Source organism: Centruroides vittatus, unplaced genomic scaffold (assembly GCF_030686945.1).
Source record: "Centruroides vittatus isolate TY-2023 unplaced genomic scaffold, ASM3068694v2 contig_1033, whole genome shotgun sequence".
In the NCBI taxonomy this organism is placed as follows: domain Eukaryota; kingdom Metazoa; phylum Arthropoda; class Arachnida; order Scorpiones; family Buthidae; genus Centruroides; species Centruroides vittatus.
Window position 1 is genome coordinate 295,897 of NW_027120671.1, and position 72,089 is coordinate 367,985.

The following is a 72,089-nucleotide window of genomic DNA, read 5'->3' on the forward strand; positions in this document are numbered from 1 at the left end:
TCTTGTCATCGATATCAGTTATGTTCATGACGTAAAACACATCATAATTAAAGTAATCAGACAATATTCTTCTTAAAATATCAAAGGAAATATAAGACCTGGCATGACCCATATGAGAAGCATCGTAAACAGTCGGACCACAACTGTACCATAATACTTTTTTCCCGTTTTGTGGAATAAATATCTCTTTCTGCCTAGTGAAACTATTATATAATTTTAATTTAGGTAATTCTGTACCTTGAGGAGCTAACCAGGGCGATAACGTTCTTTTAGACTTTTCAGTTTCCATCTTCTACAACCACGTTTACCGGTTGCATCAGCCAAGCCGACTGACTCTAGAAAGTAGCAAAAAAATATAGCCAAAATAACGCCGGTTATAATAATAATCTATATTTATTATTCTAAACATGAATTAATGTTTAATAAAATTTTAGACGAATTAATATAAAATTAATATTTATTTTGTAATTAAAACTTAATGTGAAAATCTTGTTAGACGGGCATAATTTCGCTATTGATCCATATTAGAACAAGCAGTATGATAAAAGGTAGAAATGATGTTTCAGCTGTATTATTCACATTAAAAATTTCCCAAATCCGACTTGGACCCGAATCTGGATCCATCAGAGCTTTGCCGCCTTGCCATTAACAGGATAGTAAATTAAATTTACTGACTCGAGATTCGCTCATTAAAAATTATAATGCCATCTCAGTTTATGTACACTACAACACAAGCTCCTTCCAGAATCGATCTCCAGCATGGATGAATAATAGAGAATAATATCTCGGCTCGTGAATATAATCAATCACTACCATTCGAATCTAACCGCTGGATGGCCATGGCGTTAAGGCCTCAACAAAACATACTGGATGACTCGGGATTTAATCCGGGCGAGCAATCCCAGAAATTTTTTATGAGTTGTCTATTCCAGATATGTCGGGTCCATTCTTCAACACCGGGCTGCACCATTGTGGGCCTGGCCGAAACCCACGGTGGGCATGCGAAAAGACCCTCTTAGTGCTCACGAGACAAAAAATACTGAACGTCCAATTTAAATACGTACATTGTATATTTAATTATAATAGAAATATAAGCATTTACATATTTCATAACTTGATCGACGTAAACTGTAGCAGAGTCAAATCTTTTTTTTCATAATCTGTAATTTCGATCATTACACCTATTTTAATAAACAGACCTGAAAAGTTAATCGTCAAGTGACAAAATGTAACAGAATATTATGTGATATGAAAAAACATATATTTCTATTATCAAACACGAGGATTCAGTACGGTCGTTAAGCTTTTTACTTTCGAGATAAGCATATCAGTTGTGTCTATTACCAATAATTGGATCAATCTGTCTCTCTAGAGAACCAGAGAGTGAATCTGAAAAGAACCCCAGGAATTTTTCATTGTCTGTCTCGGATATGCTGGGAATGGTTGGCTGCGCGGAGTTTTCAATCTTTCTTCATGTGTCTAACACGTGTTTTCCATAGAAAGTCATTCCAGGAATCACTCCTCCTTGACAGATCTCCCTTGTATCAGTTTATTCTATCAATACAATTCTATTCTAGATATAATAATAAGCCACGTACCGGTACCTCACCGACCGATCTCCCTAACTGAAGTCTGGTCAAACCCATAATGAGGACAATTTGTAAAAAACTGCTCTCTTAGAGACTACAAAGTAGAAAGCGTAAAAAATGAAAGAAAAAAGAAAAGAAGAAAAATAGAATAATCAAGTTAAAAAATGGCAATTAAGTTTTATTAATTAATCAAAAATTTATTTTTCTAATTTCAAAATAAGGGAAAATCATAAAAATTTATGGCTTTTAAACTTTAATCTATGATAATACGCTTATTGATAAAAATAAAATTGCTTTTTCCATCGAATTTTATTGCAACAGATATTAGAAATTGAGAATTTCTGCACGGAAAATCAAGATCGTTTCTATTGATCTAATATTACCTAGAATTGATAAGATTTTTTACTTAATATAAAATTTTTATGACAACAAAAATACCGTAATAATGTAATACAAGCATATTTATTTATAAAAACCTATTTTACATTTATTGATTTAACAATGTAAAATGTTATGTTTACATATTTTATTATTTAAATATATAAATGTCGTACACACACACACAAAGTTATTTGCACGTAAAGATGAGAAAAGCTAACAAGGAAATTAAATTCGAAACTTTAAAACTTTTGATGCTTCAGGATATAAATAAGAATTGGTTTTTTCATCGTGTTTTCTTCTGATGTATATTTATATCCAGGGGCTAAAAGAGGTTAGACAAGGAACGATCCAGTCACAAATGTAAAACCCCACCTTTCTTAATCATGAAAATACATAAGTAAAATTAATTAAACATATCTTTTATATTTTACCTAAAAACCATTTACGTAAAAGACTAAATTTTGGAAATTTTCATATTAGCAAAAAGCCATGTTGAGTTTCTATTTCTGGACACACTTTTATGAATTCTGTAATTAAAGTATATAAGCTTGTTTACGTCGTATATTTTCATTTTTGGTTCTTTTTTCCCGGTGGCATTAAGAAAGCCATTTGAATCTATCCATTGCTTGCGACCGGGTGGTGACGGACGGGACGGGACATAGCCATGACGGACCACCCTTCTGGGGATGCTCTTCGGGATTCGATCCCGGATCGCCATGCTCATTCGGCCGTCAACCTCATTATTTAAGAAAAAAAAATTATAAATTGGTATATTTTATATTTTTTGTTATACGTATCCATTCTATATTTGTTATAAATAGACGTTTTTAATCGGTTCCTTTTCATAATCTCAAGCGCTATCACTTTCAATGGAGTAAGATTCTATATTTTTGACGATGAACGTTCGCCGCCATCGTTTGCCGTTACTACTGGAAATTTACCAGTGGAATCAAGGCTTTAGACGATTTTTAATTTGTGTAATGAAGTTAACAATATGTGAATGATTTAATTACTTTAATAGTTACTTAAAATAAACTTAAAGATTAATTAACAAAAATATAACAAAATAGAATTTTGTTACTTCTTAATAAAACGTAACATACATACATACATATCTTTATGCTCATAATCCAAAAATGGCGAGCAGCAGGCGAAAGGAGCCTACAATCGCACAAACTATCCATTCAGTAACTTTCCCCACATCTTCCTGTCCAGACGCATCTCCTTTGCTTCAGACACACTCATGAATCTTCAAGCATTTCAAATGTAGGATGTATGCTTGTCAACGTTAGAGTTCTTGAGTTCTTGGATAGAAGAATACTTCGCAGGCTTGCTTTTGGCCCAAGGATGGTCGATCCGAAAGGAAAACTTGGAAATCCAGGAATTCGGACTTTGTTTTATATAGGGAATTTCTCTTCTGTTGAGTAGTAGCTTGGATTTTTCCACAATAGGAATTCATTAATGTTATACTATCTCCTTCTCCGAATACAATCTGTTTTAGATATCTCATATTCAAGTTCATATAAAAGATAGATCTAATGACGAGCTAAGTTTGTAGTGTGGATAGGTAATCTATACTTATAAATGGATGTGGAATAAATTATTAATATATTATGATTAAAATCAATCGCTTTTTATACCGGTAGTTTTTGTTTTATTTTATTTGTATATGGCTACGCAATACATGACGAGATGACCATCCCTGGAGGACTTTCTATGGAAAACTAGCCCCCTATTTAGGTGTTACCAGTGGTGATATTCAGCGGGTTCGCACAGGTTTGGCCGAACCCGTTGTTAAAATTTTCAGTTTTCCGAACGGGTTCGCCCGAACCCGTTGTTAAAGTTTTCCGAACGGGTTCGCCCGAACTCGTTAAAATTTTCAGTTTCCCGAACCTTGTTAAACACACGGAACATTTTTCAGTTGGTTTGTTTTTTTTAAAAAATATATTAAAATATACGTATTATACTCTGTAATACTAGTAAACTAGGGCCTTATACCCCGTATGCACCGAGTATTTCAATCTAGATTGTGAGCAAGGTCGGGGACTATGTCTTGGTGCGATCTCTCTCAACCGTTTCAATCTCGACCGAAACGAGGTTTAATCGCGATCGATTCAAGAGAGTTCTTGAAAGTAGATCCAGTCATAAGAAAGATCCCAGAATGCCACGCGCGTGAGATAATACAAGATGGCTGTGCAACACGTGTCGGGCTATGGACAGCGAAAGAAAAAGGATAATGTATCTCGAGAGATGATAACATCTGTCTATAACGAGGAGTGCCATTCCGCGGCAAAGAATGTCTCTGTCTAAAAGAAAAAAAAAAAAAAAAAAAAAAAAGGTTGACAGCATTAAAATACCATTGTCACCTGGTCTTCACCCAGGGCTCGTTACGTTCCAAATACGCCACTGATTGTTAGATATATCGCAAGAAAAGGTATTGTATTTATTTCTAGCTAAAACTTCCATTTCGTTTGTCGGTGATTGTCAGGGAAAAATTTTCTGCTAGCGAACCCCTTGTTAAATATTTCGAATATCACCACTGGGTGTTACTAACATGAAAAAAACTCCGGAAAACTCTACCCGGACAGCCCGTTGGCGAAGAGCAGATCCACGACCAGCTGGTTCAGCGGTTTTATCCACTCGGGCACTGGTGGATCCCGCTTTTTGTAGTTAAGGGATTTTATCTATTTGGTTTTGTTTTTCTAAACTCTTTCCTCTCTGTAGACATTACAGGGCCTTTTTATCAAACCCATCGTGGGTTCAGCCAGTCTATAATAGGCGGGCCACGTGGTCACGGACAGGGTCCGACATATTCGGAAAATACCATCTCCGAAAAATTTCTGAGATTTTTCGATCCGTTCGGATTCGTTTCCGTGTTTCCCGGAGCGGTAGCTGATGGCTGATACCTTCCTTAACCGTTTGGCCATCCGGTCGGCAACAATTATCTACTTGGATACTGGTGGACTTAAGGAATAGAGCTCGATTTATTCGACACGAACCATTCACAGAAAAATTCCCGAGATTCCGGCTCTACAGTCGAACTTGAATCTCTCAGAGCGATGGCTGACGCCATTACCACCTCGGCAATTTAGCCATTCGATCGGATAACTTTAAACGGCAAGATTTTTTTTGCCACTTTAAGATTCGAATTTGAATCAGAATTAGATCTTTAGATATTTTTTTATGGATTATTTATTTTTGATATGCTCCGTTCCATCTTTCATCATTCAACTAATCTCATTACAGTTTAGCCGAATCCGTGATCTGTATGATTAACACCATTTTAGTACTTGATGATTGAACTTTATTTTTCTTAAGCAATTTTATAAATTATTTCCGTCTTGTGGGCACTAAGAGGGCCTCAGTTAGCAAGCCCATTATGGGTTCGGCCAGGCCCACAATAGGGCGGCCGGGTGGTGAGGGACGGGGACCGACATCGACCCGTCCGGATCCCCAGAGAGGTAGGCTGCATAAATCTTAATCGCTCGGCCATCCGGCCATATCGCCCAAGTGTTGCGTTGCCATAATTTGCCATAACTTAAACAAACAAACAAACCCCGCGTTTCTTTATGCAGCCCTCGAGAAGCGCTTTACAACGAACACACTGAAACTGGTTTCTAATTGGCCAACACTGCTCGTGACGTCATTTCGCTACACTCGCTGCATAAAGAACGCGGGGAAACTCTCCCTCTACATATTAGCCGATCCTATCGAACGGGCAAAAATTAGAACTTATAATCATAAATAATAATTACAATGCTATAAGACAATCGACATTTTTTAATATTAAACACTACATAAAATGTATTAATAAATATTCAATACTTTAATCAATATACATTTTTAATTATAACATAAAATCACTCATTTTCAATGTGATAAACGTGGATGGCAGCATAGTATATTCAAGATGGCTGCTGAAATGTTTTTAATAAGGAATTGTTTTACTCCGTAGTATTGTTTTTTGAATAGTAACTTAAAAAACTAAGAAAATGTCAGGGGTCCAGATGTGTAAGAATATGTTTTGTCGTTGTTTTAGTGGAAGTAACGGTGTCGGTGATTATGTATCGATGAATGATCAACCATTAGTTGTATTAGATACGAGCAAGATGGGTGAGTTGAATATATTGATGATTGAATAGTTAAATAGTACATTTTCAAGTTATAATAAACTTACAAAATCTATAAATTAGATATATTAGTCAGAATATTCCTAATTTTATTTAAACGGTTTAAAATATGGTACTACGAGATGGCAATCCAAATATAGATTTGTTTATAAAACTGCGAAACAGATGTATAAACTAGCTTTAGGAGGTGTTAGCTGATCTCACGGATAATTTATTATTAAGAATAATTTTTAAATATTTCTGTTTTGAAACTGAGTAGCTACTTTGAAGAAATTGACATTGATTAGCCAAGCATTTGTCAGTTTCTTCTTAGGCGAAACTACACGTTTTTCTCAACACTACCTTAACCTGTATCTGAGATATACCGTGACCTATCAGAGTATTTTTAAAAATCTTTTAAGATTTTTTTTTCAGTTTTCTACCCGAAAATGGAAAATGTTATAAAGCGGTGGTCCTCTACTTTCATACATTCTACTTTTGTACAATTTGCTACAATACACATATCATACTTTCGATTTTTATCAATATATATAGAAAAACAGGCGTACTTTCATGTAATGATTCTCCCCTTCTTGTGAACTATTAGTCATTAGTCCCTCCCCAGTTCTCTGACATTAATCACGTCTTGAGTTAGCCTTCGTGCATCTTGACAAATTTTTGACCGTCATGGAATTATGTGATTCCAACGGAGAATGTATATCTCGTGTACGAAGGGCAATAGAAAAAGACATAGCGTGTTACAGAACTCTTTATCAAGCAAAGAAAAAGAAGAGTACAATTCAATTATCTTTTGACAAATTTATAAAGAAAACACCAGATACTGATCAATAAAAAATAAATATTTTGAAAACCCTTTTTGATGTTTTTTTACATTGTTCTACCTTTGTACATTTCAAGTTTCATACGCATTTCAGGAACCAATTAGGTATGAACGTAGAGGATCGTAATTGACGGATAGTCATGATTGATTAGCTAGTATATACTGCATTGTTAATGGTTACGTGTTTATTGTTAATGTTAGTATAGTTGAGTAACAGAGAAGGATACTGAATTATAACAGATTTTACTTGAGTTGGTAAAAAGTTGATTTATTGAATCTGAAAATGTTGACAAAAATGATAGTGAAAGAATGTGCAGAAAATTCTCATACTGAACAAGAAATTTGTGATTATGAAGTTATCATGCATTACATTGGCATTATATTGACAGTATATGCATTATTATGCTAATATAATATGTTAGTATAGTATGCATATTAATGTAATTAATATGTAATGCATATTAATACACATATTAACATATATAGTCAATATTCTCAGTTTCGTAACTAAAACATTCATAAACTGAGAATATTGACTATATTTGTAAATCAATTATTCCAGGTTTCACTTCAAACTATTATTGCATTTTTTTATTAAATTCTGTTAAGAATTCTGTAAGGAAAAACAAAAGACAAAAATGCGTGATTTTGATAGGAATTGAATTAATTGAAATAAATGAAATATATTTAATACCTGTAATTCAGGAGTTGTAGACAAATTTCCAATTTATATGCTTTCAGAAATATTTCTAAATATAATTTAATGTTTAAGTTATATTGAAAGACAAATGGCTGTTTATTAGCACAATTAAGCATTAATAAAATACTTTATCTAACTTCTCAAGATTTCAAATTACATGAATTAATTTAATTAAGCATTAAATAGTTCAGGATTATTCAATTCACTATTTGTGATTCACTACATTATTATTTACTGTTGTCATTATAAATGATGCAATATAAAATATGTAGAGTGAGTAAGTTTTATACATTCCATTTTCAGTTGTAGACAGGTGTTAAACAAATTGTGTTCTTGTTTTCACTGCATTGCAAGTAAGCTATAGGAGAAGAGTATGATGCTATAGTTTAAGCTTGTGGAATTAATTTAAAGATCTAAGATTTGAAGTTGCAAATTATCAAAAGTATTTTTATCAATAATTTAAAAAAATAAGGATTATCAATAAGTTTCTAGTTAAATTAGCTGTCTTAGGAATCACAAAAAGATCACAAAATTATAAAAACAAATTTTAATAAGATCCTTTAGCATTTTGACAGTCATACTTATTTAGTTTTATTTTATTTTATAGTTTTTTAGTTTTGAATGTTATTTTATTCTCATTTAGAAAGTAGGAAATCGTTCAGGAAACAAGGCATTAATAATGGCAGGAGAGAGATCAGATCAAATCTTTCTTATGAAAACCATTGCTGAAGAAAATTCTTACTCTGCTTTACAGCTTGTAGTCTTCATGGTCCATAATGCAGCATGCAACTGATCTAGATTTTCATTTCTGTTTTTCTGTGCTTCACATATTGCAAATTCACTTTCTTCATTGAAAACAAAGGATTTAGATAAGTAATCAAATGTTTTTGACTCCAGGTTTTTTTATCTTATGATGGAGACATTTTTTGAAATTTTCCTTTTTGTCATCATCATTATTCTCAGCTAGAGTCTTTTAGGTGCTGCTTATATTGATACGAGGTTCAAGATCCTGTTCATGAAACAACGAAAGTAGTATTTTTCTTTTACGCCACAAGAAATCATCTTGAAACTGTCAAGACACTTTCTAGCACATTTTTAGCTTCAGGATTATAGAGATGTTGCAAAAGAGCAACAGTATTTTGAACTTTTCTTGATTCATACTGTTGATGCAGTTGATGAGCTAAACCAATATGTACATTTTGGGCTTATTACCTCCTTTCAGCAGTTGGTTATATCTTGCGTATTCTTGTTTTTTCCAAATTGTGTTCTTGACATTAAATTTTAATTCACAATCATTATTTGAATACAGCAAAATGAATGCCATGTGCCAAATGCTCTTGGTGATATTTTTTGGCAAAATTTGGCCATGACAAAGGCATCATTGACTGTAAAAGCCATGAAGTGCTCATCTATATTTGAGTCCAAATTCATTTAATCTGGCATTGACCAACTCCTTAAATTTAGCACTATTTAATGATTCTCTGATAAATATTTCTAATGAGCAATGCTCATTTTCTGCATGAACATTTATATTCATAAGTCTTATTTTGAATAGATGTATTTCATTTAGAGTGAAAGAAAACTGTTGGCTATTTTTACATTTCTTACTGAATAAATCATCTAATTCCCTTTTCCTTCTCAAAAAATGAAATAACTATATTTTTGACAGTATTTGGACAAGTTGGGGAATATCATATTCATTTTTTCATTTTTTAAAAAGTCTCTTGTATAAAGTCAAAATTTGCAATCATTTAAAACTGAAATCATCAACGCTAGCCATTTTTGAGACCTCTTCTTTCATCAACAATTTATACTTAAATTAAAGAAGACAATTTTCTATCATTTTGCTGCAACTTCTGCATTTTCATCTAAACTAATATGGTAAACATTATATGAATGGCTAATCCTGTTGTACTTCCAGCACATTTTATTATATTTATTACACTTAGCTTGATCACTACTAGTTTGTAAAATGGCTCCACACATTTGACTTTCTTGGCATGATTGAGGGCTATATAAAATTTGTTTTTATAAAATAGGTTATATTATTTATATGATCACAAATTGAAATAAGTGATAAAGAAAAACCTTATCTCTCATAATGCAAGTATGCAAGGAACTATTCATCTGACAACTTTACAAATTGCAGACTGGCAACCTGTCACAGCATTGTGTCTATAATGTATGTTACATGTACTAAACATGTCAATTGAAAAGGGTCACTTAAAACGTTTTCCATTATAATAAGTTTCATTTTCAAGTACAAAAGGAAACTTGTTTAATGAGTATTGAACTTAAGAAATCAAAAGTATCATTAAAGTATTGATAAAAAGTTTTGATAATTATCTGAAAGAAGATTTATTAAAAAGAAGAAAAAATATGTGTGTCTATTAACCTGAGTTTTAGATTAATGCCAAACAATTGCCAGATTACATCAAGCTATAATAATGCTATTATTGAATAATTAAATGTCAAGTAATTTAGCCTAGATGTAGGCATTAGGCACCGTCTCTTGATAAATTTAATAACTATAATTAAATTAACATTTAATAATTAATATAAAAGGTTCTGGAAGAAAAGAATAGGTCAAACTACTTGATATTTAATTATTAAATAGCAGCATTATTAGAGACTGATGTAATTTGGCATTAAGAAGAAACAAAATTTAGAAATAGACAAAAGCAAAAAATTGATATGTGATAACTAAAACAAAAGTAAATAACATTGTAAAAAGAACATAATCCGTGAAGTTTAAAAAATAACTCAAGTAAATCTAACAAGAATAGTGGTGGGAAACACAGATATGAATGAAATTTTTGCAGTTTGTAGATGAAGAACTCCTGTGTAAAGACATAAAATATTAGATGGTCAGCCATTCAATAATAACTAACAAAAAAAATTGATGTCTTTTCTAAAGAGCGCAATAAGAATGTCATCTCAATGTGCTTTTTTTAGTGGTGTTCTGAGAACTTTGCCTACTGTAATAATGTTCCAACTTCAAATCCTGATGTTTCTGGAATTTTGTATTTTTAAACTTTTATGTGAAACAAAATTGTATAACTGTTTTGTTTAATTAGTTTAAATATTTTGTAAATATATAGTATTATAACAAAAGTTTGAAAAACAAATTTCCAGAAACATCAGATTTGAACTTGGAACAACACTGTAGTAAGTGGAGATGAACACTGTAGTGTAGAAGTCTTTGTACATCACCATGCAGCATGTTGAAATGGCCATCCTTATCTTCTTAACAGATACTAAAATCTTTTGGTTAATTATTAGTAAAAGGCTGGCTGTCTACTTTTAATATTTTGTGTGTACTCAGGAGGCACGACCTATAAACTAAGTTTCATTCAGATCTATTTCCTACATACACATTCTTTATGTAAGTTAAAAAAGAAAAGAAAAAGCCAATAAAGAAATGATAAAGATTCTTGATTGCATCCAGTTTAGATTGTGATCACTAGTATAATTACACTTAATTAAGTTTTAAACCAAATACTGGATTGTTGGACAAATTATCGGTTATGTTTAGTACTATAATTAAACTTCTACTGTAGATATAACTTTTTCCATATCTGTTAATTTGTTGTTTTGAAAACAAAGAAATACAGAATCACAAAAATAATAGATAATGATGAAATAAATTTTATTATTGTATTTCTTTTAAGATAAAAAAAATCTTAATATAGAAAGTATTCTTGTGGTAAACTTTAAGCAACAAATGATTTGTAAGTCCTTCTATTATTTCTGATATTTCATCAAATTTTAAAATATAAAATATTTAGATGAATTTAAACTAAACAAAAAAATTAATGAAAACTTGTTCTTTTACTAAAAGTTAATTGTATTATATATATAAGAACAAATTGAATGCACCTAGATATATAGTATAATTCAGCAACTGCATTTGGAAATAGAAAATTTAATTTCTAATATAATTCCACACTAATTTAGAGAAGAAAATATTGCTTTTAATGGAGTAAGTGATCACAAAAATTAAAACTTGTCAAGTACTTTTGAGCTTAATGCTCATCTTTAGGAACTTGAAGAACATGCTACCTTAGCAATAGATAAAGAAAGTTTTGGAGAATCTTATAAAAAAAATAAAAATTGATATATTTATAACAATAGATTAATTGAATGTCTGTCCTTACATGAAAGGGAAAAATTACTAGTGCTCATTATTATTTGAAAAATGTAATGAGAAGAATTACAAGATTTATATGTTTTGACAAGGTGTCAATAAAGCATTTTAATGAACAGATTGCAATACAGAATTCATTGCTGATTATATTGTAAAGCACACATCAAAACTATCAGAATTATGGTAAACTTAACTTATGTATTCCGAGACCGTGTCTTCCTTTTATTCTTTTTTATCTTCACAACTAGGTGCATTAGTAGACACAAGGCATTTTTACATCATCTTTATTCTGGATTTTCTATAGGCTGATACGTGTTTTGGGCAAAGGCCCCTCATCTGTCGGCATGACGTCACTAACACAGACGTTCCACAGATGTTCCGCTAACACAGACGTCAAGAGTATGTGCTGGTTGATGCTCGATGTTAAACCATCACGCCTTCACTTTAATAGTAATTTAAAATTGTAGATATATTTTGAACCGCAATGGTATTTTAACAATTTTACCTGTAAATACGTAATTTTAAGTGAAATGTATGTGTCAACACCACCAGAGGAAAATCCCGCAAGTCATGCCGACAGATGAGGGGCATTTGCCCGAAACGCTTATCGGCCTATAGAAAATCCAGAATAAAGATGATGTAAAAATGCCTTGTGTCTACTAATGCACCTAGTTGTGAAGATAAAATAGAGTAAATTTAACTATTAGATAAACAACTAAAAAATAGACTAAATAAAATCATGCAATCATTTTCTTAAGAACTTTTTGCTTAAGAAAATGATTGCATGATTTTATTTATTCTGTTTTTTTAGTTGTTTATCTAATAGTTAAATTTACCATAATTCTGATTGTGTGAAAAGTTCTTAAGAAAATAATAGTGTAATATTAAGAAATAAAATTATTTCTATTGAAGTTTTGTGAAGATGACTTAAAAGAATTTAAATTTCTTAGACTATTTAAATTTTCTGAATGTGATTCCTTAACAGTATTTGATAATTTAATATCATCTGTTTAAATAAATTTTCTGAAGAAATAGTGTTTTCTTTTATCCTTCTAACAGTAATATTTGCATACTTTATTTAATTACGGACATAGTTATTTATTTGCCAGTGCTTATTGAATTTTTAGTGCTGCTACAATTTAACAATTGGAGTATCATGAGGAATATTGTTTTCTTTTTAAAATGTACTTTATTGTATTTTATAATTGTTAATTAAATATGATTATATATAATTTATACATTACAATTCATTTAAAATTGGACAATCTGACTGTCTATTGGAATTCTTAGTTTTTATTAAATTAATGAAATAAAAAGTATATATTTGAAAAAAGAAAATGTGTTATTGTTCAGTAATAGAAGAACTTATGAAGTGTATTTATTGAAATGACTTTAAATGTATTATTATTAACTGTTCATATCATTATTACATTTTATTTTTGATTCTCCAATAAAAGTATAATAGATTATATGTTCAGAAATTCAAAATTTGAAACCAAAAAACACACTTTATGGTTAATTTTATTAAAGTGTTGCTCTTGTCATTAAAATTTATCTTTTAACTTAGTAATTTGTACAATTTGTGAAGTTTTCTTTTTATTTAAAACTTGAAAGTAAGATAAACAAATTTAAGTTGTATTTTATTATTAAAACCAAAGTACAGTGTAAATTAAAAAATAATTTAAATAAATTTAATTAACTGAAAACTAATTACTTTATCTAGGCACTCACTTTTTCAAGAAGTCAGAAAATAAAAGATAGGTTAACATTTTTGGAAAGTTTAGCACTTATCATCAGACTATTGTAATTTAATGAATGTTCTAATTCCAGCACTTTAAAACAATTATTTTATTTGAATGTATTATTTTTGTTCATTAAACTGTAATTAGATCTTTGGACAAAGTATAAGAACAAATACAAGGACCAAATAACAGGAATAGTAATAAAATAAAATAAATAAAAATAATCCTCTTATTATTTTTACCTTGTTTACTTTTACATTTGTTTTTTTTGTTTTATAAACAAATAAAATAAATTATTAAAAATGGAAATTAAAAATTAGGAATAAAAATAAAATCAAAACCAAAATTAAACAAACAATTATTTATTATGACATCATCACAATGCCAGGCTGCAATTTTTAGTAATATTTTTAATTTATTCAATTTAAAATATAGCTCTTCACCACAAATTAATAGTGACTTACTTTTGTACGTCACACTTTTCCTTTAACAATGGAGTCCTGCTGTCATCTAACATCTTATAGGGAAAAATTTTTGAATTGAAATAACACGTCATGTTATTTTAATTTAAAAGTAATGATTAACTATATAAAAACTTCTGGTTTGCATCAGAAGTTCGTATATAGTTAATCAGGGCCTCCTGCCCCTAAGGTTTCCATATCTGGTCTTGTCTTTCATCTATCTAACTTCATTCTTGAGATTAAGGAAAGACAGATGGACAACAGTGGGAATTTATAGGTCTACAATTTTTTCAATTGCAACCCAACAAAAATAATTGTGTAGAGTATTCTTTGTTTTGTTTCCATGCTATGCAGTTGGTTTGTACACATATTCATGATTATAAATCAATACTATCCTTTTTGGTTAACCTGCTTTTTATTTTCTGGCTTCTTGAAAAAGTGAGTGTTTGGATAAAGGGAGTAGTAGAACATATAGAGCTATTATGTTCCCAGAATCAGTAAACTAAATATCTGTGAATCAGATCATCCATTTATTATTTTAATTTATCAGTATATATATATAATTTAATGGTAAATATGTTTTATCTCTATGCTAATAATTGTTCTACACATATTATATATATATATAATATCCTTGGCAAAAAATATGGAATCAGACTAACAACATGGTTACTTTGCATATATGTTACTGGGTTCAAATGAGTAATCAAATTAACCAGAAGTTTCTACTAGTGCTCATTGCAAATGCTAATCTGGAAATAATTGTAGAATCATCTACATAATAGCAAAAAGTATAGAGTCAGGTGCACATTGTTACAGTCAGTTGTGAATAACATCTTCATTGTATGAATTATGGCTACAATGCATGCAGTCATAGACTGTATTTATAGTAGTCTACTGAAATCGATAACCAAGTTTGATAAATGGCTTCAATAACTCCTGTTTAGTTATTGGAGCATGCCTCTTCACTTGTTGCTTCAGCTTCAAGGTCTGATCAGTAAAAGGATACATTATCATCCTGAAATAGGATGATGATGTTATTCTTATTCATGTTGTTTTCAATAGATATAATGAGAGATCCATCCAGAATCTCTACAAGAATTCACATAGAATACTTGAACATGGGTGCTACACATCCCTTCTCTTATTGTTTATTTCCAAATCTCCAGCCAAACATGCCATTGTCATCACCATGTTCACTGCATATATGGTACACATTTTGTCACAGAACAACGTTTATCTACTTCTCTGTTATCAATATTCTTTAGCTACTCTAGTCACATCATTTTTTTTTGTTTTGCTATTACTACAGACTTCCTTTTTACTTTTCTATACTGATATCCTATTTTGTGATTGTGTTCCTGATAGTTCTTGTTCACACACTTGCACTGCATCACCTCACATTGATTTCATTTGTTGCAAAGCATATCTGCAGTGTGACAAATCCTTTTCAACTGTCTATCCTGACATGCAGTTGTCTTCCTTCTTTTGCCGAAATGTTTGGTTAAACCATTTCCCCCCTTTCAACTTATTTCTTCCACACTTTGGAAAAGACAAACAGCACAATATGCCGAAACTTCTCATGTTGATTTTCCATCCTTAAGTTTCACAACTTTTTTTTAACATATCAAGACAACTCCTTTGTTTGAGTAGCAGTTATCTGATATCGTGTAGATATGCTGCAACTGAGCAAAATTAACTTATTTGTGTTAACTGGATTGATAACTATAATTAAGTAAACCACTCAAAACTGTGATAATTCTATAAATAATTTAATATAAATGTTTACTTGAATTATCCAAAATGCTTATTATAAATGCTGCAACTTTATATGTTCGATACACTATCCTCCACTTATTTGCAAATGAAGATATTCTATAGTTACAGTGTATTGAACATTTCATATGGATAATTCCATGTTTTCAGTTATGAGGATGATTCCACAATTATTTCCAGATTAGTGTTTGTAATGGACACTAATTCCAGTTAATTTGGTTGTTCATTTGAACTTGGTAATATGCATGCAAAATAGCCATGACCAACTTAATTTACTTGACATCATCATCTCTTTATGTCTCTGACGATAAAATGACATGTGTATATGTTTTTCCAGTCCAGTTCCATACTTTTTGATGAGATGTATATTTAATAACTGGCAATAAGATTTTTGAATTATATACTTATTGATGATTAATGTAATTCAGATCCTATTTTCAGATTTGACTGTATATATTAATATTGATTGTTTTATTATAGGACTAGATGTAGTCATTGTGAAGAATGGTCATAGATTATGTGGAACAGGTGCTGCTTTAGCCAATGCACCAATTGTTCAAAACAAGGCATATTTTGAAACAAAATTGCAGCAATCAGGTTTGGAAGAATTGTATTTTTAATCCAACAATGGTAATTAAATAGTAGTAAATTAATTATTTTTATTAAATGAATGTAATCTTAAAATCCTTCTTAAGCTTTTAAAATTTTATCTTATAATTAATGTTTCAATTTAAACATTGGATTGTTAACTATTTGATTTGTTGTTTATCAAATTTTATTAATTAAAAAAAATTTATTATAACTAGGTTCTGGTAGAGAAACTTCACTGACTTTGGCGTTAAACTATTTCTTTTTTATTATCACAAGCACTTTCGACGAGTTTATTATCGTCGTCTTCAGGTGAAATGAATTATTTTAAAAAACGAACGTGCAGAATGTTCTAAGGAGAACAGAAATTTTTGAATTCAAAAACAGGCATCCGGTAATTCCGTTACGAACGCGCAAAAAAGATGTTGGCATGTTCGAAAATCATAAATCTACGGTGCGGGCGGCGCATGCATGGAACTGACACCGCGATGGCGATACGATGTTAGGCGCGTTTCGTTGTTTAAGCGCCGATATAATGCTACCCACACTCCGGGTAGATCTAGAGTGGGGATATTACATGCTTCCGTAGTGGCTGTGAGAAGTGCTTCCCAGATGAATACAAGCTTTCGATTGCTGCAACACTTTATTATTTCCGTTCTGGACCACAGGGGGTTGTAGCCTTGCTCGAGAACTTTTTTAGCGAGCTCTGTGGTATATTTTCCCTTTGCTACATCATCCTGATGCTCTGCTAGACGGGAAGCGAGCATTCTTGTTGTTGCTCCTATGTATCTTGTGCTAGCTCCCGTTTCCGGATTTTCTAGGTGTATTGCGTAGACTCCTGATTTTTCTAAAGTAGTTAGCTTGTCACGATCATTGCAGATGCACCTATGCAGGTTTGGTAGAGAGATTATAGGTAGATTGTAGTTGTACCGCCGAAAGATGCGACTGATGCGTATAGAGGGTGGTCCGAGATACGGCAACGGAATCTGGATCGTGGATGTTTTTTCTTTTTTGTGCAGCGTGGTACGTGGGAATAGGGACTCCTTTACCTTGCGGAGTACATGCTCGTATTTGCCACGCGTGAATCCTGCACGAGATACCGCTAGTCTGACGATGTCTAATTCACTTTTTATTGCTATCTGCGTCGACGGAAGTAATAGCGCCCTTCTAACAAGTGCAGCAATGGTGGCATTGATATATCTCGACGGTTGGAAAGCATCTGCTGGGATAATAGACGGTAACTCGTTAGATTTGTGATGAACTGCAAACTGCGGCCCCTCAACCGACTTTTTTATGCACAAATCCAAGAATGTTATTGATTCATCCTGCTCTTTCTCCCAGGTGAAACTGATCGTGGGATATATGCTTGCTAGTTGCTGCACAAATTTGAAAAATTCCTCCTCTGTATTCTCCCATATTATTAAGATATCGTCGACATAGCGCAGATACAGTGACGGATAACTGATGGCAAGAGGGACCTGAAGACGACGATAATAAACTCATCGAAAGTGCTTGTGATAATAAAAAAGAAATAGTTTAACGCCGAAGTCAGTGAAGTTTCTCTACCAGAACCCAGTTAAAACTTGGCGTGAGTTACCAAATTTATTTTACTTATTATAACTAATAGAGTTAATTTAATTATAATTGTAATTATCTACTAGCATTGAATTTTAGATGTATAAAAAGCAGAATAAGAAACTGAAGAATGTGAAAACAAGACCAAATGCTGTTCATCTAGTTTATGAACACTGAATTCTTACAGAATAATTTCAATTAATACATTTGTTTCTGATACAAATTTTAGAAAAATAATTGTTTTTTTTTTCTTTTTTAAAGGAAACTGAATGTACTGATTAATATTATTTTTAAGACATCAGTATTAAGTAATATGAATAAAATAATAGTTTTATTTTATCCTTTCCTTTTATAGCTAGTGTTTTCAGGTTTGTTTGGGTTTAAAGGTAGGGTAGGCAACGGTGGGTGCTTACTTAGCTTTATTCAAGACTCTTCTATGCTAAATTTTAGTAATTTTAAAACTTATACTATTCAAACATATTAGCCTATTTACATTATACGGGGTGTTTGGAAATTCCCGTTACAAACTTCTAGGACTTGTAGAGGGGAGTGAGTACATAATATTTTGATTAGAACCCTTGTCCGGAAATGTACTGTTTCCATTCTACGACAGTTTCAATTCAGATGTTTAACTCTTCCACTTCTGCTGAGGGAAGAGAAAAGTCTCAGAGTTGCTTGTCCTGGTATGCAATAGGGTAGACAGGATGACGTGTAGAATAATTAAATTTCCTAGTAATTGCACTGCGTGATGGCTAATTCAAATTCCTCAAGCAGAAGTGGAAGAGTTAAACATATGAATTGAAACCGTTGTAGAACGGAAACGGTATGTTTCCGGACATGGGTTCCTAATCAAAATATTATGTATTCACTCTCCTCTACAAGTCCTAGAAGTTTGTAACGGGAATTTCTGAACATCCTGTATATGACAATAAACTCATAAATTTAGTTTTCAAAATGTTTAAGTATATGTAAAATGAAAAGATTATGAAAAAAATGTAATCAGCAAGAATGTACTGATGAGATTTTTCATTTGGATTTTACTAAGATATTTAATAACTTCTCAAAACAATAATAAGTTGAGATTACAGTATTGCAAATTATAATAAATATTTAATTATATGTAATATAAAAGAAAGTATAAAATATATTTAAATTCATTTTTAGTGAATTGCAATTTTAAAAATAATATGAATATTTTATAGATTATTAAAGAATTAAAACAATTACTGAATTGAGTTTAGGCCATTTTATAAATTTAAAAAGTTATGTACTATTCAATTATTGAAACTATTGATTACTTCATTTTTGGCTACTATATTAAAACGCCTGTTAGTAGTAAATGTAAGTTTGTATTTAATTTATATTTAGGTCGTGATCAATAAAACATCTTCAGTTTTATTCATGAAAGTTAAAAATGTTATTTTATATAAAACTATCATTACAATTTCTACTATTACACGATGAATGTATCAAAATACTATTTTTTAATTGACATTTGAATATTGCTGATCATTATTGATTTTGAAATCTCTTGATGATAACTTATGAGTCATTTTTACTGTGTTGATATGTCAAAAAATGTTTTTATATAAAGTTTTTATTTTGTTCGTTCACATTTAACCGAATAAACGTAAATGTTTATTTTTAATAACATATGAATACTTTGTATTGAAAATAAAATTCAGAACCAAATTTTCTTGGTCAGAAGATATCACAATAATGACAGTATAAATATTTTAAATGTAGTTTTTAATATTTTAAAAAGTGTGTTGTGTATAATAATAGAAAATTGATAAATTAATGAAACATTCATAAATTATACATCCTATCATGTTTTTTCAGTTTTAATAATTCATTGTTGCTGCTGTAGTGTCCGATAACTTGCCTTCTTATGAAATTTATATTAATTCTGTTTATAAAGGACTTGATTTAACTCCTTTTTTAAATGGTTAAATATCATATATATAACGAAATGCTCCTTTTATTTTGATGATATCTGTGATTATCCTAGAGGCAAACTCAATCTTTGATGTTAAAATGATATGAAAGTATCTTTCATATAACATTGTAATTATATGTTCTGAAAAAGTGCCATGTTATGGGAATCTGTGCTATATGAAACAAAGGACTAATGCAAAACATAGGGTTATGTTCGAGAAGTTAGCAAAAGTATACTATTCTTTTCTGTCACTAAAAGAAATATGTTGATTAAAGCAGTCAATAATTTATTTCCAATCAATAATTAACTAACAATCACAATTAAAAGTACTCTATTACATGTTAATATTAATTTTAGTTAAATGAGGGCATTTTCTGTTTGAAAAGTATTGTCATCATCTCAGCTTTTTTGTTGATCTTGATCAGAAGCATCAGCAACATTTTCATATTTTTTATTTTATTATAAAAAATTTTTATGGATGACAAAATAAAATATGTAATTAATCAAAAATTTGTTCTAGTGGGTCACGTTTGTTCAGTTGAGTACTGAGTGACTTTTTCAAGAATTTATGTTTGAGTACCCAGATACCACTATTTCGTTTGTCATTCATAGGTAAGTAATACCTATGGTTAAAAAAAACTTTAATAACATTTACCTAAAAATGCTTAATCTTCATATTTAATAAAGTTTATTTAATCTATAAAAAGAAAACAGAGCGACACTTTTAAAGGCTAAAGTCTGAAAGCAATGACGACAATACCTGGTTGATAGTACAACTTTTTTCTTCCTTGTCCTATTTTCCTATCAGTTTTCATTGAACCCGACAAAAAAACACGAAAATTTCAATATTCTAAAATCTATGGGCAAATTTGAGACAACACGCTTGCTTGCTTGCTTGAATTAAAAAATAATATCAAATGACGAATTTTACACTTAAAAATTGTGAAATTTTGTAAGGAGGATTTCCAAAATCATGTTGTACGAGGGATACCTGTATTCTGAAAATAAAAGATATATCCAAATTCAAAAAAATGTATTACAGTATTCACTTTAAAATAATTTTGAAACTATTTTCAATAGCAAATTTCTAAATATCACACAGAAAAGATTTAGCTAGTTGATAAATATTAATTTAAATGTTATATTAATATGGAATTTAACTAATAACAAAAATTTCAGTGACTATGAAATATTTGTTATAATAATAAACTTACATTATCTTGTAAAGCCATATTATATGGGGAAAAAATAAAGTTACAAAATATTGCTATTGAATAATTATCATTTATGAATGACAATAAAAAGTTTAGTTAATATGAAAGTATTGGTTATATATGACAAAGTAAGGAAAGAAATTACACTGCTATTTCTAAGGAGTTCATATTAATTGAAATTAAAAACATTTGAATAATTTAAACCATAAAATTACTTATGAATTTTTATTATGCAAGCATGATGTTTGCATTTCATCACAATGGAAGCAAAAATGAAATTAAAAGCAAAAACAGGTTACAAATTTTATATTAATATTATTTATAAATTTTGCTACATAATTATATATATAAATTTGTACAAATATTTATTACAAACTTTACCACCAAAAAAATTTTATTTTTAGATTATTAATTTAGTTATTAAATTGGATTTTTTTAAAAAATCTTTAAATTTAGATTGCCACATCATTCAAATAAAAAATTATTATTTTTTCGGCCTATGTTATTTGTCACTGGTGTAGTATATTTTTGCATGAAGAATATTTCATTCAATTATTTCTAAATGTTCAACTGTAATTTTATTTTATAAGTGAGTAGTTTTTAATCAATGAAGATGAAGTTAATTGAAATATTACACAGATATAATTAAAGAATTCTGGTTTATTTAGACAAAGAAAGATATTACCAGATTAAATATTTTTAACAGTTTGAAGCAAGCAAATTTAAAAAGTACAATGTAAATTCTACTAATAGAACATTTACTGCATATTTATATATTTTCTGGCTGAAAAGAATTTTTATATATGAAAAGGAGAATATTATGTTTGTAGTATAAAATAAATGCTATGATACTGGTATCTAATACAGTGGAAAATAGATTTATTATTTTCATATATACATTTAAAAAAATATTTTAAATTTATTTCTGTCCTTCCATACAATTCAGACATTACCAATGTATTAGATATACTAAAAGAAAACTGGGGACTATATACTTTGACTGTTAATATGCCTAGTTGAATTTCAAATCCACTCTGGACTGATCTTTCCATCCAAAATTTACTAATTTATGTATTTAAAATCCAAAAGTAAATTTTAATTATTAATATTTATAAAATATGACTGCACAACAGCTTAACACTAGGCCAAATTTTGGAATTAATTACTATATCACTTTAAAAAATATATTCAATACTATCTTATACAATTTGGCTGGCAATGCCATTGGTACCACTAAAAATAACTTGTTATACAGTAGTAACACAGTAGTAACAATTTGTAATAACAACTATAGAACCAATTTCTGGTGTGTATAAATGAAAAACAATCTCTGCACAAACATTTTCTAACTTCTCCTGAGTTTTCTTCAGGTGCGAAAGAACAGTTACCTAATGAAACGTCCTATAAATATATATTTTATAGTTCGGAAGGAAGAACTATAAATAGAGTTAGAAATTTAAATTATTTTTGAAATTTACGCAATTTAAAATTACCAAATTAAACTTTACAACAAATATGTTCTATTTTAAAAAATTAAGACACAGTTGTTCCGGAAAAATTTTTCCTTAGACGATCTCCATTTTTTTCTTTTTGTTCTAGAAACTTCAATTTTTCATTTTAAGTTTTTTGTTCTTCAAAAAACTTAAAATGCATTTTCCAGCGCTTTTTTTGAGTGGATAAAGACCCGAACTCCCAAATGGATACAGATGTAAAAGATGTCGTAAGATCCCGTTTTTCAATTTTAAACAATTTTTATAATTTTAATTGGACTAACTCTGTTTTTTAAAGAACGTTTTAATATTAGATGGCTAAGTAGCCTATAAAGGAAGGTCTGATCATCTAAGGAGGAAAAAAATTGTTCTAGAACAAAAGGAAAAAATGGAGATCGTCTAGGGAAAAATTTTTCCGGAACGACTGTGTCTTAATTTTTTAAACTAAAAATTTAACATCCGACAGAACTTTAAAAAAAATATGTTCTATGTAATTTTATATTAATAACCCATCTTTCAATTGCATTATTATAATAAACTTTTTTCTTTGGATTATTATAAAAAGCTTTTCAAACATATGGTAACACTTCTGTGTCCCTTATATTAATGCACTCCTCCATCAATGTAATCTTTAATATCTCTAAAAATTTAGTTTCTTCTTTATTAAAACACTTGTAATCAATTCTGCCTTTGTCTAGTTTAGCTTTAATTCCTGGTTCTGAGGCATATATGGAAAAGCATTGTTGTTTTGTTTTCCTTTCTCAATATCATATCTGTGTTCTTTAATCCTGCAGTTAAGAGATCTTTTTGTGGTTCCTATGTATATTAAATCCTTTTCGAAACTGTTAAAAGTATGCCATAAATTTCAGGAGCTCTAGTTCAATCTATAGTGTTTTTATCATTTTGCAACATTTGGTTACTGCTCTTTTATATTCTAGATTTTTTCCTCCCCTACGTGTAATTTATTTATAGAACATTTAGCGAAAAAATATATCTATATAAGTTTTGTTGAGTACCCATGTGTTGTTGCTATTCTCTTTATGTGCTTAAGCTTTATGATTGTGTCCTCAATATTGGTGCAATGGGTAAATCATAACTAACAATCTAAAAGCAGCTAATTTATACCTAAATGGATCATTTGAGTGAGCTGGAATAAATAAAGGAATGTATTCCAGTTTATAATAAATGTTGGTATGTATGGCTTCTTCTTTAAGTTTGATTTTAATATCGAAAATATGGACTGCTGTGTTGCTGTACTGTTCAACCTTTAAGGTAAGATGATACAAATTTGTGATAATTCTGTTTAAAAATAGGTTTATATCTGTTAATTTATATGTCTCTGTGTCCTTATTTTCAATTTGTTATATATTTTGTCTACGAGGACTTAGCCTATTAATAGGACTATTGCACTGGTGTTATGTTTTAGCACTCGAGGAAAACCTTATTCAGAGAAAACAAACAATCTTTATTGATCACCTTGTATTATACCTGTACACACTTTACACACTTTCTTTGTGTTTCAGACCTTCAGGTCCCTCCTCAGCAGGTTTACAAAAACATGGTGCTTAAAATAAATTTATAAAGATATATGACTAATATATAAAGTCATATATTATTGTCGGGAAAATTTGTTGTGGCATTTTGAATTACACAGAATCATTTTTTTTAAACTGGCACCTATTTACAGTACATAAATCAGTTTGGTGTACAACAAATTAGTTTGTCCTGACATGCATAGGACAAACTAGTTTGATCTGAAATTGGGTTTGGCCAGTAACATATATAACTGACCTGAAGCTGAGCTGTCGCTCTATTTACATTTGTCGTTTATCTATGTGATTATTATTTGTACAATTTTCCGTTTGAATTATTTTTTCTATTGTTATTAATTTGGATTTGCTCGTTACAAAAAAATAATGTAAATTTAATTATCATAAATAAATATGTAGACATATTATGTATGCATTATATTAATATCATATAAATATGTATGTATTTTATCAAATTTCAGATGATATTTTTTTATGGAATTGAAAACAGAATATTAAATTATGAATTCAGAATTGCTTTTTTTGCAGTTTTGTATATGTATAATTAAATTTAAATTTATAAAATTGATTTACATATTTTATTTTTCTAGGTATCTGGGGTGTTGGATTAGCAACATTAAAGGCAGATTTAAACCGTGTACCATTAGGGAGAGATGCAGAAAGTTGGGTTCTATGTAGTGATGGAACTCTCATGCATAATGGTGAAGTTGTACATAAATTATCTACTCTTCCTATGGAAGGAGATGTCATTGTTAGTATGTTTATTATTAATTATTCATAAAAAAGTAGGCCTATATAGAAATTATTTGGAGAATGTTTATATATACAGATTTTATAAAATCATAATTTAATATTAATTAATAAAAATGAAATTATTTTTTATATTGAAAAAAAAGTATGAAAAATTTTGATTATTCTGAAATATAAAATAAAAAAATATATATATTTAATTTTTAATATATTTCTACAACATTGTATCATAAATTATATTAAAGTATTTTACTTTTCTAAATAAATAACTGCTTTTTATATCTATAATTATATTTAACACTACTATATTACAAAATTACCTTTTTTTAGAACATAATTTATTTCAATTAATACAAAACAATAATTTGAATCCAATAGATTTTTTGAGTATAATTAATCTAATTAATAAAATTTCTTATCTTGGTTAGATTAATTATAAAATATTTTTATTTTTAAAAACAATTAAATTACTCTTTACTTGAAATTTAGTGAAATGATACGTTATTTAAGCGATTTTTGACTTTTAGTATTCTTTTGAATTCAGCATTGGATTGAATAATCAATAAAAGCTGTCAGTTGATATTATTAGATTCCTCTAACATCTCCAGATTTTATTCATATTTAAAATCTTCCAATTTTACATATCTCCTCCTGTTTTGCATCTTACATACTTTATTATTATTCTTTTTATGATTATTCAAGTAATATGAATAGCTCTATACACAACAAGAACAAAAATATAAAATGCAATAGGACTTAATTGCTCTAGGTAATAAAGAAATTTTTTGGACTTTATTGGGCCATTTGAATAAAGGTTGAAAAATATTTCTGAATTTATTTTCTAGTTATCACATTTCGTATAGAAGTGCCAATTTCAATAAATATATGGGTGTGTTTTTGCTTTCATTATATATTAATGCTAATTTTCATCATCAATTTGTGACTGAGATTTTAAGACGATATTAGCATACTTATTTGCATTCATTAGCATATTTGTTATCTCCGAAATTTATGAAAATAAAAAAAATAAAAGTCAAAAATTGAAACAATTTATTGAATCTTGATATTACTGTTACATCTATAGCAGTAACAGTAATACCATTATTCAATAAACTGATTGGTATTACATATTATAAACTAATATATAATTTTTTTTATATTAAAAAAATTTAATGTTGAGAAATATGCCCTAATGTATATATTTGTGAAAAATTTTTTATTGCATCACAAATATACATTTTAATTATATATGAAAACCTACATAAAATTTATATATTATAATTATTACTATTGTTTTGATTACATTCAAATATGAATAATTTCATTTAGTAAATTATATATGTGTGTGCATATATGTTCTATTTTACTAAATATAAAAAAATTCTTTAATTAAATCCAAATCATGTAATGAAATAATCTTAAAGTATAGTTTTTAACTTTTGACAACCGTAAAGAACCTTGTTACTGGAATTAAAGATGTTTAATAAATTGTCCAACTAATGCTTTCAACCTTATTCAAGGTCTGCTTAAGGTTCGAGAACAATCAAATTCCAAAATCGGAATGCTTGGAATAGAATGTTTTTGAACATTAAATTTAAAACATTTGGAACATATAAAACAAACAGAGACATAATGGTTACAAATATGCAAATTTACCATATACACATAAGGCAACCCTTGTTATTTGAGGGTCCAGCATGCCAGTAAATAACAAATTCAATGTGCATTGGAGTTGACATGTTCCCCACACAAGTAACACCAAGCATACAATAATGTGTTACAATCTTTAAAATTGACGCATTTGCCTGTTCAGGGTGGTCTTGTATATTTATAGGGTCTGCAGGGCCCTAACATGGTTGGTATGAAAGACCTGTTTTATTAGCTTGGTGCTAGGAAGGTCTGCATGCACTTTCGGGTTGGTGGCACATGGGCGGTGGTGTGTCTTTTGTTGTCAATGCCGTACTTGTGTTCCCCCACCCTTTGTTATACAGAATGTTTGGTGGAACAGATGTAAACCAAGTCTCCCTAGAACCTGTTGTCCCTCACTGGAACACTGTACACACTTGGGGTTCTAAGATCATTAGATTTATCCTTTGCATTTCGTAATAATGCATATATTGATTGGGACCTTTTGTAAGCCTGCTTGATACCCATTATGCCTGCTATTTCCTTATATAAGGCATGTAAGTATTGGTTGTTTTCTATTATAGTGTGCTTGGAGTTAGGATTGTGATTCTAAACTTTGATGGAAGCTTCCTGGGTAATGGGGAAGCTATTCCTGGCCTGTTGGTTGGAGAAGGTACATGTCAAACCATGTATTAGGTCCCTTCTGTATCCGTGACTTATCGCAATGTCCTCCAGATGTTGTAGCTCTCTTGCTGTGTTATCCCAATTGGAAAGGTGTGTAAACACCTGTCTAAATCTAATATTAAGCAATTTTCTGCTGTTACTGGCACTGTTGCCAAGTCACAAACAAACCTTCAACTAGTTCAAACTCCAGTTCTCACTAAATTTGAACACCTTCCCACTAAACAAGGTATCACATTGAATCCAAGCTTGAGCACAGTGTTGAAGATTGTTAGGTTCATCATCATAGACTGCTCAAAAAGGTACATTATCTTATAACACAATACTGTATAAATATAAAAATCATTTTCCTGAAATTTCCCACCAAGAATACTATACATATTATAAAATTTCTCATAGTTGCTTCAATTTCTCACTACATTTAGTGGGAATCCATAAACCTCATAACGTAGATTACCAATGATAGCAGCATGCTTAGATGTTTTGATTAGTAGTCCAAATTGTGTCTTGCTGTGTCATTAACAGTTAACTCCATACATAATGTTAAATTTGTTTATGTATTCAATTGTTTTCATTACATCAATTATATTTAAATTTAATTACACTTTTATTGTACTTAAATTGTTAATTTATCAAAATCTGAGCTTGCAGTAATTTGGTAAATGAATATAATGCTGTTCTGGTCTCATATATGTTGGATCACTTACATTGTATCGTGTCTTAATTTTAAGAATTTTATAAAATATTTAAGTCTAAATTATTAATTTCTATTTATTATTGGTTAATTGACTAACATGTAAAAACAAATATCAAATTATTTAATGTTTCACAGTGTCATCAGCGTTTGAAAATAATTAATTGGAAAGTAATTAATACTTATAAAATATGGTATTTGATGAATGACTGTTATAATACTGTTATTTTATTGCTGATGATTATTAATTATCGTTTTTGAATTTTCACACTTTTTATTATTTTAATTATTACAAAATAATAATAATGTATGCCAGTATAAAAACAGTCACTTATATTAAAAGTGATATATGTTTACTAGGAATAAGCATATTACACTTTTAATAAAAATATTTATTCTTAGTAAATTAACATTATCAAAGTGAGTTTTTTAATTATTTAATTATTAAAAAAATAATGTCATTTTTGTAGAAATCAAGGTATCCTTTATTAAGTGTACTTCCAAGGATATTTGGTTTTTCATCCTCAGAATCCCAAAAAATTCAGTTAATCTTTAAATCACTGAAGGTTACTTCTTTTTTAGATTATATATTGTAGAAGCTTAATTAAATTATACATTCTAAAATATTTGTTGTGTGACTTTGTTTTTAAACACTGACTTCTTTTAGATTTTTAATGCTTTTTAGATTTTAATTGAAATTTTTTATATACAGTTCCCATAAGTCATCACCCGGATAACTTGACACTCGTTGTTATGTAGTCAGTTTTTTGTGGTCCCGGCCAACTTACATAGGCATTAATGTTATTCAAATAAACAACTACTAGCCCGTTATAGATAACGATCAACTACTGCCGAATTATCGGGCTAGCAAATGGCTATAGTAATATTAATAATTTAATATTACTATTAAATTATTAATTAATTCTTTTCTTCCAGTTAGGCCTAAATTTATTTAAATTATTTAATTAAAATTCTAATTATTAAAAATTTGGCAAGAGATGGTGCCTAACGCCTAACTCTAGTACCAAATTATCTTAAATTATTAATATTACTATAGCCATTTGCTAGCCTGATAATTCGGCAGTAGTTGATCGTTATTAATGTTATTAATGTTAAAAAATTCGGTTTACTCAACATTGTTTAACTCGTCACCACTGGATAAATCAACATACTCTTTCTGTTTCACACTTTTTAGAATTCTAATTCCCCCCTGAAAAATGAGTTTACACCACGCAGCTTATTGTACGGTGGAACCTCATTTTTTCAGGAGGGGAGTAGACTTATCAGACGTCTAAAAAGTGTGAAACAGAAAAAGTATGTCGATTTATCCAGTGGTGACGAGTTAAACAATGTCGAGTAAACTGAGTTTTTTAACATTTATAACATTAATGCCTATGTAAGTCGGCCGGGACCACAAAAAACTGACTAAATAACAATGAGTGTCAAGTTATCTGGGTGATGACTTATGGGGACTCAACTGTATTTACATTATTTTTATGTTGTTTGCTATCTTCTATTTGTTAATCTTTTAGCATTTTTTTTTCATTAGTTAAATGTTCACATCTATGTTTCAATGTCATTTTACTCTTTTTTTGTATTTAACAGTTTTAAATACTGGAAAGAGTAAAATGAAGCATAGATGTGTACATTTCTCTTTTGTACTACTAAATTTTTGTAGTCCATACAAATATTCTAGTTTTGTTTATTGTAATAATGCTATTGTATCTCATTGAATTGTTTTTTTTGGAGTGGAGATTTAGCTAAAACAAGCATTATCTGTCATCTTCTATCATTATCTTATATGGTTCTTAATTTTTTAGTTCAGTTTTTTGTCGTGCTAACTTTTATTATTATTTTGTTTGTTCACTGTAAATGTAATTTCTGATTTCTTAAGTTGTCTTTTTTGTTCTTGCCATTTTTAAGTAATTTCACAGTCATTTTTTTTTTTCAATGACTTTTCATTCAATAACTGATCTTTTTATTTAAATTGTAAGTCAATTTCAAAAAACGTTTTCTATAATTATTAATGTAGATCTTATTGTATCCATATTTATTAGTAATGTTTTGGGTATCTTGGTTTTGGCTTGAAAATCTTTATTTTATATTATCATGCCTTGCCTGAATAAAATCCTCAACAATGATATATACTGTATATCAGAGTATGTATTGTATAAAAATGCAAACTAATAACTGGATTACTTTATATTGTAGTTGTAAACTTGCTAATCACTGATCATAGGATAAGAAAGTCCATCAGTCATTTAGTTTTCTATTAACCATTTAATTTAATTTTGTTAGATTAGAGGAGAATCTCTTGGATCTTATTTATAGAATATAGTGGAACAAACCTTTATTGTAGAGCTGTTTCTATGTGAAAATAAGAATCTTTCCTTTATCAGTAAAGTGATCATTTTATCATTTCTATCTCTATTCTTTTACTTTCATTATTTTTCCTTAGTGCTAAAATCAAAAGCTTTTTGATGTATTTGATAGATTTTATAATGTCTCTTTCCAGTTTCCATCATATGGGTTGTTACTCATGTGATGAAAACTGGAAAGAGACATTTTCAATGATAGTAATTGTGTTGTGACTTCAAATTTTGGAAAAATTTCAAAAAGATTTTGTTCTGCTTTCAAATACCTCTGTAACAGTTTGGTTCATCAAATAATTTATGATTTATATTTGTGTTATGTCTAGTTCAAACAATTGATTTTTAGAAGGAAAAAAAAAAAACATCTATAGACCTTAAATATATCTAGCAAAAATTTTTCTGTTAGGCATTGAATATTGGAAAAGTAAGTCATATAAAGGAGAATATATTATTTTTATTCTCAGATTTCTTTAGAAACACTTATCTACATGTTTTGGTCTAGAATTTAATATAAAATTTATTTGCATTGATATTGGAAGTTAAGAAATGCTGAAGGACTTTGACTATTTATTTTAACACTAAAAGGCAAGAACTGTTACTATATAGATCATGCATTTAAAAAATTATAATTATTATTCGTAATTAAACTAATGTAACTTCCTTCATTATCGCAATTTGTTTTGATACATAATAATAATAAGTTTATTGATTTAGCAAATTGCTTTTACAAGGGGGTAAATAAAAAATGTTATTACAAAAGTTTTAGTGAGTGTACGAAAAACTTATACAGTTTGTATAATATGGTCAAACTGGAAGATTCTTCTAATAAGTTGGTATAATTATAATCAATCTCGAAAATATTTGATCTTATTTCACAAAGAGGCTCACAACTCGTGAACAAGTGATTTACCTTCATCGCCGCTATCATTTTACAAAATGAATATTCATCATTATTCGTTATGTTAATTCTTTTGTCATTTAGAGTAATTGTATATTTATTTAGACGATACATAATTATAGTAAATGATAAATTTTCTAATCTCTGCACACAAAGCTAGAACTAATTTAAAATCGTAAGTACAAAAAACCTTTCACACGCTGTTTCTAGCAAACAAATTGGTGAGCACAAACGTTTTTGGCCGTTTTAAAAGGCCTTCTTCAGGTGCACTGAGGACGGTTGGAAAGTCGGATAGCAAATGTTTACGTGACGTCATTGTTTATGAGGGGTTTCCTCTTACAAGTAACATCTTAGCAGAGAAGAAGGCCTTTTAAAACGGCCGAAAATGTTTGTGCTCACCATTTTGTTTGCTAGAAACAGCGTGTGAAAGGTTTTTTGTACTTACGATAAATTTTCTGTTCTCTTGGTGTATCTTAAACGTTCTAAATGATATATAATTAGATAAATGCATGGATAAATTTAATTGCATTAGTGTTACTAGATTAAATTGATAAATTCTAAAACTTAATACATTTTAAAGTACTGCCTTTAATTTCTTAGTTATTAGTTATTTTTGATAAATTTTTAATTAAGTTCATTTCATTAACTTGATTAGATGTTTATAAAAATTAAAATTAGTCTATTGAACTTACTTCAATCTTGTTGAAAATAAATGAATCAACTGGCAACATTTAATGAATGCTGCATATTTATTAATTTAAATTATTAATAAATATCAATTAAAGCATCATTCTAAGTTTATTGGAATTAAAAATTTACTGTATATATTTTGAAAGTAAAATTATCTGACACAAACTTCAGAAAGTTATTTGTAAAAGTTGATGCAAAGATTATTTTTCATTAGCACTGCAGTCACATTTGTCACATGTACAGTAGTGTTAGTTAATATAAAGCCAATGATCTAGCTGTGAATTAGTAAGGTATTTATTATATTCAGAATTGTATTAGTTATGTACAGTATACATATTGATGAATTATTGCTACCAAATATGTTCAAATCAGATCAATGTTACCATTGCTCTATTTTTGACTGCAGAGGGACATAAACCAAAATGGTGAAGAGAGATGGGGATGTGTGCCTGTCCAATACCATTATTGTGGAATGATATACAAAGTTCCTTGAAGGTTGTGATGATATTCACCATCATGTTAACAATGTTGTCAAATTTCTGTTTGACACCTTTAAATAGGAGATTCCTGGAGCACCCACTATGAAGTCCAATCTCTTTCTATGTGATTTCCATGCCTTTGATCTTCTGGAAAACTCTGAAAGGATTATGACTCAAGTTGGATGATGACATGAAAAGCGCTGTATCAGACTTTTCTATGTATTAGTTAACTGACTTCTACTAGATAGGCATTGTTAACCTGGTTCCTCAATGGGACAATTTTCTTAATGCCACAATTTCTTTTAAATGGAATGAACCTACTGGCCTTATAGCCCTTGAATGGAAACTTTTTGATCATTCCTTATGTTTATCAAATATTTTCAGGTTGTTATATTATATATAAATATATATTATATAAATTATTATGTTATGTATATTTTCTACATATGAATGTTATTTTTTTGAAGTATTGACATAATTATTATTATTATTATTATATGCCTATATTTTATTATAATAATTATTAAAGTAGAAGCTTTTATTAATAATTGTTTGTTTTGATGTGTTTTACATAATTTATATAAAATTGAATTTTTTAAAACAGGGTTTATCTTATGATCACGTTGAGTTGAATTTCTATCTTAATGGAAAAAATATGGAAACTCCTCTAACTAGTGCAAAAGGAGAATTGTATCCTGTGTTGTATGGTAAGTAAGCTTTTCAATAAAATTAAAAATGATACAAAAATAAATTATAAAATTTTTAATGCATTATTTTTTTTATTTTTAGTTGATGATGGTGCTATACTGGATGCAGTTTTTTCATTATTTTTTTATCCTCCTCCACCTGGATATGATCGAATATTAATTGAAAAGTCTTTATTATAAAAAGAATGATTTCATAAAGAATTATTTTATAATGATTGATTTGCATATTATCAAATTAGAACTAGAAATTAAAAAGGAAGTACATTTGTAATGCAATTATTTAATATATGAGCTAAGTAAATTTTTGTTAAATTTAATTTAAATATATTCAAAAGAATTGTTTATCACTTCATTTGGAATATATTAACAAATTACCACCAATAATGAATGTTATTAACAGATTGTTATTTATTCATTTTAATAATAAATATTGTTATATTATAGATTCATTTTTAACACAATAATGATTATAATGGATATTTTATTTTATATTATTCATAACACATACAATACATTTTTTAAGTTTTATGAATGTTGTTAAAAAATCTTTATATAAATTCAAATGTTTGTATATGGACAGACATTAAAGTTTAAAACCACTTTATATTAAAATTACACATGGTTTAACAATAAAATAAAAAATATGGTTAATTTATTAACAAATTTCTTTGGTTTTTAGTTAAATTAAAATTCATTAGAAATTATTTTCTAATTTATAATTTTATTGAATAAAAAATAGTAGTGTTATTAGAATTATTAAATGTTGCATAGATAAATAATTAGAATCGATGTTTTACATACTTTTAAATAAGATTTAAAAAAAAAACCATAAATTATTTTTAACAAGATAAATTTTAATTTATATGAATTTGAATATTTAGAATATATCACCTTTATAAATTTAATAATATTTCACTGATAAATTCTCATTAAATTAGTTTTTATTCTTCATTTTGGAAAACATTTTTAAAGAGTAATTTTGATAATATGCATCAAAACATATCTAAATATAATGAAGTTATGAACTAAATTTTTATTTTGAAATATAAAAGCAATTATTTAAGAATATAAATTGAAATCTTATTTACTGTTTTGTAAATTTACAAAGATATAAAAAAAAATTTCATTCTTTCAGAACTTAAAAGAATGTGAAAAAATATTATATTTTAACTATGAAAACTTATTTTTATTATAAAATAAATATATCTTTGAATACTTTATTATATTTAAATTATTCATAGTAACAAAAGTTATCTAATTTGTTATTTAAAAGTGTAAAATTTATGTGAAAATAAACTTTTAAGATACCAATTTTATATCTTTATTAACAGAAAACATTTTCAATAATACAGTCATTCATATTATTTATATTGTATTTTATGTTCTTATAGACTTGTTGCAAATTGAATTTTTATCAAGAATTTAAAGAATTTTTTGGTTTTAATGCTTTCAAATATTAAAATTTACACGTTCCTTTCAATTTCCATCATTCACTGTTTAAAAAAATGAACATTTTTGGCAACATTCAGTGGCCTGCATAAGGTTAACCACATTCTTCATCAAACTTCTATAGTAGATTCGAAGTTTTAAATAACACCGTTTTTTTTTTTTTTTGTTTTTACATGATTGTTTTTGAATCAGCTTGCAATAAGAATTTTAACTTCTCTCTTTATCTGGTTAGGGCTAAGATGTTCTTTCTGTAAAAATTGCAATGCAAGCCGATTCAAAAACAATTGTGTCAAAGAAAAACAGCATTATTCCAATCTTCAATTCTGTTATAGATATTGAATATATAATCTACTTAACCTGACACAGGCACTGAATGTAGTTGCAAACATTCATTTTTTAAACAGTGAATGCTGGAAATTGAGAGGATGGTGTAAATTTCTGTGTTCATAAAATAGTTCCATCTTTAGGATTTATAAGTTTTATATAAAAATTTATGAAACTATTAAAGGATATTTAACAATGTTTAAATATTTGATTATAAATTTATAAAATGTTTATAGCAAAATAATGCTCACATTGTGTATCAATTGTTGATTTCATTGAATGACATTTGTTCAAAATTCACATTATAAGTTACTGTAATTATGAAATATGATGATATTGTTTATATAAATGTTGATAAATTCTCAGCATAGCATACAGTTTAATTGTAATTTAAAAGTTTCACATAAGATTTCCTATTATTTGAATACTTATTATTTGAATATTTGAGAAAATGTATTTAAAATATTCATATCCCATTTAGACATTAAAATATAAATAAACAGCATTAATAATACAATATTTATTTATTATTTATAAGATTTGTTTAAGTATTTCTACATTGCTGGCCATTAAAATTGCTACACCATGTGAAGCAATCAATAGATGCAAAATTTGCATGAAAGGTATAACATGCTGGGATATGCAAATGATTAGCTTTTCAACACATTGCCCTCAAAGTAGGTAGGAGTAAGGCCACCTACACTCTGTATAAAAGGGAAAATCGTCAAGTGGGTTTCTTACATGGAAATTGCATTTGCACATTGGTTGCTTGTGTAAAGGTTTTGATATGCCTCATGTAAGGAGGAGGAATTCCTACCAGCACATGTCAGAGTTTGATCATTGTAGAATCGTAGCCTACCAGGACTGTGATTTATCATTCTACACTGTTGCTGCTTGCATTGGTCATGATTCCATGACTGTCATGAGAATATGGAATTGATGGGTTCAGAAGAGCCATACAGAATGCCATGTGGGATCTCAGTGAGCCCTGGTCTCATCTCATCCGCATGGTCTTGCGGGATCCTACAGCCATGTCATGTATCCTGAGTCAGGAACTTGGGTCATTTTCAGAACAATAAGTGTCTGCATGGGCAGTGTGGCAACATCTACAGCACTACAGATTATCAGCATGGTAACTTTTGCTGCAGCGTCCCTTGATACTGCAGCAGAGACAGGTATGTCTACGATGGTGCAGTCAATGACGAATTTGGATACAGGAATGGCATCACATTGTCTTTTCAGACAAAACCCAATTCTGCATACAGCATTATGATGGCTGTATCTTTGTGTGGAGGCACCAAGTAGAACAATCACTGCCAGTTTTGAGGGCCCAGCACCAGGAGTGATGGTATGGGGTGTCATTGGGTTCATATCCCAGTAACCTCTTGTTTGCATAGTTGTAATTTAGACAACTGTTGTTACATTTCTGATGTGTTAAGGTCTGTCACTCTGCCCTATCTTTGAGGGCTCCATCATGCTACATTTCAACAGGACAATGCGCAATCACATGTCCCCCATGCTGTCGTGATCTTCCTGAATTCAGAGGGTGTTTGACTGTTGTCCTGGCCAGCACATTCTCCAGATCTGTCACCAATTGAGAACATCTGGTCAATAGTTGTTGAGAAACTGACACAGTACCGCTCATCAGCCAGTACAATAGACGAACTTTGGCATAGAGTTGAAGTTGCTTGGACTGCTGTATCTGTACCCGCCATCCAAACTCTGTTTGGCTTGATGCCCAGCTTGATTACATCTGTTATTGCTGTCAGAGGCGGCTGCTCTGGGTACTGATTTCTGCATGCTCTGTTCCTCAAAATTATCTGTCAATTGAATCATGTCTTCTTTTCATTATACTGTATGTGTACAATAAATATGATTCTGCTATTTACTTTCCTTTCTGGTGTAGCATTTTTAATGGCCAGCATTATATTTTCATAAATAATGAATTATAGATTAAAAATATAAAAACATTTAGAATGTAAACTATGTATTCATAACAACTTTTGATAATTATTAAGAAAAATAAGTAAAATTAATTTGTAAGAAATAAAAATAATTGGAAAATAAATACAGTAACTGGCGAATCCTAAAGTTCAATATAAATATTAATTAATATAATTGATGTAACGTTTAATATTTTTACAAAAAGCAAAGGTTAAAGCTTTTGAGAGATTACAGTTGATTGTGATAGCCAAAATTATATTTTTTTAAAACTATAAAATTTATATACTTGTTCCCTTAATAGCATTCCAAATTATAATAAACTATATACAGTATATATGTTTTTTCTCAAAAATTTTAATTTTTTGTTGAAATTATGTTCATATATAAGCATGCTAAATATCCTTCCAAAGAATGAGTTTAAGTCCTTAAAATTAATTTTTTATTAACAAATTAGTAACAAGTTTATATATTTTGTTTTCAATATAATTTTTCAAATCTTCAAATGTTAAAAAATCTATTCTATAATTTTATTTTTTCAGTAAATATACATAGTAAATATTCAGTAAATACACAGTCTCTATACAGTAAATATATAGATATAAGTGTATAAATATTTCGTTTATTAAATTAATACATTAACTACATAAATAACTAAAATATATTTATTTCCTTATAAAACTAAGAATATATACATTTTTAGTTTCATAATGAATCCAAGGTAATGTTTTAAATAAATGTTTTGGTTCTTATTTATATAGTTTTAATTTTTATGAATAATTAAGATTACTCCTCCTCTTCCATTTGGAATTTATATGAATGTTTGAAGAGGTGAAAATAAAACAACAAAAATTGTTAATGTAAGTTTATATACAGAATTAAATCTTCTATTTAATTCTGTATATAAACTTACATTATATATCAACTTTATAAATATTTATAACGATAAGGGATTACTAATTGTTACAAATAGTCACTGAACAATAAGAAATGGAAAACAGCAATCGTTCATTATAGTTGGATATTTTAATGATTTAAAAACAAAATGAATGATTAGTTAATATTTGAAAACAATGTATATGATTACAGATTTTAGTTAATATATTGATAGCTTATTTCAATATATCTATATTGTGGTAATTTATCAACTAATGGAGAATTTCATTTTAAAATTGACATAATGAATTTATAACACAGGTATAAACCATAATTATTTATATATTGTGTGTGTGTACTGTACATTAGCTAGTCATGAGATTCTTTTTCTATATTGAATAGGAAGCAAATAGACTACAGTACTGAGAAATAGGCCATTTTATTTACTTTTATCTAAGTATTATATTTTTGACTATACTGTAGTACAACTCAAAGAATGAACAAAGATAAACTTTTACTTTTTACAATGTATAAAAGATAGCTTTTCAAGAAAGTTTAATTGATTTGTTATATTGAAACATTTTATTGTCATAATATATTTTCTTGACTGAAATGCTGAATTTTATCGTTTGTTCAACATTCATATTTATAAGTATTGAGTTAACCACAAATAACAATTGTGCTAAATGTTAAAAAGATTTGAGATGTTACAGTTTAAATGATTCTAGTAAATATTAAAAGCAATAATTATCTCCTTAATATTCTTTAGACTTTTTTTGTCATTCCTAATTATCTTATGAAAATTTAAGACAGATTTCATTAATTAAAATGCAATTATATAAAATTGGATATGACATTTTAAAATAAATATTAAAATCCTTATGTTATTAATTTAATAATTAAATCTAAGCTTTGTTTTGTTACATTTGTTTTTTCGAAGCTATTGGTAAATTGTATGTATTGATTATTGCTATTTATTTATCCTTTTTAACTTTAAAGAGGTAGCTGGAAAAAAATTAACTTTTGAAGCTTTTATATGATGATGCACAGATTATTAATTTAATGTTGTGTCTAAATAATCATTAGAAGTTGGGTAAATATGCTCAGATGTGAGTTAAAACAAGTTTTCCATTGGATTCCCAGTGCATTATAAGCGCTTTTCAATAAAAATACTTTCTTTGATCTTGTTTGCATTATACAGTGTAAATGGGATGCTTTACAGAAAATGGGGTGCAAAAATTCAAAATAATAACAGTAAAATAATGAAAATGTGATTTTACATAGAAAATTCATAAAAGAATTAGTGGAAATTAGGTTTAAGGACAGAGTAAGACACATCATTTAAGTAATATTAATATATAAATATACAGAGTGAGTTCAAAAGTATTGAAGATTATTAATTTTATTAATGTAGTTGCATAGGAAGTCGGGAATAGGATGTGACCTTTTTGTTGACCTCGAAAATGATTTTTGAGGTCAACAAAAAGGTCACATCCTATTCGCACAAACTTAAGTTGTAACTTTCCAACGAGCAAAGTTAATGTAAAATTTTCAATGACAAAGGTAAATAGCACTTATTAGTCAAAAACTTATGATTCAAATCAATGCATTTATGACTGCATAATTTGCAACTTTAAATTTATGAAGAGTAAAAGTGATTTCGTTTTACGTGATTTTAAAATGTCACGTAAAACGAAATTATTTTTAACCTGCGAAAATAAGAAGCAGATTTTCTAACCGAAAATAAGTGCTTTTGCATTTCACTTTCGCTAACGAATATCTGTGTGAACTAAGCTTAAGGTTGTTATTTGTGATATATGTTGTTAACACTTGTATTGTAATTTAAGTTCTATTCAATCTGTAAAAAAATTATATTGCAGATGCTTGTAATTCTTCACTGGGACTTCCAGCAGTTCCTTACTTGATCACGATTGCTGCTTACAGCCTTCTAATAAAGCGAAACTGAAAAACAGAATTAGATGTGTAGATGCACTGTGTGGATTTTCATGAGTGCACGATGGAACAACGAATCACCTCTGGTCAGAAGCTACTTTTCGTAAACTATGGGAGTCTGCTAGAAGTTTGTGAACTACAAAATAGAGAGGTTGCGGCCGACGTTTTCAACGCGAAAACGTGTACGTCGGACGTTCAGCGCCGCCTTCTTCTAAGCCTAGAAGTTTGACAATGGCGTTTGGAACGTCGATCATGATTCCACTGACGTTCAAAACGCCATTGTCAAACTTCTAGACTTATAGGAAGGCGGCGCTGAACGTCCGACGTACACGTTTTCGCGTTGAAAACGGCAACCTCTCTAATATTTTTGAAATGATTGAAGTAGTGTATTGCATTTTACCTTTTTTTTCGGGTTTAGAAAATGTTCTTTTCAGATGATATACTTTTTGATTAACCCAAACGACATTAAATTAACATGGCCTCTGTGTTCTGCGTTAATAATATAACAGTATAGTTACTGTGTTTAATAATAGTTTTTTTTAAATTAATTATCCACTGTCAAATTACGTGCAGTATCTGTATTTTGTATATATATATTAAAAGCAAAATGTTCTGTCCTCACCGAAACTGAAACCAACGCTTTACAAACAAGCAGCTTGTAAATAGGTCTCGTACTGGGTCGACTGTGGAGTCTACAATTCGTTTCTCGACCACTGTGGATTCGGCATGAAAGGGTTAAAATAATCAGAACAAGCCTGCATTGCATCTGGTAGGTCCCAGCGACACGAATAAATACTCCCAGCGAGATCGTTCATAGGCTCGCAGAAAGGTCCTGCCAGTAGGTTCCAGTTGAGACCTACTGGCGGGACCTTCGTTTATCCAAATTATCATTAAGGCATCAATCTACCTCTCTACAGGACTCGAGATCGAATCCAAGTAGCCCTTGGAATTTTTCGGGTGGTCTCTCCCTATATGTTGGACGTCAAAGATCAGATTCGTTGGTTTCTAAACACATCAATTTTTAAGTATGAAATCTAAGTTAAATAATCAAATAATAAATTGCAATTATTGTTAAGTGAAAAATAAAGTTTATATAATCTTCGGTTTCAAATTATTTACGGAAGAATATCGAGCATCTATTTCTGTTTAGTCGTTGACAATACCACTGTTCCTCTTCAGTAAATTCAAATTTCACAATAATGTACACTAGAACATTATTGTGAAGATTTCCCACAAACATAATTACGGTATTATCTAATAAGACGACAGCTATTGTTTGTTAAAGTAATTTTACACTATAAATTAAACTATCTACTAAAATCACGAAGCAGAATTAATATCATTATTTAAAATTATAATGTTGAATAATCGCATATAGAAAGAAATTTTAGATTAAAATCTATCTATTAAAAGATTCATTCCAATTGATAATTCCTGTATTTCCAGAATTATAAAATTAAAATTATTTTCAAGTATATTTTCTGAACTATATCCAGTTGTTTGGAATAAAATTTTGTAATATTTCCCAAGTTAATTTTAATTATTTTTTCATTCAGTCAACACTTGAATTATGTTTCGGAGGCCATTTACACTTAGGCCTGAAATGCCTATCTTCTGGAACCGAGTCGTAGCCCATTAGTGGCCAAGTGGATAAAGCCACTGAACACCGATAGCTGGCCGTGGGTTCGCCCCTGGCCACAAGAGGTTTTCAGTTTTATTCACGTTAGTAACACACGGGCCGATTTCCTCCTGGGAGGCGTTCTCCTCGACAGATCGCCATATGTTTCAGTTGCCTTATACGAACAAAGCAGAATCTAGTGGAAGTTGGGTGGAAAATGACATATTGGACACACCACTACTGCAAATCTATGGGACAGTTACAGCTTTAGCAAGGTCCAGAACTGTTGTAATTACTGAACCTGATTGAAAGAGCAGCTCCCACGAGTCTTAAATGTCAGGTAACACAATGGACTTCCGGAAGGTGACACAATGGACTTCAACTATGGATGAATGACTGCCATCGTGGCAGCTGTTTCATCTACAGTTAAAAGTTCCGAAGACCACCAACACTCGTAAAATATTCAGTCAGTCGAAAAGCAGCAAGCAGAAGCAGAGTCATTGTGGTAGTTAACAGTTATATACATTTAAATTATGGAAAGTTTTCCAATTGAACACTTTTTTTATTTATGTTTCGATGAACTGATATCATTAGTTTTTCTGAATTTATTTACTAACCTCAACAATAAAGAGTTAGAATAAGATTTATTAATTTCATTTTTATTCAAATGTACAGTACAATACATAAGTAATTGAATCCACATTCTGCTGTTCAGAATCTGCTCTTTATTTGCCTAATTTTTCTATAGCTTTCCTTCCCTGTTGCTTTCCTACTTTTTGTTCCTTTTTTACTGTAAGTAGTCCTGAAATGTAGTACTTAATCCAAAACAATTTTTTGGTCACACACGACGACAAATATGACATTAGGTAGACGAACGAAATAATACCATTTTCAATTGATTATAGCGTATTATTGAATTTTAAAATTGCGATCTTGATTGACAATAAATTACCTAATTAGTATAAATATGGCATTACATTCACTTTGACATTCAGAGCACTGGGCAGAAATCACATTGCGTCAACCGGTGTTGACGCGATGTGATTTCTGCAAACAATTAAAACAATTAAACCAAAGCAATTAAACAATTAAAACAATTAAACGGTTTGCTCTGAGGACTGGGCCTGTCGGGCTGGAATCCGAAGCGGGTGCGGCAATGAACCGGGACTGGGCGAGACTATCTCTCTTCGGGGCGTTCGGTCGAGCCCGGACCAGCGTCGGGGCCTTCCCGTGGAATGCCCCAGCTACGCGGCGCGTCTGTCCTGACGACGGATGCGACCGTTTCGGCAGGCAACTAACAGCCGACTCAGAACTGGCACGGACCGGGAAATCCGACTGTCTAATTAAAACAAAGCATTGCGATGGCCGAAGGCCGGTGTTGACGCAATGTGATTTCTATGACATTACATTTTGTAAGTTTTGTTTTAGAGGAATCCTTCAAAATTAGTTAATTATTAATTTTGTATTCATCGTTAATGTTCGTGTAAACAAGCTTCAAGTTTAGGACTATATTCTAATTGTATATTTTGCTTAAATATCGGTCTATGACTGCTTCGAATTTTCAGAAATTCTGGCAATCTTCAACTGTGACAGAGGTATCCTTCAAGATTATGAATTTTTATGGCGGCTGCTGCACCCTGTTTAAGATGTTACAACTGTCTCTACGGATCGTCAGATGTCTAAAGGTTCGGGTAGATCGGTCCCAGGAAACCTATTTATTCCGTACCTCGGTTCAATCCAGTAGCGCGGCTCAATTTCGCTCACCAATGCCGAGAGGATAAAATCACTGAACAATGCTGGCTGGGCCGTGTTCAGTAACGCGGAACACCTAAGTTAGAATTCTGAGTGGCTTAGTAGGCAGAGCTAAGAATAGATAAAGGAAGTTAGTGATGGGAGGAGTCAAGTAGTAGTTAGAAACGAGTTCAATATAACAGCATAACTAGACTTAGCAAGAATTCTGCGTTACTGAACACGGCCCTGGTCGTGGGTTCGCGACTTGCCAACCGGTTGACTATGTGGAATTTTCCGGGTTTTTATCGCGTTAGTAACACCTAAGTAGGGCCAGTTTCCCTTACGACCTCCCGGGAGGCATTCCCCTCGGCAGATCGCCTACGTGTCGCGTTGCCGTTGCCAAATAAACTCAACTGAACTAAGTGGATAAAAATCACTGAACACTGATAGTCGCTCGAGGGTTATCGTTTGACCAACAGACTGACCGCATGGAATTTTCCGGATGTTCTTCACCTAAATAGGGTCAATTTCTTATAGAAAGTCCATCCAGAAAGCATTTCCTTGGCAGATGGACCAAATATTGCTTTGCCCTGTAGGGAAACGCAACACGTGGGCATCCATTTATCCATCCATCTAGCTCAATTTCTGATCGGCTGCGGCCCAATTGGTTTTTCAAGCTTTTTACTGGGTCATTTCTCAATGCACTATATAATCTACGGCCATCTGCTGTTTCAATCCTGGGGACCTGCGTTCGAGTTGGGAGAAGATCATTAAAATTTTTCATGGTTATTTGACAGATATTTCGTACTAGGCTCGATATCACGCGGCCTTCATTGTACACCTGGCTAAACCTGTGATGAATTTGTCAAAATGACTCTTATTGTTCATAGACTGGAAAGTTTAAAAAAAAAATCATTCTGATGAAATTATATCTGGTAAATAATACAAACTATAAATTTTAAAAAAAAAATATATATATATATATTTAAGTATTCAGATATATTTTCTATTAAATATTTAGATATAATTGTTAAAAATTTTACTTGAAATTAAATTCAGTAACTGATACTTTCTTTACTAGAATAAGATTATTTCGAAACTTAATACTTAATCAGAAATAATTTAATTTAACACTTGTAAATCGGTAATAATTACGTATGCATGAAACGATGTATATTTCTTTATATTACATAAAATTGCCAAATTTCAAGGACCGTTTAACTAATCCAGAAGATGAAAATAGACTGTGGCGGAAATGAAGACTTAGTCAGAAGTGCCATCTAATTACATCTAAAGCCTGTTGCCTACTCACCATGGACATCACGTTTTTGATATTTCCATTTGTTATCTAATCCATATTTGCGATAAATATAACTTCTAAGTTTGTATTTTAATAAATTACGCGTATAATTGAATATTTTATTTAAAACATAAGGAAGGTTTATAGTCAGTCAGGAGTGTGTTCTTTATTTCATGTCGCTTCTCTTCTTTGCAATTTTCTTATTTGTTATGAAACAGAGCGGAGTTAGAATTAATTTAATAAGTAAGAATTTAAATTTCATTTAAAAAGAATTATGATATCAACTTTAATATAGTTTTTTCTGAATTATTTAAATGTAACTGTATATCTAAATTACAACAGTTTCTTTGTTTTTAATGACTTTAAATCAATCCACTAGTCATATTCGTTTCTAAAAATTATAATAATTTTAGTTATAGATTTCTTTTATTTAATTTCATATCATAATATAATATTTCAAAAATTTAAAAAATAAAAAATATTAAAATAATATATAAAACTGATTATTAAAAATAGTTAAAGCAAAAAGATAAATGAATTAAATACACAACACGTCAAGAGAATCAAACCGTTAGGCGCAAAGAATCTTAGAGAATTGCATTTGTGAAGCATGTGCGTACGAGAACGTTATTCTTGATCGCTCTTTCATACATAGTAGCCTATTTTGATACTCTTAAATTACTTTTCGTATGCCAAATTCGCACTTTCGTACACTTAGCCGACAGACAAAAATTTCGAACTATCACGAAGTATTGGGTTTTCTTTCAGTTACATCAAAATCACTTGTGAAAATTAATTTTTATTTTCTGTGTAATCTATAGTTTTAATGAGTTAAATAATGTTTTATTCATTGCAGCATATTCACAGTAAAACGTGAAAAGTTTCCTTAATAATTAGAGATTTTATAAATTTTATTTTACTTTTGTGGAAACGGGACTTCCTTTACATGCAATATACTCTATTGCTTGATTTTCGGTCATTCGAATTTTTATACATATTTTTAGGATTACGTCCGAAAGTCAAGAACTGCCTTTATATAAGTTTTTATTAATAAAATAAAACCCTTTTAGTGCCCACGAGATGGAAAGAGTAAAATATGTACATACCGAAACTTTCTCAGACTACTACTACTGCTTAGTCGGAAACCTTTGAGAAGTTTCCAGCTAGAAGTGTACTGTATATACTTTACTTTTTTCGCCCTTGGGTATTAAGAGGACCCTTTAATCATTCCTATCTTGGGTTCGGCTACGCCGACAATGGGGAGGATGAGAGGTAATCTGACAAATCTGGAATGGATCATCTCCCGAAAAATCTCTGGGGTTTTTCTACCCGTCTTGTCGTTCCGGATTACTGACGACAGGACGTCACTTAACCGTTCGGCCATCCGACCTGAAAATTTCGTCCATCAAAGCTGATTTCAATCATCATCTATAGAAAGCTATGCCAACTATTAATGTAAACCATCGCTCTACCAACTGAGCTATCGACGGAATAATCATATCAATTATGGGGAACACCAATGGCCGAGGGAGTAAAATCACTGAACACTGGTAGTTAGTCGTGGTTCGTGTCTTACCAATGGGCTTGCCTCGTGGAGATTTTGGGTTTTCTTCACGTTTTCAATAGGGACCGCTTTTCTACTGAAAGTCCTCCTGAGAGGCATCGCTCTTGGAAGATCGCCCACGTGTTGCTTTGCCACATCACATCAAGAAAACAAACAACTAGTTTGCATAGAATTTTAATTTTAGATAAATTTGATAAAATAAAATTTATTATTGTCTTCCATTATAGTGTAAAACGCAAAGATATAGACATGTATTTTATTATATATAAGCTTATGTTATAATTATACCTCTTTTAACTCATAGATTAATTTTAATATTCTTAAAAGTTAACCATTATTCGAAATTGAATGGAAATTTATGCAACTACTAAGCGTGTTAATTAAAGAAAATGGTATTTAATATTCATTTTGCAGCATTCATTATCAGATTCGTTAAGAAGCCATTAATAGATCTTATGTATTCTACAGAGAATAATGAAATACTGAAGGAGCCGAAGAATGTTGCATGATGAATCCTCAGTGAGTACATCGAGATGACTTATAACTGCAGATAAATACTCTCCTGAAAGCAAAAGTAATTGTTATTGATTATAAATAAGATAACGTTCTGTTCGACTGGGAATTCCAGTTCTATTAAAGATTATTTCAAGCTCGTCTAAGATAGATACACCGGGATAATTGACATTCTATCTGTAAATGACATATTGAAAGCCTCCTAGTTTTTCTAATATACTTCACATTTTAAAACAAAAACATATTTTGAATGAATTAAAAGTAAATGTAAAAAATTATCCTTTAAATAATAAAACGCCAAATTTTCATAATTAAATTTAAGTTAATACAGTAGCCCCTCGTTATATCGCGCTTTTTTGGTCTCCAAATTTTAAAACACTCGAGTCAATAAATTTTAAATTATCAATTGCCATTGAATTTTTCTTTGCAACGAAATACGGTATTTTATTCTTACCATTGTCCTTGAAACTACCACTGCAGATGAAACAATAAATTCGTCAAGATGTAAACAAGTAAAACAGGTGGACATTTTGGAATCGTTTTGTTTGCCACACGTGGGCGATCAACCGAGGAAAATGTCTTTCGAGAGAATTTTCTACGGGAAACTGGCCCATATTTAGGTATCACAAACGTTAAGAAAATTCGTAAAACTCCCTGTGGCAACCTCGATGGCGAGACGCGATCATTGTTCGACAGTTTTATCCACTTGGCCACTGGTGGACCATTTTGGAATTAGTAGGAACTAATAGTTTTAAGATTTACTGACAATGATTAAATTAATGAAAAATTTAGCGACTAGTTAGTATTTCTAATATATAAAAAGTTCGTCCGTGGAAGAAAGAACTGTAAAAATAATTTCATATAAGAATTCGAACCCGTTTTATTAGGATTTATACTAACTGCAAGAACTAATTATATTATTTGCAAATATTTTAATAATAGCTAATTTATTTAGTGAATAATTAATGCTAATTATGCTTACATCAAATAACAATTGTATTTATAATTCATCTTAATTGTTCCCAAGACAGAATTAAATGGTCGTCTTCTATTCTCTAATATAGTTTGTACAGCAAATCCTCACTTAAAGTCGTTTCGTTATGACGTCGTACAGTGGGGCAAGAACCACAAAACTGGCAAAAATTCTGTTGTCTTCTATGCTGAAAAGATGTGACACGGCGATATTTTGATAAATAAAAATGCAAAATAGCGCAAATTTGAAGCAAATTAAAATATATTTTTGTCTCGATGACCACAAATTCATTTGAGCAACATACGACAATACGTCAGAAGAACGAGAAAGTCTTAAATTTTCAGTTTTCATTCGTTTAGTTGGTTCTGAATACTCTTGGTGCTGCTATCAAGGTCTTTCTACACTTTTCCCATGTGTCGTACGACATTCTGTTATACAAGTGTAAAATATAGTGGTGTCTCTAGCCAACTTTTACTTTTTTCAAATGACACACCCTGTTCTCTTTTACAGCCTGCTCATTTCTTTTTAAATTTCGAAATAAAATAAGATAGCTGGCGATATAGTCTTGGAAGGTGATGTTCTGGACATCTCGTACGATTTGCCAATGTTTGCTTAAGATATTTGTATTTGACTTCTATTGATGTTAGGATGGACTCATTTAAAATATGGAACAATTCCATCTTGGTAACGATAAAGATTCATACGAGCTCGGTTTTGCAATGGATTATATTTTTTCTGAAACAAATCGAACGAAAATAAAAGAGTTGTTGTAAAGACTACGAAAGAGGCTACTTTCCTATACTTTGGATTTTCTTGAGAAAGAGCATGATGGAGTAAGAATTTGTTTTATATTAATTAAACTAGATATATGAGCAAACATGTTATTTGAAAAAACAAGGCTCGGAAGCATAGTTAAAACACTTGATCAATGTAATCTACAAGTATTCAGTGTCTCAAAAACCTATAACTTTGCTATCGAATTATCATTTCAGAAAATATATGTAATATGATTTATTAAATAACTCTTCCGTGCAACACTTAAACACTTATAGTTCTATAAATTAACTATAACTTAAAATATTATTAAGGGCTGAACAGGTTCTGGGTCGTTAGAATGCCGGCCCATGAACATTATTGAGGAAAGATGCAAGTACCTTTATAATCATTTATATATAATTATTATGAAGTTTCTTCAGTAACAGTAAAACTGATTTTACGAAATAAATGCAGGAGATTACAAACACGATCTAATAAGAATAATAATAACTAAATTTCTTTCTCGAAATTTGATTATTGTAATTTGCATTCTTCATTACAAAGTATTACAGGCAATACCGTTTAGGCAATATGAGCTTCTCCCTAGTAAAGTATTTGAAAGTAAGGATCCTATCAAAATAGGCAACTTTATCTTCAAGACATGGAAGTCCTAGACGAATACGCGCAATATCAGAGGATTCATATGTGGTAAGTTAGCAAGTTTATTTAATAGTAGATAGGTTTTCAGATAATTCACTGATGAGTTTGCTTTTCTGTGTATTCGAGACGAAGACCCAAATAGGAAGGCAATAATCAATAATAGATTGAAAATTGGTGAAAAATATTGAGCGAAGTATGGTTTTGAAAGAATTAGTTTGACAGTTTCTCTACGATTTCCTTGTGTGCGGTCAATCCCTTAGTAAAGTGGTCGATATCTTGTTTAAAAGTGAGTTTATTGTCAAAGTTGACACCTAAATCTTTAATACAGTTGATATTGGTAAGCTTACGGTAGTAGATTTTAAAGGTAAAAAATTGGTAGGCTTATAATAAGAGCAAAACATTGAGAATTTTGTTAAGATTGATGGAAGGATTTGGGTATTTGAGGTTGGTGAAATGTGTTGAGATAAGTTTTGTAAGATGTTCGTATTACTTTTTATGATCTTAAGATCATCAAAATAGTATATGGTACTAGACCTGTGATCGAGTATACGATTTATGTATGAAATAAAAAAAACATAGTGTTAACGACAGAGTCCAACTAAAGGAGAATAATCACTGAAAAAAGTCATATTTTCAGTTCTTAAACACGGAGGAGATAATAATTGTTTAACCAGGCTATCACAGTGGCATTCGTCATTTTCAATTTACACGGTATCCTCTATAATTCGTTGGAACCACCAATTGTATGATTTTGAACTGTGTGGTGATAGGAAATCCTTCTTGTAATTTTCTCTTTGCAATCATCTATGGTTAAAATCAGTAATAATAAACAATCATCAGTGATGAAGATTAAGAAACCTCACTTCCCATATCAACCACCAATCACTATTTCCCGAAATTGTGTATATAAATATCTTAGATGCTCATTAGTATTTCTTGAATATGATATATATAGCTCACATCTTTCATATAAGAGGAGTTTTGTGTGTATTTTTTTATAAGCTTGATTATGTTTTTGTGACCGGAAATATGCCGTAAGGACTTAACTTTTTGTTTATATCATTTAGTTTATGGTAAGATTAGTTTCGTTATACATTGTTTCTCTTAATTAGCATCGCAGTTTCCAAGAACTTATCGGTGAGGATTTGCAATGCTCAAGCATATAAATTGATTGCATAACCTATGATCTCACGTCATAAGTTTAAACGAGTATTCTGATCTAATTTTCGTTTTAAATTCTTAAACAACTTCAATTTAATATAAAATATGCAAATTAATTTTTAATATTAGTTTAAAATGAATAATATTTTAAAACTGTCACGTAAAATAAGAATAGTATGGACATGCTGTAAAAAATTGATATAAATACTGTGAAGATTTTTATTAGAGGCTGTATTAAGTGTTATTAGACATAAATAGAGGCAATTTAACATGATCAACACATGATTATATAATACTAAAAGCTTCACTTTTCCTTATTTTCTATTAAAAAATTAAGATTTAGTTAAGTTAATTTTGCATTTTTTACCCGATAGTGTGAGAAACTGTGATATATGAATGTAAGAATTTCTCTTAAGAAATCTGTTTACAATTTATGGTGAAAAATTTTCTATATTTATCATCTAAATTTCCATTAATTTATTTAAAAAATTGTAGTAATTGGTGCGTGAATTCTAAATGTTTAATTTATTACATTTTGAATTAATTTAATGAACTACTTTCCACGCAAGAGTTATTTGGGTTAAGAGAGAAATTTCAAGGATTTTCGATGGACAATTATCAAATTGTTAAGTTAACATGACTAAAAAACAACATAAATTTTATACAGTGTAAGTGAGTTAATTCGGCATTCTATAATCCGGAATGTTCGGTAATCTGGCATGACAGTATTTATGTGAATTAAAATTTGCTTGAACATACGGTAGTACGTTAAAGATTTCAAGTGTAAGCAAAGATGGGGCAATCCTATCTTTGTCTCGATTTCCACTGGAGATCTTTAGCGTACCACGTGTCAACAGGTAGCATGTAACAAGTAACGTGTACCACGTGTCACGTGCTACATGTCCGGAGGTCGACCATGAGATGAAAAAGGGCATGCAATTGAAAAAATGATCTGATTGATTAATGAGCGTGTGTGAGCAAATCGAAAGCGTGCAGCAGCATGTTCTATTAAAAAATGTACAGCAATATCCGTAACGTTCGGACTTTATAAAGATTTGCAAAAATACAAAAACGCCCGGTAATCCGGCATTTTCGATAATCGGGCATCATTCTGGTAAGTGATGGATAAACGAACATCTGCTGCATTTGATCAAATTATAATGCTTATTATAATTTTATGCTTCTTTGTAAGAAGACAGAGCACTTTTTGTTTTTTGAATCAATAAATAAATAAACGTAAATGGCGTATTTACATAATTAAATAAAAACTTTCTTATTTACATAAGAGAAAAAATATCTAGAGATGTATTTAAAAATTTTCCTCTTGGATCATATCACATTTCAGAATTTTATTAATTATAGTTGATCGTAACATAGCAACAAATTATAACTTTATATAAGAATAAAACTAACAAATAATTATTTAAACAGCAACTAAACACATTTTGAATGTATTAAATTAAAATTCCTTAATAAAAAAATGTCGAATGCCTGATGACTGACGACGTTAAGATATCAGTCAACCATTCTGTGAGATCCGGGATCGAATCCCGGTGGTCGAAAACTCCATGTAATATTCAAGGGTTGTCTGTCATGGAAAGTCAAGCCTGATCTCTTGTGGGCTTGGCTAAATCCATGATAAGTATGATTAAAAAGGCCCGCTCGGTGCCCACGGAGATGAAACAGATAAGAATTAATAAAGATAAAATAATGAGCAATTATTTATTATGGCATCGTCACAATGCTCTCAATTTTAGTAGTATCTTGTCCCTGTACATCACACTATTCCTGACAACAACAGAGTCACGCCTGTCATCTAAGTAACTCCATTCAAGAGAGAATTTTTGAATTGAAATAATGTGACTTCTGGTCTATACCAAAAGTTCATATATAGTTAATCGGGGTCTCCTGCCACTTCTATATCTGGTCTTGTCTTTCATCTATCAAACTTCGTTCTCGAGATTAAGGAAAGACAGACAGAAGGACGGACGACAGTGGGAATTTATAGGTCTACAATTTTTTTCCAATTACAGCTCAATAAATAAATAAATAAAAAGTTACCCACTCGGGATCTTTACATACTCTCAACGACCACGAAGTTCATTGGAATAATTGGAATTAATTAATTAACTTTAAAAATATTTTCATGTTATTTTTAAAAAGTACAAGTATCTGACATTAAACGATTAAAAAAGTTATGTAATAATAATAATAATAATAAAACTAACTAACTATTAGTAACCGCTACATTAAAAATCCAGAATTTTTATTTTTATTTTTATACGTAAATTAAAAATTAATTCAAACGAAAACAGATGAGAAATGTTTAAAATAATTTGAAAAAATCCTATGATAAACATCATTTATTTATAATGTTTACATTATTTTTAAAGTTATATTTTAATATTTGAAAATATTAAAAATAAATGTAATTTTAACAAATTTCAATCAGTGATTTAAGCATTTTCATTTTAATAAACTTTTATAAAGAAAAAACAAAAATGCGTACGAAATGTTATCTTAACTTTTTAATCATAAAAAGTTTAAAAATTAATAAATCAAGCACAATAAAAGTTCCCAAAATTTTTAATCTCTGTTTTAAACTTTTCATATTTAATGAGTCGCTTTTAGAAATATTTAAAAAATTTTATAAAAGTTTTTTAGATTATGTTTATAATTAATTTCAAGCATTTATTTACTGAAGTTTTATGATTTAAAATGTATTTTAAACTTTATAATATGTAAAAATATTTCTAAAATTAATACATTAAATATAAAAATTTCAAATTTTAACTTTAGTTTATTGAAATATTTTAAACTATGTTCATATTGTATTATAATTATTATATAATATTACATTATGCTATATGACAATGTAAATACTTTTAATTTATTTTATCGTGTTTATTAATTTTTTCAATTTCTAAATCTAAAAATAAAATTAAACATTTTAAAATTTAATTTAAAACCTAATTTTTAAAATAAATTATTTATAAATTGAAGCAAAAATTTATTTCTTTGAAAAACAAATATATATTAATTAAATAATTAATTTAATTATATTTATTCATTTTTATTTTATTTTTAAAATTTCATTATTTTAACTTTAATCAAGAAGATTGTTTTATTTGATAATAAAGTTAAATAATCAAATATCTGAACCATTAAATTTATAATTAAAATATTAAATTTTAAACATGATTAAAATTAAACATAATTTTCTAAAATTCTAGTTAAAAGATTTCATTATTAAATTTAAAAAAAATTGATTTAAATTGCCTGTTTAAAAATATTAAAAGAAATTGTGTTTCAAGTAACAAAAACATAAATATAAAATTTTATTTATATTTTTACAGTTAAATTATTCAATTGATTGAGATGTAATTTTTAAATTGCAGGCCTATAAACTCCCACTTGTCTATCTGTCTCTCCTTAATCTCAAGAATGGTTAGATAGATGAAAGTCGAGTCCAGATATGGAAAGCTCAGGGCAGGAGGTTCCGATTAACTATATACGAACTTCCGGTTCAATATTGGAAGTTCGTATATATTATTTTAATGAATTTAGATGATTGTAATTGAAAATTTTCTCCAGAATGGAATTAGATAGATGACCGGCATTACTCGACTGTTTTCAGGAAAAGTATGATGTACAGGGGCAAGACACTACTAATTTGAGGTGGAGAGCATATGTTTTAAATTAAATAATTTCAAATATGATTAAAAATCGCAGCCCAGTATTGTGATTTTGTCGATTTTTAGAATTAGTTTTCCTTTTAATATTTGTTTGAGTTAAAATTCTTATACAAGTATTGATATAACAAAGTTTCTTTTTCTTTCTTATTCTTAGTTTTCAACAAAAGAAAACTGTTAAGAAAGAATTACAATTGTTAAATATGTGTATTTTTTTACTGAAATTACCTGTTATAAAATGTATTTTTCTCATAAAATATTTATTAATGTAAATATATATTCCAATAGCGATAGTTTGTTTAAGGTAAAAGCAAAATTTTATGTAAATTTGCCGTCTTAAATCTCCAGATTTTTCTCTTGGAGTATAGAAATACAAACTTTTTATTATTATATAAGTTTGTTTACATTCTCCTACCGCCTTTATTGTTTCAAACGTTCTGTAAAAAAGAATATAATATAGTAATTACATGTCATAAGTTTACCAGAAATTTTTAGGACTGGATTTTATCAGATTTAAATATTGTTGCTTATTTAATTAAAATTAATACAGATGAATAAATACATTAAATGGTAGGTGTTCAGAGTTCTCTGTAGAAAGAACTATTGAACAAATCTGAACCAATTGTGATATACATACTATTCTGAGTAGGCGGTTTGATTGATTTTTGGACAAATTTTACTCCAAAGTTCAGCCACTAAGGTGAAATTTTGGCGCTGCTGTTCTCGTAATGTGCTTATTAAGTACGTCTCTTTTTGGAATACATACAAAATAACCTCCAAATAACGGCCGTCTCTTAACAACCGCTATTTTTTTTTTTTTTTTTTTTTTTTAATGTTCTTGCAGTGGCCTTTGTTAAGAGGTTTGACACTATAACGGATTTTCTAACATATAACGTATATTTCAAAAGGAAAATTATCTGAAAATTTCGAAAATAATTTCGTAATATGCATACAAGCTGGCTCAAAATTCATTTAATTAGTTTTTCATTGGAAGCGACTGATTGGAACAATTAACTGAATCTTGGTTAACTGATTTAATCCGCCCTTAAAATATATTTGGGGGGGGGTAAATGACTTTTAGGCCGATCTGTATTATTAAATAAGAATTTAATAATGTAGGATAGCGTGAAAGTTAGTAAATAAATAAATAAATAAATAAACTAAGTATGAATTTAAGTTTTCTGACTTAATATAATAAATATTATTTTTAATAGCAGAGCATAAATATTAAATTTACAGATTAAAGATATTGTTCTGTAGAAATAAAATTTTTCTTTGTATTACTTAAGTAATATTAATGTATCAAAAGTGATATTTATCATAATGTAAGTTGTTGCAACACAGATGTAGTTATTGCTCTATTGTGTAAGTAGAAAGCAAAAAAAGTTGATGCAGTGAGCCTTGATCTTAAGCAGTTCTAGTATAATATATATTAATATAAATATATAAGATCAATATATGACTACATATTTAATAAAGATGTAAAATTAAGACGATGCAGAGCCCATTAGAACCCACATCATTACAGGAGGCACCAGAAGACAAGGATACTGTTCACTTATCTCTGAATTTTTTCTATAAAATCATTAAGAACTATGGTTAACCACAATTAAGTATTTATTATTTATATATCTATAAATAATGTATGCTTATCCCATCTCAAAATTCAATGTTGAGAGAGAAGAGAAAAACATTTCTTTGGTGTTATCCAGTTGATGATATCCAGTTGTTCTGATAACGTGGATGCTACTGGATGAACACGTGGCTTATATAAGAGTTCACGCTTCAATGATTATTGTTACGTAATCATGATAAATATTTACTTTAAGTTAAACAGTAAAATAATCGTATAGGATAAAAATACAATATTAGAGGCAAGTCATCCTTGTTAGCGAATAGTAACACAAATAACGATTACATTGTTAATTTTATACAATTTTTTTGAATTTCTATAGAAAATATCCGATTATTTACTTATCTATAAGCTTCATATTCATTTAAGATAAAGTTTCTAGCTCGTGAACAAAGAGTAAACAAGAAAGTTTTTCATCTCAGCTGTTGATTATTTTGCTACGTCGTTATCTATTAACACAATAAATTTTTTACAAGGGAATGTAATAAATTCGATGTAAATTATTTCATAGGGAAACGCAGAAAATTCTTTTATTATAAGTACTATTGGACACGTATATTATAATAAAGTACAGACCATTATTATTTCAAACATGACTCATGGGAAAAAAACTCATACTTTATTTATATTACAACTCTATCTTCGAATGAAACATATAAGAAACTATCATGTATGTGATAAAGAAATGGGGGAGAAGAAAAATCCATCATTCATCGAATAATCCCATGAGAAAAACATGAAAAAATACCTAACAAGATTAACTTTTATGTATCTATTTATAACTAGTTATGATTTAATTCCTGTTTTCTTTTTTTTATTTTATTTAATTTTTTGACTTATTAATTATTAATTTGATTTTAAAATAAGACCAGAACAAGCGTACTTTTAATTTTATCTAGAATTTTACCTTTTAAAAAAGAATTAAGCATTTTTATTAAATTTATAAAATATAAAAATTAAATTTCTATTGGTAAAAAGCTTCAAGAGCATAAAATTTAAATTAATTGGCTACAATAAAAACATTCCTTTGTATCCATTACATTTACGTAAGAATTAATTAATTCTTATCAGGAAAGAAAATTCTTCTTGAAAAATCATTAAATTTCCTTTAAATTATTCAATTTTTAAAATAATTTAAAAGTAAAATTGTAATTATTGTCTATAAATTGGTGATTTATATAGAAAAAACCTTGGCAATTCTCGAATTTCTAGTATTTGTGTCAACAAATTTAATATATAATAAATAAATTAATAACTTGTTTATTAATTTATTTATTAGATATTGTTTGTGCACTTCTGCACACATATTTACGAAAATATAGTCCCACACTTTAATGTTGTAAACATGTTTAATGTACACAATTCATCGAGAATTCTGAAGATTTTGTTTATCTTTTACCTCTATATTTACATCACTCAACTACTTTTTTTTATATTTTTCCATTTTGATTACTATTTAATTAATTCTATTTATTATTAATTAATTTTTACTCAAATTTTTGATATTTTAAATTTTTTTTTGAAACTTTAATTAATCAATTTTTAAAGCAACTTCTGAAAGGTTTTATCTGACTATTTCTTTAATTTTTTAAGTGATTTTCCACTAACTTCTACCTTAATTTTGATTATGTATATATTTAAAAATTAAAACAATCCAGTTAAATTGTCTTTTTTTACAGTTTTCTTAAGCTTAAATGAAGCATTTTTTAAAAAGCTTAAGCCATAGAAATCTTTGTATGATTTGGGAATTGATAATTTCTGTATCTTTGTTTATTATAATTAGCGAAATTAAACTTTTAAAACATTTATAAATTCATTTGCTACTTTTTAAAAATAAAACTGAGACATTTATCTTTTTACACGGTGAGATTTTTCATTCGTTTAATATATGAAAAAATAATTCAGAAAATTGTTAATTTTATAAAATAAAAAAAGTGTTTTGAAATAAATATCAATTATAAAACTGTAAATGTAGTTCAATAAATAAAATAAAAAATTAAAAGTCAATTAATTTAATGACAGTTTTCAAAAGAATCTCAAGTACAGAGAATCCTCAAGAGCAACGTTATACAATGGAATGAAAAAGTACATTTATTATGATAATTTATTTTTTTTCTTTAAGCTATTTCGAAAAAGGATAAAAAAGTTTTATACAATGTTACTCTTGACGCAAAGGAGGAGAGGAAAAAAAGACAACGAACCTATTTAATAAACTCAAAGCTCCATCACAGTTGACAAATACTTCTAAATCAAAGAATCTTACAAGAAAAGAACCAAACAATTGAAGATAAAAAATTTACCATTGTGATAATCTAGCTGTAAACATAAAGGTTAATTATTGGGCTATAATTTGAAAAAAATTGCAGGCCTATAAATTCCCACTGCCATCCGTCCGTCAGTCTTTCCTTAATCTCGAAGTTAGATAGATGAAAGACGGGACCAGATACGGAAATAATAAGGGCAAGAGGTCCCAATTAACTATATACGAACTTTCGGTTTGCATCGGAAGTTACGTTATTTCAATTCAAAAATTTCCCCTGAAAGGAGTTAGATAGATGACCGGCACGACTCTATTGTTAAAGGAAAAGTATGATGTACAGGGGAAAGCCATTACTAATTTGAGATGGAGAGCATATTTTAAATTAAATAAATGATTAAAAATTGTAGCCCGGCATTGTGACGATGTCGCAATAAATAAGAAATAAAAATTACGAGCAATTATTTGAGTTATAATGATAAAAACTGTTATTATTTGAAGAAATTTCGAATTTTTTCCCCTTTTTAAAGTAACGCCAAATGTTCAGCCTCACTACTACAGAAAGCTCTTTAACATTCTATATTAAAGTCAAATTTACATTATTCCATAATATTTATTGCTTAATATCTTCTAGTGTTTGTTTATATACGGTTTGTGCTGTTCTATACGGAAAACTTCTCCTATTTAGGTGTTACAAACATGGAAAACACCCGGAAAACTCCACCTGGCCAGCCTATTAGCGAGGTGCGAAACCACGATCACTCGGTTTTAATAGTTTTGTCCATTCGGCCACTGGTGGGTCGATATCTATATCTATGTTACATAATTATGTCGATCGATGGGACAATTTAACACTCCTTTAACACATCAAATTATTTCTTCTATTCATTGATATTCCTGTGTAAAAAGTTAAAGATATTCCTAAATTTGTCAGCTTTCTTTTTAATGCTCTTATTATATAGCCGTAATCACTTTAAAAACTTTAAAATTAAATTTTTACGTGATTAGCATTTAAGAGAATAAATTAATTTTTGGCGTTGTGCCTTATAGACTTTTTAAATGTGCTGTATTTAGTTACAGAATTATTTTTTACAGAATAAATTTAATTTGTTTAAAAATATCTACCATTAATTATCAAATAAAAGTGTATAATGACGTGTAATTTTTTAGCATTAAATAATATATCAGCTCATCTCTCGTTAAAATTATCTTCATCTTGTAGTGTAAAGGAAGTTTTCTGTGATATTTGTTTAAAGAATATTTTATAAGTGATCACATTACCGAAAATTTTACGTAAATAAACGTTAAAAAAATTGTTTTTAATCTCTACACAGAAGTTAGAACAACTACTACAGAACAGAAAAATGATTTTAAACGAGACAAAAGATCAGACTGATTAATGACGAAGGCAAACAAAGTAAGATCTCTGACGCTTGGCCACATAATAAATAATTGTCAGAACGAAAATATTATAAGGCTTTTATATGAAAATAAATAAAATATCTCAGAAGAATGAATCCATTTTCCAACGACTTCAGTTAAATTTCCAGCAATCATCATAAATGGAAAGAATTCTTCGAATGATCAATTGATTGAACCAAATAATGATTAATTTACACAAATAATTACATTAATTTTCTTAAAATTATAAATTTTGAATTGACGAAGTAAAATTACGAGTTTATTCATCAATTAAACTATACGTATGTTTTTCTTATTTTTATTTCCAATTTTAGTATACATTTCGAACTTAAAATAATTGTTTTATATATAAAATTTTCATTAATGATGTGAATAATTAGAATTACTTTACATGTTATGTAAATTATATAATACTTACTCGTACAGAAAATCAGTGATAATTAACGTCATCATCCTCGCTACTTCTTTAATACTTTTATGCAAATGATCCTACTAATGGACATTTCTTGTTCGTTCTGTAAATAGAATTTAATTTTTGAGCATATCCTTTTAAAAATCTTTTATATGTTTATAATGTAAAGAATCGTTTAATTAAAATATATAAAACTTTATTTTTTTTAAAAGTTGTACAAACTTTAGGAATATTTTATCGTTAACTTCTTTCTACGAAAGCGTCAGACTTCTCAATGTGGCTACATCTGAAAGATTACTTTCGCTGCGTAACATTTCACTTTATAATATTTTTTTAGTAAATTCTACTGTTTTTTAAAGAATCGTAATTCATAATTGTTTAAAGATTTGGATAAAGAATTCGATCGTCATTTTAAAGGTCAAATGTCGAAAGGATAATGAAAAATTATTTTAAAAGCAATTTAATATAATGTGAAATTCAATCAACAAAACAAATCTTATAAATATTTTAAATTATACAAAAATATATCTCATTATTTTTATATTAATAATGCATCTCATATTTTTCTCAAATGTATAAAAATGTTCTTTATGTATAAGTTAAAGCGGAGAGAGAAAGGAATAGAGAATAGAGAGATAAAAAACAGAGAGGTGAGGAGAGAAAGAAAAGAAAGGTGAGGGAAGAGAGAAGTGAGAGATGGAGAGAAAAGAGAGAGGTGGAGAGAGATGGAGAGAGAAGGAGAGAGAAAAGAGTGAGGTGGAAGAGAAGAGAAAAAGAGATTTAAAAATATCAGTTGAGAGGAGAAAGAAAAGAGAGGCGAGAGAAGAGAGAAGATAAAAAGAAGGTGGAGAAAGAAGAGAAAGATAAAAACAGAGAGGTGAGAGAAGAGACAGAAAATGAAGAGAAAGAAAAGAGAGAGATGAGAAAGATAGGAGAGAAAAGTGACAGATGGCGAGAGATAGAGATAGAGAGTTTCTTATATATAAGATTCACAAAATCTTATTTTGATGTTATCTTTTTAATAAATTAAATTTATTTGTCTGGTAAAGTTATTATTATTGACAAATATTTACATGACTAAATAATTCTTTTAATACGAGGAAACTGAGGTTTAGTGCTTTTATTTAATTAAGTATTGTATCACAGAAAAACTTTCTTAAAAAAATATATTATATATATTTTAAGAAAGTCTGTTTCATATGCAAATTACGTTTTGTTAAATAATAATTAGCATAAAGCAAAACTTTAACTTCTTTCAATTTGTTTAGAAGAATTATTTTTCATGTGATTTAAAGATAAAAATATCCAATATTAGAGGATTATTTTACTTTTTAGAGAATTTGAATTGCTGATTTTTGATTTTTCTATGAAATTTCATCTAATTAAATTTACATAACTATTACTGTGTTTTTTTTATATTTTTGTACAAGCAAATATCTTATTGAAAAATTTGCGTGTACAAAAATATAAAGAAAAATACGGTAATAGTATAAACAGTAGTTGAAATGTTCGTAATTATATATAAAGAAACCTGTAAAGCCTGTCTAAAACGGAGCCTGAATAAAGCGGAAAGCTCCCTAAACGGTACGGTCGATCCGGTTTACACAGGTTTTACTGTATAATTTTTTTTATCATTAAGATACAGTACATTGAGTACAACTTGTCTACCTTATGTTGTAACTTCAATCTGTTAAGGCTACAATACAGGTTTTTTTTTTTTAATACGAATTTGTATGGGTTCAGTCTCTTCAATATAACAAGTTCTAGTTAAAAAGAAAGTTTACGTAGACAAGTTATACCTAACATATGAAACACGTATCGTAATAGTAAACTGAATTTTATGTTATATCTAGAGAATCCTTTAAAAATATATTCAGAAGTTATTTCCAATTTAATATTTTACTGCTTGTATGTATACATGTGTAGCATATTTTTTAAATGGAGTTCTCTAGATATAACATATCTAATTCAATACACAGCTCTATATCAATTTCATATACATATATGAATATATGTAAGTGGGTTTATATATTAATTAGATCATTGTGCTGCAATTTGAAAAAATTGTAGCCCTATAAATACCCACTGTCGTCCGTAATCTTGAGAGAACGGAGTTAGATAGATGAAAGACAAGACCAAATATGGGAGGGGCAGGAGGCTCCGATTAACTATATACGAACTTCCGGTTTGGACCTGAAGTCACATTATTTCAATTTAAATATTTTCCCCTGAAAGATGTTAGATAGATGTAAAGTATTGGCTTTTTAGCAGAGAGGGAACAAAAGAAGCGCGACCTTGTCAATTGGACCCACCTGTGGTCAGACGATAGGCTGCTTGCCATATAAAAAACTACTAAGCGCAAACAAGTGGCGGACGTTAATGTAAGCTCCACTCTCGTTGGATAACTGCAGACCTAAGCGTAAGCTGTTCACGAAAGAACGGTTTGTGATTGGTCGGAAGTTTCCGCCAAAAAAAACCTTAAATGCGGAGCAAACGGGAGAGAAGGGCAAGACACTGGTACACGGTAGTCTCAGGCTCTTGGGAAGCCCGCTGAGCGAAGAGAGAGTGTTCTCCTCTGGTAAACATCTCAGGGACGGGTTAGTGCGGAGACTGGACTGACCGTGCAGTTGAGCCAACTCCACAAACTTACTGAGGCCTTTCCAGAGTTTAATAGTTCCCGGAAGCTAATCCAATACGACAACAAAGTGTGAGAAACCACACTTTGTTGTCCTGTATCTATTATGTTGTCGAACTTGTACATTCTACGTATTTTGTTTTGTAAATAAACTGTAAATATTCTCTGAATTGAGTGTGGAGGTGTACTTTCCATCGAAAATGAATCAACTATCGGATCGTGATACACACGGAACCCAACTCAACAAGAGGGAGTTTGGGGAAGAACTTCACAAGAACTTCACTATAGTTGACCGGCAGGATTCTATTGTTAAAGGAAGAGTATGATGTACAGGGGCAAGCCACTACTAATTTGAGGTGGAGAGCATATATTTTAAAGTAAATAAATTAAAAATATGATATTACCTTCATTAATTTTTCATATATTAGTGGATTGCTCATATTTTCCTTTCGAAAACAATTGTATTAAAAGGATTCTTCTTACATATTTTATTTTCATTCTTGGAAAGGATTTTCCTAATATATATATGTTTGTCCGCACGTCACCATTTTGTAGTGTACATAAATCATCAACGGTGTCATGCATTACATGAATTTCGACGTAACGATGACTTTATACACACAACAGAGACGTCACTATATCGTTTACGATACGTTTATTTATATTATATACAGTACATGATGTATATGCTGTAGCTGCATGATACTGTATGTGCTTAACCAGTATATTGTTCTGTGATCTTATTGATGGTACAAAATTATTTTTCTGTTTTGAACAGGTTTTTTTTTTAAGTATAAAATCGTTCTGTCCCGAAGAATTATTTACTTTTATTTTTAAACCAGAAAAATTTCGCACAATTTCGTTCATTTGTTACACTAAAATCACTTTTTTTATACGTAAAAATTCTTGTTACTAGGTTTATTAATCCAAAACAAATTTTAACTAAAGATGAGGGTATTCGAATGCAAGAAGTAAAAACTATTCGATCCGAAATTTTCGAAGAATTTCAATACGCTAATTAATTCAATTTCTGTAATTACCAAAAAAATTTATCAGCTTGTCCTCGAATACTCGGTACAAGGAAAGTTAGTATCACTGTTTTACCTAATTCTCATTGTTTTCACGAATTACATTTGTTATTCGTTCTCAGAAACTCATTCGATTCTGTCCTTGGTTAATCATAAGAAGAACCTTCGTTTTTCTGATAAACAAAATTGTTCTTTGAATACAGTTTGTCATGTTCTGCGGAGACTGTTACACCTGGAAATGCTTTTACTTATTTGTCTAGAAGTGGAATTTTAATTTTCCGCTTTATCCAGGTTGAGCGACGTTATTCATATCCAAGAAAACTCTCGTTTCCGCGTTGGACAGGTTTCCGACTTATAGTAAAATTTAACAGAAGAATTCCGAAGAATTTTTTCGTTTAGACAGGTTTCCGGTTTATTTAGGTTTCGTTTTAGACAGGTTTAACTGTTTATAAATTGATAATGTAAAAGCAACGAGGAATTATTTATTATGAGATACTCTTGATGTTAACAGTATCTTGCTCCTGTACGTCATACTTTACCTATTAACAATAGAGTAATGCCTGTCATCTATCTAACCGCATCCACGAGAAAATTTTTAAATTAAAATAACTTAATTTTCGGCCTAAGTCGGAGATTCCTATATAGTTAATCTGGGCCTCCTATCCCCAAGCCTTTCATATCTGCTCTCGAATGTCGTCTATCTAACTCCGTTCTCGAGCTTAAGGAAGGACAGACAGACAAGAGTGGAAATTTATAGGTCTGCAACTTTCAAAAATTGCAGCTCAATCATCTCTATATCATCATTTACCGATCATTCATCTAACACCTTTATTTTCAAGAAAGTTTTACATAAATATAGACAAACAAATAAATATAAAAGTAATTTTGAACTCATTTATTATATTAAAGAACTGTTTAAAAATTTAATAAAAAAAAATGAAAAATTAAAATGTTATAATGAAATAATTTTACATGTTCAATATTTTCATAATGTTGTTGCAAAGACAGCAATAAATTTAAAAGTCAAATGGAATATATCATTCAGCTGGTGTGTGCTGAATATATATTAGAAATTTAAGCGTAAAGTAATGACAATCGAAGTGTGAAATAGCAGAATAGTTATAAATGGATTGTTAGATAATAGACAAAATCTTTTGGAGTCGAAAGATAAAATAAAACACGCTTACATAGGTAATGTAAGGTTTGATAACTTCATATTGGAAAATAAAGAGACCATGAAATTCTTGAAAGAACTACAATGTATGAAGTGATGATTGAGAAATTGAAGTACTTTTCCAACTTTTGGTATTTGATATTGGAAAATTACATTACTTGCCAACAGAAATTTTGAGGATTTATATATTTATCAAATATATATAAAAAGAAAGTGGTGAAATATTTAAGAAAAAGCATTCAGATTTTTCAAAAAATAAGTATGTATCAAATTTCAAAGCAGCCAACTTGTTCAGTGTTGCCAATTTAGTTATTTTGTAGTTAGCACTAGCCATTATTATTTTGTGTTTAGTTGCAATAAATTATAATTTTTCTATTGGAAAAGTAGGGATGTAATTTTTTTTCATTTCACAAGCTAAAAAAATCAATTTTTTTTCAATGTTAATATAGCACTTTAGGTACTTTTGCATTAAGACTCAATTATTATATTTTTATTTCACTGCTGTTGGTAACAGTGAATTTGCTTTACTCGGTCGATTTAGAGAGCAGCTGTAAAATCAGATTTGCGAGTACAATAGAAATAAAACTTTAAAAGTTTTCGAAAAATATATAATTTTATTTGTTATTCAGAAAGTCGTACATTAATTTCATTAAATTCTATGGAAAAATTAGACCCTAGTCCCTATTTTTCCATAGAAAGAATGCCATTGTCCTCTTGGTAGATTGCCCAAGTGTTGCGTTGTCTTATTCCATCATTCCAATCCAATCCCAGATAGCATGCAGATTGTCCACATTATGAAATATTCAATGATTTTTAAAAAAAATTCAATCTTGGGTTTTCCACACCCATAGGAAAAATCGCTGTCTGAAGTTAAATTTAAATAAGAACTGCTTTTTTCGAGAATCTTAAATCGGTTGAATTGGATTGATGAAAGAATGCAACACATGGACGATACGCCAAGGAGAGTTACCTTCTGAGAGAACTTTCTATGAGAAACTGGCTTATACTTAAGTGTTACACGTGAAGAAAACCCGGAAAACGCCACGTGGCTGGACACGAACCAGCAACCAGTGTCGAATGGTTTTATCCACTCGGCCATTAGCGGGTATATACTATTCTATTAATAATAAAATAAATCTACATATTATCATGAATTAATCTGAGAAAGTTATTAAATTCATAAAATAAAAAATAAATTATTTATATTTAATATTTATAAAGAGATTACCCAAATGAAGATAGTTACAGAATATAAGGATTCAAATATTTAAAAAAAACTATGAAGAAATTATAGGGAAAAATGAATAATTTCAAAATTATTCAATGAATTTTGCATAATTTTTTATTAAAACGGAAAAGAACAGTTTTTAATACCGGAAGAAGTCTTTCAAGATTCGAATTTATAAGCAAAATAAGAGGAAACACAGAATTAAATAAAGGACACTTCATCAAGATATTGAATAATTTATTTATTTAACTGTAGATCGTATTCTGAATAAGTAATGTTTTATTTTATGTATGTGTTTTCTAAAACAGTTTACATAAATTCTATCACCGTTCTTCATCCTTAAAATGTAAGAAGAGGTACAGTACATGCGAGTTGATTGATGCGAAATATAACAAAGTTAAAAGGTCATACAGCAGTTGCCTGTTGCTGAAAGTGACAAACAACGACAACCTATCAAGATTCGGAAATGACTATTATCGAGAAAAGAATCGAGATAATGGGATAAAATAATATTTCACGAGACAACAAAACAATGCAGCAATCGAAGATATTTCTTTCCTATTAAAGGCGTGTTTCACATTGTCAATGAATAAATCAAAAATTTCAGGAGAGTGGAATCGATCCGGATATTCGACACTAAGATTTATTACAACCAAAATAATAACAATTAACATTTTCTACACCGAACAAAATATTGCAAAGGAATAATTCTTTGAATAACATCGGCTATAAAATTTGTCTACCACAATTTTCAAATTGGAGACCCATACATTTCCATTGTCGGCTGTCTGTCCGTACGTCTGTCGTTAATCTGAAAAACGCAGTTAGAGGAAATGGAAAGCTTATTTTTAAATTAAAATGTGATTAAAAATTGAGTAATTATTCGTTTTCAGATAACTTTATTTGCAAATATGACATAAGCCATAACATTAGCAATGTAAACCTTGATTAGGTAAGCGAAAACGTATGCTTCAAGTTTCGACAAACATTTCAAAGTCAGATATTTTAAAGCTGTTCGAATTAATCTACAATTTATCATTATTATTATTCATCTACAAGCATTTAAAGGCAGCCATTTCTTACTCAGCTATTAAGGAATAAATGTAGGCGTGTTGATTATCTTGATTTATACAGTTCTATTGAAATATAAAGCCATAAAACTTCTCTTCAACTTATAAATTATTTTCATCTTGAACACTTCTAAGAATTTTATCTAATTGTGAGTAATGTAAAGTTATATTACTCTGTGTATTTCTTTTGTTGAACTACAACTTGAAAAAATTAGATTTATAAATTCTCTCAGTCGTCCGTTTGTCTGTGTGTCCTTCCTTAATCTCGAGAATGTATGAAATCTAGACCAGACATGGGATCCGATTAACTATATACAAACTTCCGATCTAGACCGAAGTCACGTTATTTCAATTTAAAAATTTCCTTGAAAGGAGTTAGACAGATGGCCAGCACGACTCTAATGCTAATAGGAAAAGTATGATGTACAGGGGCAAGCCACTCTAATTTGAGGTGGAGAGCATATATTTTAAATTAAATAAATTAAAAATATGATTAAAAATTTCAGCCAGGCATTGTCATGATGTCACAATAAAACAATCGTAAATATTTCTCTTTCTTTTCGTTTCTACTCAGTCGAGGAGGTTTCTCTGCATAGAAAAATTCATATCTTTATTGATACTTAGTGTTATAATTTCAAATAAACTGCAAGAAATTATCGGTCTGATTGCGATCTGATTATGACTGCAGATTTAGACTCCACTCTACAGTCCCATAAGAAAAACAACGAAAAACATAAATTAGAGAATTGTGTTTACATTGTGTATATATATACACTGTATCACCTTATTTCTGTGTTTTTCAACCATCTTGTAATAGTAGTATTCCAACGTAGTAATTTTTTCTTGAGACACTACTTCTTAACATACTTAAATACATGTTATAAATATACATGTATATCTTATATCTTCAATAAAATTACAAAGATATTAAATAGTTTGTAATTTTAATCACATATAAATATAAAATAACTTATAATAATATATATAGGAAGCATTGTGGTGCTGCTCATTACTATCTTTCGCCGCACCCTAGTTGAAAATCAATTTAATACAACAAATATATGACTTTAAAATGTTTGATATCATGTTTAATTAATATTAATTAATATCAACTGGAGGTTTTACGTGTATTATTTTAAATTATTGTATAGTCACATGTAATTAAAATGATAAATTATTTATAATGATATAAGTATTATTTATTTGTATAATTTGTAATTATATAAGCGTTTATAATTTATAAGTAAATGAAATGTCATTATAATGTATTTGCATATTCGCATAGTTTGTAAGTTTAAATTAAACTGTATAATTGTTATATCATCAAATTATAAAAATAATTTTATACTTTATTAAATAAAATATTAATATATCGAACAGTATGATTCGTATCGATTCAATTTGTTCTATGATATATATTTATATATATATTGATAACTATTAGTTTTACTGTATTTTTATTTTTATTTTATAGCAATAATCTCTCTGCATCACTTCGCATTACACCATTCCTCTTTTTAAAATTTTTACTATTTTCTCTCTCTATAAACACAAGGTGTGTCTTTGAATTATAACAACCGTGTTTGGCCAGACCCACAATAGGGGTGGCCGCGTGGTGACGGATGGGTCTGACATTACGGGGCAGATGCCCATGAAAAATTCCTGGGACTGTTCACCCGAATTCGATCCCGGATCCCTAGACACCTTAACGACACTTTAACCACCTTGGTCATTCCATTTTTCTGGAATAGTGTTTTCAGGAATGCATCTTATTTGTAAAGGAATCTTCTTTCTGTATGAAATTGTTTCCTTTCAAATAATATTTCACTCAACTCGTCTTCTATAAATAAATATATATTTTTTTCTTGAAATGAAATTGATTTTTCTTTGCAGTCATTCCGGAAATCATCATCTTACAAGTATATACGTTCGATATTTTTATGATTTAACAAGTTTTATGTATAAATTTATCATATGAAATGATTTCTTTTAATTTTTTACGCTTTATAAAATATTAAATATTAAAATTTTTAATTATAATATTGATAATATAAACAATTATAGGCATGTGTCTCACGAAACCATAGTGTCTCTTTGTACATACGTGGAATTCTGTGGAACCAGTGTGTAACATAAGTAAACGTTTGTTTTGTAGTTTTCGTTATACCTGTCGTGTTTTTTTTTGGAACCATTTCATTAATATTAATAAGATTAAAGTTAGAAGAAGAGAATAGAATAGAAGAGTTTAAAATTGAAGTAATGGAATATTTTAAAGTTTTGTTTGAGCTAATTAGTTGAAAAATAATTATTAATATATTAAATATAAGAGCTGAAGCATGGAAGGCAACTGGCTACCACTATGCATCTATCTTTCCAAGATTTGATGGACAAAAGATTCAGTAATAATCCAGTTAGCAGAGGAATGGATAGGACCCCTGTGCAGTTGGCTACCAGGGAGAGGTGCAGAAGACCTGTGCTGAAATTACAGGAAGTACACAAATCAAATATGAGAAATTCTTCAAATTACTCTACAAGATTAAAGTCATTAGGAACTCTCGGAGTGGATACAAATATTCTACAGAGCTATGCAAACCTTAAGAAATGCATTAACATAGGTTTTGGAATGTTATTTTATATCGAACAGGAAAGATGGCAAATGTAATGCATGAAATGAAAAGACTCAAGATCTCAACCTTAGGGATCTCTGAAACAAAATGGGCTAGAAAAGGAGATATTACTACTGACGAAGAAATAAGATTCATCTACTCAGGCGGAACCGGAACATCGGCGAAGAATTGAGGTGATACTGGAAAAGAAGATGGCTAAATTAATTGACGGATATTGGCAAGTATCTGATAGGACTATAGTACTGAGGATAGATGCTTAACCAAGGGGTCTTTTCTAAATCCAGACATACATGCCAACAAATGACCATTTAGATGAGGAGACGGAGGAAGTTTATAAACAAATGCCTACAAGTTAAAAAGAAAAGAGATGTAGTGATTATTATGGAAGACAAGAACGCCAAGATCGGAAGAGAGAGAGACGATAATGTAATTGGACCATGTAGATTAGAAGAAAGAAACGAAAGAGGAAGTAAACTTGTTGAATTTTGCAGACGAACCAACATGATTGTAACTAACACCTAGTTCCAAGCAGCATGAAAGAAGATTGACTACATGGAGAGCTCTAAGGTTAAGAGGAGCAGAAACAGGAAACCAAATTGATTATATTCTAGTCAACTACAGATTTAGAAATGATTATGTGTGATATATATATATATATTATTGATAATTTTAAAAATGATTATCAATATAGTGATCACCCGATATAGTGCACTTTCGATATAATAAACAATTCGCCTAGTACTTTATGTATAATTTATAGAAAAATTTTGATATAGTGAATGATTTAGCTCAGTAGTTTGAGAGTTCGTTATATCGAGAGTCCACTGCGTATTCAATTCTAAAATATGTTAAAAGATATTTTAAAATTGTTAATTTTAAATAATTAAAGAGAGAAGCTTATTTACAGTTTATGAATTTTAAGATAAAGAAAAATTTAATATAAAATTATTTAATCGTTTTAATCTTGTACATTTCATATAATTTAAGCAGTAAGAAGTCATTATATTAATTTATTAAATGGAAGATAATTTGTTTTCAACATGAAAAATTCTTCATAAGCAATACAAACGACTTATGGGCGTATTCACAACAAGGGATCAAGAGTTATAGTTACAAATCAACCAATTACCATTCATTTTACTTTTAGTATATGAACTCTTATTGGTATTATAACGCTTGATCCTTGGTTACGGGTATTATTTATCTAAAAAAATCAATTGCTCTATAAATTGTTAAAATAAGGCCATTCCACTTACTTCATTCCATACCTTATATAATGATTATCAATATATTTATAACAATCAAACCATTCGGAAAGATGTACTAAATCTAAATTGTTACAAGAGGATTCACTTAGTGTATTATTATTTAATTTTTTATTTATTTATTTGAATTTTCTAACCAGACACAATCACTAATTTTATTAATGGAATAGGCCCGGATTCTTTATATCGAAGACTTGATGCCCACAAATTACAGCATATTTTTACACTAAAATTAGAGTAATTTTAAAATATAATCGAAGCTTAATTCGTAGATAATTTGAAATTTGGGTTATATTTACCGTATTTTCTATAATAATTAAATTATGGAACCACTTTATACAGGTTTCATAATTTAGCATAGATAATGCTGCGTATACAATCCCAAATAACTCTTTATGGTCGAAATGATTACATTAAAAATAAGTATTTATGTTATTTTTACTGTTAAAGAACTGATATTGTTTCATACAACGAAGAACAATGACTTACCATTTACAAATAATAAAATCGGCAGAAATTGTTAATCCTTTGTTGCAAAATATTAAATATTGTTCAAGGTATTGTCTAATGTAGGCATACTGTACGATGCGAAGAACAAACAATAGATTATTTTATACGTATTGTGACAGAATATACAATGTGTTATAAAATACAGTGTGTTATAAAAATAGCGTACAGGGAATCATGATTTTATATATATGTATAATGTTAATTTATATAAGGTTATATAGAGGCTATATATATATTACAATTGTTTTCATTTGTATTGTATATTGTATACATATACAGTATATATTTCGTGCTGTATACTTTATACTGTGTATATACAGTATATATAGGCTCTACACTGTAATATTAAATTACTTATTATTTTATAAAATTATAATTAAAATTAACGATTTATAAGGTATGAGGTTATTTAGGAATTCGAATTGTAAAAAATTAATAATAATTAGACAGCCATATTAAAGGATATATTAAACTATTTATAACTATTATAGAAATGTTGCTTTCTTTAACTGATTCTAGAATAATAAATTTCACGTTAAATAACATTACTTTTTGTTTTTTTAATGTTCTTCCCTAATAAGTTCATATTTACGATATGACTGCTGGGGAAATTCTTCCGTATAGGTGTGGCTTATTGATAATATTTGTAATATCGAGTGACCTACATAGCTTTAAGCAATTTTCAAAATTTATATAGACTACATTTTCCTGAAAGTAATCGAGTAACATTCTCATTCTGTGAGAAAGTAGAAACGTATTTTTCTTAGAAAATTTATACCAATCGTAAAAGTAAGGTCTAATGTACGTAACCTTTATGAATTAACGATAACACGTTAATATCAATATAAGTTACTACCATTACTCTCCTTATTTTGAATAATTACTACAATTTTTCTTCATTTAAACTTAAATTCGGTCAAATATATCATTCGATATGGTGTATATTCGTATACAAGTTATTATACAGTAGACTCTCGATTTAACGGATTAATTGGAGGGTTTAGTGCCGAAAGTTCGTTAAATCGAATATATTTTAAAAACGTATTAGTGACGAACTTCTAAGATGTATTAAAACGTTATTATAAGGTATAACTGTGAAAATTTTATCATAATGTACTGACTCTCTTTCACAGGTTTTATTAGCTAGGTTTTCTAGATTTTTTTGTCCGCTAAATCGTGGTGCGTTAAATCGAGGGCCTACTGTATTTATTTTGTAAGTATTACGCGCTCATACCTGCATACAAATCAATTAATCACTGAAGCAATTCTTTAAATAAATTTAAACTTTGTAACATTTATATTTTATAAATAGCTCGTC

At 29.2% G+C, this 72,089-nt stretch overlaps 2 protein-coding genes across 2 annotated transcripts in view; one reads left to right on the top strand and one right to left on the bottom strand.

The window, feature by feature from the left end:
- Positions 1–344, bottom strand: part of CysRS (cysteine--tRNA ligase, cytoplasmic) — a 2,424-nt gene extending 2,080 nt beyond the window's left edge. The window contains exon 1 of the mRNA XM_067262435.1: positions 1–344. This exon is cut by the window's left edge and continues 2,080 nt beyond it. Coding sequence (XP_067118536.1) covers positions 1–289 — 289 coding nt within the window. The 5' untranslated portion in view covers positions 290–344.
- A 5,522-nt stretch (positions 345–5,866) lies between these two features.
- LOC136968421 (SPRY domain-containing protein 7) lies at positions 5,867–33,316 on the top strand. The gene is made up of 5 exons (XM_067262447.1): positions 5,867–6,083; positions 16,227–16,343; positions 24,693–24,853; positions 32,897–32,999; positions 33,082–33,316. The coding sequence occupies exons 1-5, from the start codon at positions 5,963–5,965 to the stop codon at positions 33,177–33,179; spliced, it is 600 nt and encodes a 199-aa protein (XP_067118548.1). The 5' UTR covers positions 5,867–5,962; the 3' UTR covers positions 33,180–33,316.
- The last annotated feature ends 38,773 nt before the right edge of the window (positions 33,317–72,089 follow it).

What these genes read in the sequence shown, in the direction of transcription:
- LOC136968421 (XM_067262447.1), top strand. Translation starts at nt 5,963, where the DNA reads ATGTCAGGGGTCCAGATGTGTAAGAATATGTTTTGTCGTTGTTTTAGT. An exon ending in ATTAGATACGAGCAAGATGG is followed by an intron (nt 6,084 to 16,226) that starts GTGAGTTGAATA and finishes GTTTTATTATAG; the next exon opens with GACTAGATGTAGTCATTGTG. An exon ending in AACAAAATTGCAGCAATCAG is followed by an intron (nt 16,344 to 24,692) that starts GTTTGGAAGAAT and finishes TTATTTTTCTAG; the next exon opens with GTATCTGGGGTGTTGGATTA.